Raw genomic sequence first — 70,793 nt, 5'->3', positions numbered from 1 at the left:
CCATAAGGCCGGCGGCACACGTGGTGTTATGAACGCGTTTTTGGGACGTTTTTAAGCAGTCCGTTAAAAAACGCATCCGTTTTTACGTTTTTGTCCGTTTTTCCCAATTATCAAAATTATCATAATTAGGGAAAAAACTGATAAAAATGGGGGAAAAAAATGTGAAACTTTTTTTTTTTTTTTTGGCACCTTTTTAGTTGCAATTTCACAAAGTTCGTCACGTCGTCTTTTTTTCCAGTGGAGTTTCCAGATCCGGACGTCTGCAACAGTCAAAAAATTTGGCGCAAATGTGGTGAAAAGTTGTAATTTTTTTGGCAAATAACCTCCAGACGTTAGCAGGCGCAGGCGCAGGCAGGGGGATGCCGAAACGTTTGAGACTTTAGTGCAACTTTTCCGACAAAAGTCAGCCTCCTGTATCAACCACTAAGATAAATCAGGCCCAAAACCGTACAAAAAAATCCTGACGAAGATTCGGGTCCGGGGCGATTCACTAAGCTTGTGCGCCCGGGTTCCTGCATCCGTCACTTCCCCATCGAGGTCGGCCGGAGTTCACCTTCTTCTTCCCGGTGCTTGTAAGTGCCTGCCTTGCGACACAATTTCAAATGTTAAATCCTGCGCGTTGTCCGACGGCCCCGCCCCCCGATTTCTGTTGCGTGCAAGCCGGCGCAAATGTGACACAATCCGATCTCGTTGTGTCAAAATCCCGGGGCAATTCGGCACGAAACGGAAATCATCGGGAAACCCGACGAAAATGCGTCTGACGGACCCTTAGTGAATGAGCCCCAATGTCTCACTGTCCAACAGGGACAGAAAAGTGTCTCCTCCTATAGCCGCCCTATGGCCACTTACCTGTGATAGAACGAGATGACTAGAGGCTCGGGCAAGGCAAAAACAACTATATAACTATTCAAACTACAGGAACTAATGAATAACAAACCATAAAACTATTTAAAAGAAATAGTATAAAAAAATAAAACAAGCAATAAAAATCCTGAAGCAATCACATAAAATACACAAATCCAAAAAAAGGAAAGCAAGCCATAAAAAAACATGGAAAAAATAAATAAGGAAACACATTTTAAAAATTAAATAAAACAAGGAGAAACACAAAACTATTGATTCTAAAAGTAAAAAAACATTGATACAACTTGGTCCTCGCCCCGTAGGTCGCACTGAATTATTTTCACTATAAATATTCACAACCTGCCAGTGATGTTTGGGATGGGGATTCCTTGCATCATGGATATGTATGACGCTTGGAGGCTTCCCGGGACCAGTGTTCAGTCGCCATCACATGACCCAAATTTCTGTGAATAAGCCCTAAAGCTGCCTGCACAGACGACTATGACCCTTGTCTGTGCCTTAGGGCGACCTCTGTGTGTGGCATCGGGTGGTAGGATCCACGTTACTATTCATGGAGCGTCTCGTCCCATCACTCGTGGTGGAGCTGCGTACTGCAAACGAGGAGTGCGGAAGATGGAAAATCTCTTCGTTAATAAATAATAATCAGCCATCAACGTAGTCCAGCGAATCCATCGTAGTCCAGCGAATCCATCGTAGTCCAGCGAATCCATCGAAGTCCAGTGAGAGATGTATCTAATGCTGATGCAGTCGTAGGTGCTCTCAGTGCTTACGCCCCCTATTGGAGCCATCAATTAATGCATGTAAATATATTTCCTTAGAAGCAGCAGCTCAGGAGTGCAGACTCATTGTCCCTGTCACAAAAAAACAACAATAAAAGCAGTTGGCCTCTATGTAGAGAGGGGGACAATATGGAGGATCATTGATGTCAATACCTAATCCCCCCTGCGGAGGCGGCGCAGTGGAACTGAACAGGGGGTCCAGGTGGTGGTGGGATATCCTATATCCAGGGGTAAGGAGCTGCAGTAAGGGCAGCCATGGTTTCCTCTAGATGTGTCATGTCAGACTCCGTCCTGTAGGACTTGATCCCTTTAATATCTAATAATATCTCATATCTCCAGTAGATGGTAGAGCACATCACATTATATTCACCCTGCAGGGGGCGCTCTCCTTTAAATGTCCACAATGTATCTCCCCTACACAGCAGATGACCCCCCTAGATAAAGGCACCATGGACCCTCCCCCAGGAAAATCTATGGGGGTCCTGTCCCTGGTTCCCTTTCTAGGTTTTTGGGTTATTCTGGTGTTTTCCTGCTCCTCTGCTGCCATCTTGTGGTGGGGATGATATATGACACCCTGCGCCACCTCCATATAAGATCATGTCTCCGGTGCTGGGATCAGGTGTCGGGCTCCGGGCCAGGACTGACGTCTCCCGGCACCTCACTGCTGGGATGTAGGATCAGGGGGCGGTGGGAGGGGCAGCGTTTAGTTTAGGATTGAAGATCCTTAATTTACTCCAACAACAAGAGAAATGAAGGCAGCAGTAGCCATGACAGTTATGTCTCAGGCAGATGATGGTTATGTCTCAGGCAGTTATCAGTTATGTCTCAGGCACATGGCGGTTATGTCTCGGGCACATGGAGGTTATGTCTCAGGCAGATGGCAGTTATGTCTCGGGCAGATGGTAGTTATGTCTCAGGTAGATGGCGCTTATGTCTCGGGTAGATGGAGGTTATATCTCAGGTAGATGGCGGTTATGTCTCAGGTAGATGGCGGTTATGTCTCGGGCACATGGCGGTTATGTCTCAGGCAGATGGCGGTTATGTCTCGGGCACATGGCGGTTATGTCTCAGGCAGATGGCGGTAATGTCTCAGGCACATGGCGGTTATGTCTCAGGCAGATGGCGGTTATGTCTCAGGCAGATGGCAGTTATGTCTCAGGTAAATGGCAGTTATGTCTCGGGCAGATGGCGCTTATGTCTCGGGTAGATGGCGGTTATGTCTCGGGCAGATGGCGGTTATGTCTCGGGCAGATGGCGGCTATGTCTCGGGCAGATGGCAGTTATCTCTCAGGCAGATGGCGGTTATGTCTCAGGCAGATGGCAGTTATGTCTCAGGCAGATGGCGGTTATGTCTCGGGCAGATGGTGGTTATGTCTCAGGCAGATGGCGGCTATGTCTCGGGCAGATGGCAGTTATGTCTCAGGTAGATGGCGGTTATGTCTCAGGTAGATGGCGGTTATGTCTCGGGCACATGGCGGTTATGTCTCAGGCAGATGGCGGTTATGTCTCGGGCACATGGCGGTTATGTCTCAGGCAGATGGCGGTAATGTCTCAGGCACATGGCGGTTATGTCTCAGGCAGATGGCGGTTATGTCTCAGGCAGATGGCGGTTATGTCTAAGGCAGATGGCGGTTATGTCTCAGACAGATGGCAGTTATCTCTCAGGTAAATGGCAGTTATGTCTCGGGCAGATGGCGGTAATGTCTCAGGCAGATGGCGGTTATGTCTCAAGCAGTTATCGGTAATGTCTCGGGCAGATGGCGCTTATGTCTCGGGTAGATGGAGGTTATGTCTCCGGTAGATGGTGGTAATGTCTCGGGTAGATGGCGGTTATGTCTCAGGCAGATGGAGGTTATGTTTCGGGCAGATGGCGGTTATGTCTCAGGCAGATGGCAGTTATGTCTCAGCCAGATGGCGGTTATGCCTCGGGTAGATGGCGGTAATGTCTCAGGCAGTTGGAGGTTATGTCTTAGGCAGATGGAGGTTATGTCTCAGGCAGATGGCGGTGATGTCTCAGGCACATGGCAGTTATGTCTCAGGCAGATGGCGGTAATGTCTCAGGCAGTTGGAGGTTATGTCTTAGGCAGATGGAGGTTATGTCTCATGCAGATGGCGGTTATGTCTCAGGCAGATGGTAGTTATGTCTCAGGCAGATGGTAGTTATGTCTCGGGTAGATGGAGGTTATATCTCAGGTAGATGGCGGTTATGTCTCGGGTACATGGCGGTTATGTCTCAGGTAGATGGCGGTTATGTCTCGGGTACATGGCGGTTATGTCTCGGGTAGATGGCGGTTATGTCTCGGGTACATGGCGGTTATGTCTCAGGTAGATGGCGGTTATGTCTCAGGTAGATGGCGGTTATGTCTCAGGCACATGGTGGTTATGTCTCAGGCACATGGTGGTTATGTCTCAGGTAGATGGCGGTTATATCTCAGGTAGATGGCGGTAATGTCTCGGGCATATGGCGGTGGCGGTTATGTCTCGGGCACATGGCGGTTATGTCTCAGGTAGATGGCGGTTATGTCTCAGGCACATGGCGGTTATGTCTCAGGCACATGGTGGTTATATCTCAGGTAGATGGCGGTTATGTCTCGGGCACATGGCGGTTATGTCTCGGGCACATGGCGGTTATGTCTCAGGTAGATGGCGGTTATGTCTCGGGCACATGGCGGTTATGTCTCAGGTAGATGGCGGTTATGTCTCGGGCACATGGCGGTTATGTCTCAGGTAGATGGCGGTTATGTCTCGGGCACATGGCGGTTATGTCTCGGGCACATGGCGGTTATGTCTCGGGCACATGGCGGTTATGTCTCAGGTAGATGGCGGTTATGTCTCGGGCACATGGCGGTTATGTCTCAGGTAGATGGCGGTTATGTCTCGGGCACATGGCGGTTATGTCTCAGGTAGATGGCGGTTATGTCTCGGGCACATGGCGGTTATGTCTCGGGCACATGGCGGTTATGTCTCGGGCACATGGCGGTTATGTCTCCTAAGTTTCTGGTAAATCAGAATTCCCGGCAGATTCGGTAATGATTATTCAGAGCCAAGTGTAAGAAGCTGCGCCAGGAATGTGAGCGATGGAGGAAAGGTCACAGCGCGCGACCCCGCGGCCCCCGCCTGACACCCGAGACACATTCCTCCGGGGACTTAAAGGAGAACTCCAGGAGATCCAGAGACTAACGGCACCAAAGAGACCACCTACCCCCGGAGACCTACCACCAAAGAGACCACCAGAGACCTACCGCCGAGACTAACGGCACCAAAGAGACCACCAGGGACCCCCCCCCTCCCGCCACTGCCAGTACATGGTGCGCTGGGTGGTCTCCATCTCTGCACCCCACATACCAGAGCCTGGTGACACACTGGGGGTCTCCTGCTGGGACTTGTGGGAGATCCTGTGATCTCCCCCGCTCCTCGGCTCCACACATCACATCTTTATCTGCTGCCGGTTCCTGGAAACTCATAACTTGTGGCCTCCATATTTCTCAGTATTACAGGCGCAAAGGGTTAACTGGAAAAAATGGGACAAAATAAACACATCCTGACCACAGGCAGAAAGCCCCGGGAGATAAGAGGCGCAAGTCACTGCTCCCAAAATTACTATCAACCCTCTCCTGAAATCCTCTGTGCTGCTGGGCGCTGCTCCTTCTGCTATGTAACAGTCTATGATCCCCTCAGATCAGCGCAGTCCTCTCCTGAAATCCTCTGTGCTGCTGGGCGCTGCTCCTTCTGCTATGTAACAGTCTATGATCCCCTCAGATCAGCGCAGCCTCTCCTGAAATCCTCTGTGCTGCTAAGCGCTGCTCCTTCTGCTATGTAACAGTCTATGATCCACTCAGATCAGCGCAGCCTCTCCTGAAATCCTCTGTGCTGCTGGGCGCTGCTCCTTCTGCTATGTAACAGTCTATGATCCACTCAGATCAGCGCAGCCTCTCCTGAAATCCTCTGTGCTGCTGGGCGCTGCTCCTTCTGCTATGTAACAGTCTATGATCCCCTCAGATCAGCGCAGCCTCTCCTGAAATCCTCTGTGCTGCTGGGTGCTGCTCCTTCTACTATGTAACAGTCTATGATCCCCCTCAGATTAGTGCAGTCCTCTCCTGAAATCCTCTGTGCTGCTGGGCGCTGCTCCTTCTGCTATGTAACAGTCTATGATCCCCCCTCAGATCAGCGCAGTCCTCTTCTGAAATCCTCTGTGCTGCTGGGCGCTGCTCCTTCTGCTATGTAACAGTCTATGATCCCCCTCAGATCAGCGCAGTCCTCTCCTGAAATCCTCTGTGCTGCTGGGCGCTGCTCCTTCTGCTATGTAACAGTCTATGATCCCCCCTCAGATCAGCGCAGTCCTCTTCTAAAATCCTCTGTGCTGCTGGGCGCTGCTCCTTCTGCTATGTAACAGTCTATGATCCCCTCAGATCAGCGCAGTCCTCTTCTGAAATCCTCTGTGCTGCTGGGCGCTGCTCCTTCTGCTATGTAACAGTCTATGATCCCCTCAGATCAGCGCAGTCCTCTCCTGAAATCCTCTGTGCTGCTGGGCGCTGCTCCTTCTGCTATGTAACAGTCTATGATCCCCTCAGATCAGCGCAGCCTCTCCTGAAATCCTCTGTGCTGCTAAGCGCTGCTCCTTCTGCTATGTAACAGTCTATGATCCACTCAGATCAGCGCAGCCTCTCCTGAAATCCTCTGTGCTGCTGGGCGCTGCTCCTTCTGCTATGTAACAGTCTATGATCCACTCAGATCAGCGCAGCCTCTCCTGAAATCCTCTGTGCTGCTGGGCGCTGCTCCTTCTGCTATGTAACAGTCTATGATCCCCTCAGATCAGCGCAGCCTCTCCTGAAATCCTCTGTGCTGCTGGGTGCTGCTCCTTCTACTATGTAACAGTCTATGATCCCCCTCAGATTAGTGCAGTCCTCTCCTGAAATCCTCTGTGCTGCTGGGCGCTGCTCCTTCTGCTATGTAACAGTCTATGATCCCCCCTCAGATCAGCGCAGTCCTCTTCTGAAATCCTCTGTGCTGCTGGGCGCTGCTCCTTCTGCTATGTAACAGTCTATGATCCCCCTCAGATCAGCGCAGTCCTCTCCTGAAATCCTCTGTGCTGCTGGGCGCTGCTCCTTCTGCTATGTAACAGTCTATGATCCCCCCTCAGATCAGCGCAGTCCTCTTCTAAAATCCTCTGTGCTGCTGGGCGCTGCTCCTTCTGCTATGTAACAGTCTATGATCCCCTCAGATCAGCGCAGTCCTCTTCTGAAATCCTCTGTGCTGCTGGGCGCTGCTCCTTCTGCTATGTAACAGTCTATGATCCCCTCAGATCAGCGCAGTCCTCTCCTGAAATCCTCTGTGCTGCTGGGCGCTGCTCCTTCTGCTATGTAACAGTCTATGATCCCCTCAGATCAGCGCAGCCTCTCCTGAAATCCTCTGTGCTGCTGGGCGCTGCTCCTTCTACTATGTAACAGTCTATGATCCCCTCAGACCAGCGCAGTCCTCTCCTGAAATCCTCTGTGCTGCTGGGAGCTGCTCCTTCTACTATGTAACATTCTATGATCCCCCTCAGATCAGCGCAGTCCTCTCCTGAAATCCTCTGTGCTGCTGGGCGCTGCTCCTTCTACTATGTAACATTCTATGATCCCCCTCAGATCAGCACAGTCCTCTCCTGAAATCCTCTGTGCTGCTGGGCGCTGCTCCTTCTACTATGTAACAGTCTATGATCCCCTCTCAGATCAGCACAGTCCTCTCCTGAAATCCTCTGTGCTGCTGGGCGCTGCTCCTTCTACTATGTAACATTCTATGATCCCCCTCAGATCAGCGCAGTCCTCTCCTGAAATCCTCTGTGCTGCTGGGCGCTGCTCCTTCTACTATGTAACATTCTATGATCCCCCTCAGATCAGCACAGTCCTCTCCTGAAATCCTCTGTGCTGCTGGGCGCTGCTCCTTCTACTATGTAACAGTCTATGATCCCCTCTCAGATCAGCGCAGCCTCTCCTGAAATCCTCTGTGCTGCTGGGAGCTGCTCCTTCTACTATATAAAAGTCTATGCTCCCCCCTCAGATCAGCACAGTCCTCTCCTGAAATCCTCTGTGCTGCTGGGCGCTGCTCCTTCTACTATGTAACAGTCTATGATCCCCTCTCAGATCAGCGCAGTCCTCTCCTGAAATCCTCTGTGCTGCTGGGCGCTGCTCCTTCTACTATGTAACAGTCTATGATCCCCCCTCAGATCAGCGCAGTCCTCTCCTGAAATCCTCTGTGCTGCTGGGCGCTGCTCCTTCTGCTATGTAACAGTCTATGATCCCCTCAGATCAGTGCAGTCCTCTCCTGAAATCCTCTGTGCTGCTGGGCGCTGCTCCTTCTACTATGTAACAGTCTATGATCCCCCCTCAGATCAGCGCAGTCCTCTCCTGAAATCCTCTGTGCTGCTGGCGCTGCTCCTTCTACTATGTAACAGTCTATGATCTCCCCTCAGATCAGCGCAGTCCTCTCCTGAAATCCTCTGTGCTGCTGGGCGCTGCTCCTTCTGCTATGTAACAGTCTATGATCCCCTCAGATGAGCGCAGTCCTCTCCTGAAATCCTCTGTGCTGCTGGGAGCTGCTCCTTCTGCTATGTAACATTCTATGATCCCCCCTCAGATCAGTGCAGTCCTCTCCTGAAATCCTCTGTGCTGCTGGGCGCTGCTCCTTCTACTATGTAAAAGTCTATGCTCCCCCCTCAGATCAGCGCAGTCTCTCCTGAAATCCTCTGTGCTGCTGGGCGCTGCTCCTTCTACTATGTAACAGTCTATGCCCCCACCCCCTCAGATCAGCGCAGTCCTCTCCTGAAATCCTCTGTGCTGCTGGGTGCTGCTCCTTCTACTATGTAAAAGTCTATGCTCCCCCCTCAGATCAGCGCAGTCCTCTCCTGAAATCCTCTGTGCTGCTGGGCGCTGCTCCTTCTACTATGTAACAGTCTATGATCCCCTCTCAGATCAGCGCAGCCTCTCCTGAAATCCTCTGTGCTGCTGGGCGCTGCTCCTTCTACTATGTAACAGTCTATGATCCCCTCTCAGATCAGCGCAGTCCTCTCCTGAAATCCTCTGTGCTGCTGGGCGCTGCTCCTTCTACTATGTAACAGTCTATGATCCCCCTCAGATCAGCGCAGTCCTCTCCTGAAATCCTCTGTGCTGCTGGGCGCTGCTCCTTCTACTATGTAACAGTCTATGATCCCCCTCAGATCAGCGCAGCCTCTCCTGAAATCCTCTGTGCTGCTGGGCGCTGCTCCTTCTACTATGTAACAGTCTATGATCCCCCTCAGATCAGCGCAGCCTCTCCTGAAATCCTCTGTGCTGCTGGGCGCTGCTCCTTCTGCTATGTAACAGTCTATGATCTCCCTCAGATCAGCGCAGTCCTCTCCTGAAATCCTCTGTGCTGGTGGGCGCTGCTCCTTCTGCTATGTAACATTCTATGATCCCCTCAGATTAGTGCAGTCCTCTCCTGAAATCCTCTGTGCTGCTGGGCGCTGCTCCTTCTACTATGTAACAGTCTATGATCCCCTCTCAGATCAGCGCAGTCCTCTCCTGAAATCCTCTGTGCTGCTGGGCGCTGCTCCTTCTACTATGTAACAGTCTATGATCTCCCTCAGATCAGCGCAGTCCTCTCCTGAAATCCTCAGTGCTGCTGGGCGCTGCTCCTTCTACTATGTAACAGTCTATGATCCCCCCTCAGATCAGCGCAGTCCTCTCCTGAAATCCTCTGTGCTGCTGGGCGCTGCTCCTTCTACTATGTAACAGTCTATGCTCCCCCCTCAGATCAGCGCAGTCCTCTCCTGAAATCCTCTGTGCTGCTGGGCGCTGCTCCTTCTGCTATGTAACAGTCTATGATCTCCCTCAGATCAGCGCAGTCCTCTCCTGAAATCCTCTGTGCTGCTGGGCGCTGCTCCTTCTACTATGTAACAGTCTATGATCCCCTCAGACCAGCGCAGTCCTCTCCTGAAATCCTCTGTGCTGCTGGGCGCTGCTCCTTCTACTATGTAACAGTCTGTGATCCCCCTCAGATCAGTGCAGTCCTCTCCTGAAATCCTCTGTGCTGCTGGGCGCTGCTCCTTCTACTATATAACAGTCTATGATCCCCCTCAGATCAGCGCAGTCCTCTCCTGAAATCCTCTGTGCTGCTGGGAGCTGCTCCTTCTGCTATGTAACAGTCTATGATCCCCTCAGATCAGCGCAGTCCTCTCCTGAAATCCTCTGTGCTGCTGGGCGCTGCTCCTTCTGCTATGTAACAGTCTATGATCCCCCTCAGATCAGCGCAGTCCTCTCCTGAAATCCTCTGTGCTGCTGGGCGCTGCTCCTTCTACTATGTAACAGTCTATGATCCCCTCAGACCAGCGCAGTCCTCTCCTGAAATCCTCTGTGCTGCTGGGCGCTGCTCCTTCTGCTATGTAACAGTCTATGATCCCCTCAGACCAGCGCAGTCCTCTCCTGAAATCCTCTGTGCTGCTGGGCGCTGCTCCTTCTACTATGTAACAGTCTATGCTCCCCCCTCAGATCAGCGCAGTCCTCTCCTGAAAACCTCTGTGCTGCTGGGCGCTGCTCCTTCTACTATGTAACAGTCTATGCTCCCCCCTCAGATCAGCGCAGTCCTCTCCTGAAATCCTCTGTGCTGCTGGGCGCTGCTCCTTCTGCTATGTAACAGTCTATGATCCCCCTCAGATCAGCGCAGCCTCTCCTGAAATCCTCTGTGCTGCTGGGTGCTGCTCCTTCTACTATGTAACAGTCTATGCTCCCCCCTCAGATCAGCGCAGCCTCTCCTGAAATCCTCTGTGCTGCTGGGCGCTGCTCCTTCTACTATGTAACAGTCTATGATCCCCCTCAGATCAGCGCAGTCCTCTCCTGAAATCCTCTGTGCTGCTGGGCGCTGCTCCTTCTACTATGTAACAGTCTATGATCCCCCTCAGATCAGCGCAGTCCTCTCCTGAAATCCTCTGTGCTGCTGGGCGCTGCTCCTTCTGCTATGTAACATTCTATGATCTCCCCTCAGATCAGCGCAGTCCTCTCCTGAAATCCTCTGTGCTGCTGGGCACTGCTCCTTCTACTATGTAACAGTCTATGCTCCCTCCTCAGATCAGCGCAGTCCTCTCCTGAAATCCTCTGTGCTGCTGGGCACTGCTCCTTCTACTATGTAACAGTCTATGATCCCCCTCAGATCAGCGCAGTCCTCTCCTGAAATCCTCTGTGCTGCTGGGCGCTGCTCCTTCTACTATGTAACAGTCTATGATCCCCCTCAGATCAGCGCAGTCCTCTCCTGAAATCCTCTGTGCTGCTGGGCGCTGCTCCTTCTGCTATGTAACATTCTATGATCTCCCCTCAGATCAGCGCAGTCCTCTCCTGAAATCCTCTGTGCTGCTGGGAGCTGCTCCTTCTACTATGTAACAGTCTATGATCCCCCTCAGATCAGCGCAGTCCTCTCCTGAAATCCTCTGTGCTGCTGGGCGCTGCTCCTTCTACTATGTAACAGTCTATGCTCCCCCCTCAGATCAGTGCAGACCTCTCCTGAAATCCTCTGTGCTGCTGGGCGCTGCTCCTTCTGCTATGTAACAGTCTATGATCCCCCTCAGATCAGCGCAGTCCTCTCCTGAAATCCTCTGTGCTGCTGGGCGCTGCTCCTTCTGCTATGTAACAGTCTATGATCCCCCTCAGATCAGTGCAGTCCTCTCCTGAAATCCTCTGTGCTGCTGGGTGCTGCTCCTTCTACTATGTAACAGTCTATGATCCCCCTCAGATCAGCGCAGTCCTCTCCTGAAATCCTCTGTGCTGCTGGGCGCTGCTCCTTCTGCTATGTAACAGTCTATGATCCCCCCTCAGATCAGCGCAGTCCTCTCCTGAAATCCTCTGTGCTGCTGGGCGCTGCTCCTTCTGCTATGTAACAGTCTATGATCTCCCCTCAGATCAGCGCAGTCCCCTCCTGAAATCCTATGTGCTGCTGGGAGCTGCTCCTTCTGCTATGTAATAGTCTATGATCCCCTCTCAGATCAGCGCAGTCCTCTCCTGAAATCCTCTGTGCTGTTGGGAGCTGCTCCTTCTACTATGTAATAGTCTATGATCCCCCTCAGATCAGCGCAGTCCTCTCCTGAAATCCTCTGTGCTGCTGGGAGCTGCTCCTTCTACTATGTAACATTCTATGATCCCCCTCAGATCAGCGCAGTCCTCTCCTGAAATCCTCTGTGCTGCTGGGCACTGCTCCTTCTGCTATGTAACAGTCTATGATCCCCCTCAGATCAGTGCAGTCCTCTCCTGAAATCCTCTGTGCTGCTGGGCGCTGCTCCTTCTGCTATGTAACAGTCTATGATCTCCCTCAGATCAGCGCAGTCCTCTCCTGAAATCCTCTGTGCTGCTGGGCGCTGCTCCTTCTACTATGTAACAGTCTATGCTCCCTCCTCAGATCAGCGCAGCCTCTCCTGAAATCCTCTGTGCTGCTGGGCGCTGCTCCTTCTACTATGTAACAGTCTATGATCCCCCTCAGATCAGCGCAGTCCTCTCCTGAAATCCTCTGTGCTGCTGGGCGCTGCTCCTTCTACTATGTAACAGTCTATGATCCCCCTCAGATCAGCGCAGTCCTCTCCTGAAATCCTCTGTGCTGCTGGGCGCTGCTCCTTCTACTTTGTAACAGTCTATGATCCCCCTCAGATCAGCGCAGTCCTCTCCTGAAATCTTCTGTGTTGCTGGGAGCTGCTCCTTCTGCTATGTAACAGTCTATGATCCCCCTCAGATCAGCGCAGTCCTCTCCTGAAATCCTCTGTGCTGCTGGGTGCTGCTCCTTCTACTATGTAACAGTCTATGATCCCCCTCAGATCAGCGCAGTCCTCTCCTGAAATCCTCTGTGCTGCTGGGCGCTGCTCCTTCTACTATGTAACAGTCTATGATCCCCTCAGATCAGCGCAGTCCTCTCCTGAAATCCTCTGTGCTGCTGGGCGCTGCTCCTTCTACTATGTAACAGTCTATGATCCCCCTCAGATCAGCGCAGTCCTCTCCTGAAATCCTCTGTGCTGCTGGGAGCTGCTCCTTCTACTATGTAACAGTCTATGATCCTCCCTCAGATCAGTGCAGTCCTCTCCTGAAATCCTCTGTGCTGCTGGGAGCTGCTCCTTCTACTATGTAACAGTCTATGATCCCCCTCAGATCAGCGAAGCCTCTCCTGAAATCCTCTGTGCTGCTGGGAGCTGCTCCTTCTACTATGTAACAGTCTATGCTCCCCCCTCAGATCAGCGCAGTCCTCTCCTGAAATCCTCTGTGCTGCTGGGCGCTGCTCCTTCTGCTATGTAACAGTCTATGATCTCCCTCAGATCAGCGCAGTCCTCTCCTGAAATCCTCTGTGCTGCTGGGCGCTGCTCCTTCTACTATGTAACAGTCTATGATCCCCCTCAGATCAGCGCAGTCCTCTCCTGAAATCCTCTGTGCTGCTGGGTGCTGCTCCTTCTACTATGTAACAGTCTGTGATCCCCCCTCAGATCAGCGCAGTCCTCTCCTGAAATCCTCTGTGCTGCTGGGCGCTGCTCCTTCTACTATGTAACATTCTATGATCCCCCTCAGATCAGCGCAGTCCTCTCCTGAAATCCTCTGTGCTGCTGGGAGCTGCTCCTTCTGCTATGTAACATTCTATGATCCCCCCTCAGATCAGCGCAGCCTCTCCTGAAATCCTCTGTGCTGCTGGGAGCTGCTCCTTCTGCTATGTAACATTCTATGATCCCCCATCAGATCAGCGCAGTCCCCTCCTGAAATCCTCTGTGCTGCTGGGCGCTGCTCCTTCTGCTATGTAACAGTCTATGATCCCCTCTCAGATCAGCGCAGTCCTCTCCTGAAATCCTCTGTGCTGCTGGGCGCTGCTCCTTCTACTATGTAACAGTCTATGATCCCCTCTCAGATCAGCGCAGTCCTCTCCTGAAATCCTATGTGCTGCTGGGTGCTGCTCCTTCTACTATGTAACATTCTATGATCCCCCCTCAGATCAGCGCAGTCCTCTCCTGAAATCCTCTGTGCTGCTGGGCGCTGCTCCTTCTGCTATGTAACATTCTATGATCTCCCCTCAGATCAGCGCAGTCCTCTCCTGAAATCCACTGTGCTGCTGGGCGCTGCTCCTTCTACTATGTAACAGTCTATGATCCCCCTCAGATCAGCGCAGTCCTCTCCTGAAATCCTCTGTGCTGCTGGGCGCTGCTCCTTCTGCTATGTAACAGTCTATGATCCCCCCTCAGATCAGCGCAGTCCTCTCCTGAAATCCTCTGTGCTGCTGGGTGCTGCTCCTTCTACTATGTAACAGTCTATGATCCCCCTCAGATAAGCGCAGTCCTCTCCTGAAATCCTCTGTGCTGCTGGGTGCTGCTCCTTCTACTATGTAACAGTCTATGATCCCCTCTCAGATCAGCGCAGCCTCTCCTGAAATCCTCTGTGCTGCTGGGTGCTGCTCCTTCTGCTATGTAACAGTCTATGATCCCCCTCAGATCAGCGCAGTCCTCTCCTGAAATCCTCTGTGCTGCTGGGCGCTGCTCCTTCTACTATGTAACAGTCTATGATCCCCTCTCAGATCAGCGCAGTCCTCTCCTGAAATCCTCTGTGCTGCTGGGTGCTGCTCCTTCTACTATGTAACAGTCTATGATCCCCCTCAGATCAGCGCAGTCCTCTCCTGAAATCCTCTGTGCTGCTGGGCGCTGCTCCTTCTACTATGTAACAGTCTATGATCCCCTCTCAGATCAGCGCAGTCCTCTCCTGAAATCCTCTGTGCTGCTGGGCGCTGCTCCTTCTACTATGTAACAGTCTATGATCCCCTCTCAGATCAGCGCAGTCCTCTCCTGAAATCCTCTGTGCTGCTGGGTGCTGCTCCTTCTACTATGTAACAGTCTATGATCCCCCTCAGATCAGCGCAGCCTCTCCTGAAATCCTCTGTGCTGCTGGGCGCTGCTCCTTCTGCTATGTAACAGTCTATGATCCCCCTCAGATCAGCGCAGTCCTCTCCTGAAATCCTCTGTGCTGCTGGGTGCTGCTCCTTCTACTATGTAACAGTCTATGATCCCCTCAGATCAGCGCAGTCCTCTCCTGAAATCCTCTGTGCTGCTGGGCGCTGCTCCTTCTGCTATGTAACAGTCTATGATCCCCTCAGGTCAGTGCAGTCCTCTCCTGAAATCCTATGTGCTGCTGGGTGCTGCTCCTTCTACTATGTAACAGTCTATGATCCCCCTCAGATCAGCGCAGTCCTCTCCTGAAATCCTCTGTGCTGCTGGGCGCTGCTCCTTCTACTATGTAACAGTCTATGATCCCCCTCAGATCACTGCAGCCTCTCCTGAAATCCTATGTGCTGCTGGGTGCTGCTCCTTCTACTATGTAACATTCTATGATCCCCCCTCAGATCAGCGCAGCCTCTCCTGAAATCCTCTGTGCTGCTGGGTGCTGCTCCTTCTACTATGTAACATTCTATGATCCCCCCTCAGATCAGCGCAGTCCTCTCCTGAAATCCTATGTGCTGCTGGGCGCTGCTCCTTCTGCTATGTAACAGTCTATGATCCCCCTCAGATCAGCGCAGCCTCTCCTGAAATCCTCTGTGCTGCTGGGCGCTGCTCCTTCTACTATGTAACAGTCTATGATCCCCCCTCAGATCAGCGCAGCCTCTCCTGAAATCCTCTGTGCTGCTGGGCGCTGCTCCTTCTACTATGTAACATTCTATGATCCCCCCTCAGATCAGCGCAGTCCTCTCCTGAAATCCTATGTGCTGCTGGGCGCTGCTCCTTCTGCTATGTAACAGTCTATGATCCCCCTCAGATCAGCGCAGCCTCTCCTGAAATCCTCTGTGCTGCTGGGCGCTGCTCCTTCTACTATGTAACAGTCTATGATCCCCCCTCAGATCAGCGCAGCCTCTCCTGAAATCCTCTGTGCTGCTGGGCGCTGCTCCTTCTACTATGTAACATTCTATGATCCCCCCTCAGATCAGCGCAGTCCTCTCCTGAAATCCTATGTGCTGCTGGGCGCTGCTCCTTCTGCTATGTAACAGTCTATGATCCCCCTCAGATCAGCACAGTCCTCTCCTGAAATCCTATGTGCTGCTGGGTGCTGCTCCTTCTACTATGTAACATTCTATGATCCCCCCTCAGATCAGCGCAGTCCTCTCCTGAAATCCTATGTGCTGCTGGGCGCTGCTCCTTCTGCTATGTAACAGTCTATGATCCCCCTCAGATCAGCGCAGCCTCTCCTGAAATCCTCTGTGCTGCTGGGCGCTGCTCCTTCTACTATGTAACATTCTATGATCCCCCCTCAGATCAGCGCAGTCCTCTCCTGAAATCCTCTGTGCTGCTGGGCGCTGCTCCTTCTGCTATGTAACATTCTATGATCCCCCTCAGATCAGCGCAGTCCTCTCCTGAAATCCTCTGTGCTGCTGGGCGCTGCTCCTTCTACTATGTAACATTCTATGATCCCCCCTCAGATCAGCGCAGTCCTCTCCTGAAATCCTCTGTGCTGCTGGGCGCTGCTCCTTCTGCTATGTAACAGTCTATGATCCCCCTCAGATCAGCGCAGCCTCTCCTGAAATCCTCTGTGCTGCTGGGTGCTGCTCCTTCTACTATGTAACAGTCTATGATCCCCCTCAGATCAGCGCAGTCCTCTCCTGAAATCCTCTGTGCTGCTGGGCGCTGCTCCTTCTGCTATGTAACAGTCTATGATCCCCCTCAGATCAGCGCAGCCTCTCCTGAAATCCTCTGTGCTGCTGGGTGCTGCTCCTTCTACTATGTAACAGTCTATGATCTCCCCTCAGATCAGCGCAGTCCTCTCCTGAAATCCTCTGTGCTGCTGGGCGCTGCTCCTTCTACTATGTAACAGTCTATGCTCCCCTCAGATCAGCGCAGTCCCCTCCTGAAATCCTCTGTGCTGCTGGGCGCTGCTCCTTCTACTATGTAACAGTCTATGATCTCCCTCAGATCAGCGCAGTCCTCTCCTGAAATCCTCTGTGCTGCTGGGCGCTGCTCCTTCTACTATGTAACAGTCTATGATGCCCTTAAGATCAGCGCAGTCCTCTCCTGAAATCCTCTGTGCTGCTGGGCGCTGCTCCTTCTGCTATGTAACAGTCTATGATCTCCCTCAGATCAGCGCAGTCCTCTCCTGAAATCCTCTGTGCTGCTGGGCGCTGCTCCTTCTACTATGTAACAGTCTATGATCCCCCTCAGATCAGCGCAGCCTCTCCTGAAATCTTCTGTGTTGCTGGGAGCTGCTCCTTCTGCTATGTAACAGTCTATGATCCCCCCTCAGGTCAGTGCAGTCCTCTCCTGAAATCTTCTGTGTTGCTGGGAGCTGCTCCTTCTGCTATGTAACAGTCTATGATCCCCCCTCAGGTCAGTGCAGTCCTCTCCTGAAATCCTCTGTGCTGCTGGGCGTTGCTCCTTCTACTATGTAACAGCCTATGATCTCCCCTCAGGTCAGCGCAGTCCTCTCCTGAAATCCTCTGTGCTGCTGGGCGTTGCTCCTTCTGCTATGTAACAGTCTATGATCCCCCTCAGATCAGCGCAGCCTCTCCTGAAATCCTCTGTGCTGCTGGGTGCTGCTCCTTCTACTATGTAACAGTCTATGATCCCCCTCAGATCAGCGCAGTCCTCTCCTGAAATCCTCTGTGCTGCTGGGCGCTGCTCCTTCTACTATGTAACAGTCTATGATCCCCCCTCAGGTCAGTGCAGTCCTCTCCTGAAATCTTCTGTGTTGCTGGGAGCTGCTCCTTCTGCTATGTAACAGTCTATGATCTCCCCTCAGATCAGCGCAGTCCTCTCCTGAAATCCTCTGTGCTGCTGGGCGCTGCTCCTTCTGCTATGTAACAGTCTATGATCCCCCCTCAGATCAGCGCAGTCCTCTCCTGAAATCCTCTGTGCTGCTGGGAGCTGCTCCTTCTGCTATGTAACAGTCTATGATCTCCCTCAGATCAGCGCAGTCCTCTCCTGAAATCCTCTGTGCTGCTGGGCGCTGCTCCTTCTACTATGTAACAGTCTATGATGCCCCCTCAGATCAGCGCAGTCCTCTCCTGAAATCCTCTGTGCTGCTGGGCGCTGCTCCTTCTACTATGTAACAGTCTATGATCCCCCCTCAGATCAGCGCAGTCCTCTCCTGAAATCCTCTGTGCTGCTGGGTGCTGCTCCTTCTACTATGTAACAGTCTATGATCCCCTCTCAGATCAGCGCAGCCTCTCCTGAAATCCTCTGTGCTGCTGGGCGCTGCTCCTTCTACTATGTAACAGTCTATGATCCCCTCTCAGATCAGCGCAGTCCTCTCCTGAAATCCTCTGTGCTGCTGGGTGCTGCTCCTTCTACTATGTAACAGTCTATGATCCCCCTCAGATCAGCGCAGCCTCTCCTGAAATCCTCTGTGCTGCTGGCGCTGCTCCTTCTACTATGTAACAGTCTATGATCCCCCCTCAGATCAGCGCAGTCCTCTCCTGAAATCCTCTGTGCTGCTGGGTGCTGCTCCTTCTACTATGTAACAGTCTATGATCCCCTCTCAGATCAGCGCAGCCTCTCCTGAAATCCTCTGTGCTGCTGGGCGCTGCTCCTTCTACTATGTAACAGTCTATGATCCCCTCTCAGATCAGCGCAGTCCTCTCCTGAAATCCTCTGTGCTGCTGGGCGCTGCTCCTTCTACTATGTAACAGTCTATGATCCCCCCTCAGATCAGCGCAGTCCCCTCCTGAAATCCTCTGTGCTGCTGGCGCTGCTCCTTCTACTATGTAACAGTCTATGATCCCCTCAGATGAGCGCAGTCCTCTCCTGAAATCCTCTGTGCTGCTGGGAGCTGCTCCTTCTACTATGTAACAGTCTATGATCCCCCTCAGATCAGCGCAGCCTCTCCTGAAATCCTCTGTGCTGCTGGGAGCTGCTCCTTCTACTATGTAACAGTCTATGATCCCCTCTCAGATCAGCGCAGTCCTCTCCTGAAATCCTCTGTGCTGCTGGGTGCTGCTCCTTCTACTATGTAACAGTCTATGATCCCCCTCAGATCAGCGCAGTCCCCTCCTGAAATCCTCTGTGCTGCTGGCGCTGCTCCTTCTACTATGTAACAGTCTATGATCCCCCTCAGATCAGCGCAGTCCTCTCCTGAAATCCTCTGTGCTGCTGGGAGCTGCTCCTTCTACTATGTAACAGTCTATGATCCCCCTCAGATCAGCGCAGTCCTCTCCTGAAATCCTCTGTGCTGCTGGGCGCTGCTCCTTCTACTATGTAACAGTCTATGATCCCCCTCAGATCAGCGCAGTCCTCTCCTGAAATCCTCTGTGCTGCTGGGTGCTGCTCCTTCTACTATGTAACAGTCTATGATCTCCCTCAGATCAGCGCAGTCCTCTCCTGAAATCCTCTGTGCTGCTGGGAGCTGCTCCTTCTGCTATGTAACATTCTATGATCCCCCCTCAGATCAGCGCAGTCCTCTCCTGAAATCCTCTGTGCTGCTGGGCGCTGCTCCTTCTACTATGTAACAGTCTATGATCCCCCCTCAGGTCAGCGCAGTCCTCTCCTGAAATCCTCTGTGCTGCTGGGCGCTGCTCCTTCTGCTATGTAACAGTCTATGATCCCCTCAGGTCAGCGCAGTCCTCTCCTGAAATCCTCTGTGCTGCTGGGCGCTGCTCCTTCTGCTATGTAACAGTCTATGATCCCCCCTCAGATCAGCGCAGTCCTCTCCTGAAATCCTCTGTGCTGCTGGGCGCTGCTCCTTCTACTATGTAACATTCTATGATCCCCCCTCAGATCAGCGCAGTCCTCTCCTGAAATCCTCTGTGCTGTTGGGCGCTGCTCCTTCTGCTATGTAACAGTCTATGATCCCCTCAGGTCAGCGCAGTCCTCTCCTGAAATCCTCTGTGCTGCTGGGCGCTGCTCCTTCTGCTATGTAACAGTCTATGATCCCCCCTCAGATCAGCGCAGCCTCTCCTGAAATCCTCTGTGCTGTTGGGTGCTGCTCCTTCTACTATGTAACAGTCTATGATCCCCCTCAGATCAGCGCAGTCCCCTCCTGAAATCCTCTGTGCTGCTGGCGCTGCTCCTTCTACTATGTAACAGTCTATGATCCCCCTCAGATCAGCGCAGTCCTCTCCTGAAATCCTCTGTGCTGCTGGGAGCTGCTCCTTCTGCTATGTAACAGTCTATGATCCCCTCTCAGATCAGCGCAGCCTCTCCTGAAATCCTCTGTGCTGCTGGGCGCTGCTCCTTCTACTATGTAACAGTCTATGCTCCCCCCTCAGATCAGCGCAGTCCTCTCCTGAAATCCTCTGTGCTGCTGGGAGCTGCTCCTTCTACTATGTAACAGTCTATGATCCCCCCTCAGATCAGCGCAGTCCTCTCCTGAAATCCTCTGTGCTGCTGGGCGCTGCTCCTTCTGCTATGTAACAGTCTATGATCCCCTCAGGTCAGCGCAGTCCTCTCCTGAAATCCTCTGTGCTGCTGGGCGCTGCTCCTTCTGCTATGTAACAGTCTATGATCCCCCCTCAGATCAGCGCAGTCCTCTCCTGAAATCCTCTGTGCTGTTGGGCGCTGCTCCTTCTGCTATGTAACAGTCTATGATCCCCTCAGGTCAGCGCAGTCCTCTCCTGAAATCCTCTGTGCTGCTGGGCGCTGCTCCTTCTACTATGTAGCAGTCTATGCTCCCCCCTCAGATCAGCGCAGTCCTCTCCTGAAATCCTCTGTGCTGCTGGGCGCTGCTCCTTCTGCTATGTAACAGTCTATGCCCCCCCCCTCAGATCAGCGCAGTCTCTCCTGAAATCCTCTGTGCTGCTGGGCGCTGCTCCTTCTACTATGTAACAGTCTATGATCCCCTCTCAGATCAGCGCAGTCCTCTCCTGAAATCCTCTGTGCTGCTGGGCGCTGCTCCTTCTACTATGTAACAGTCTATGATCCCCCTCAGATCAGCGCAGTCCTCTCCTGAAATCCTCTGTGCTGCTGGGCGCTGCTCCTTCTACTATGTAACAGTCTATGATCCCCCTCAGATCAGCGCAGTCCTCTCCTGAAATCCTCTGTGCTGCTGGGCGCTGCTCCTTCTGCTATGTAACAGTCTATGATCCCCCCTCAGATCAGCGCAGCCTCTCCTGAAATCCTCTGTGCTGTTGGGAGCTGCTCCTTCTACTATGTAACAGTCTATGATCCCCCCTCAGATCAGCGCAGCCTCTCCTGAAATCCTCTGTGCTGTTGGGAGCTGCTCCTTCTACTATGTAACAGTCTATGATCCCCTCTCAGATCAGCGCAGTCCTCTCCTGAAATCCTCTGTGCTGCTGGGCGCTGCTCCTTCTACTATGTAACAGTCTATGATCCCCCCTCAGATCAGCGCAGTCCCCTCCTGAAATCCTCTGTGCTGCTGGCGCTGCTCCTTCTACTATGTAACAGTCTATGATCCCCTCTCAGATCAGCGCAGTCCTCTCCTGAAATCCTCTGTGCTGCTGGGCGCTGCTCCTTCTACTATGTAACATTCTATGCTCCCCCCTCAGATCAGCGCAGTCCCCTCCTGAAATCCTCTGTGCTGCTGGCGCTGCTCCTTCTGCTATGTAACATTCTATGATCCCCCTCAGATCAGCGCAGTCCTCTCCTGAAATCCTCTGTGCTGCTGGGAGCTGCTCCTTCTACTATGTAACAGTCTATGCTCCCCCCTCAGATCAGCGCAGTCCTCTCCTGAAATCCTCTGTGCTGCTGGGCGCTGCTCCTTCTACTATGTAACAGTCTATGCTCCCCCCTCAGATCAGCGCAGCCTCTCCTGAAATCCTCTGTGCTGCTGGGCGCTGCTCCTTCTGCTATGTAACAGTCTATGATCCCCCTCAGATCAGCGCAGTCCTCTCCTGAAATCCTCTGTGCTGCTGGGCGCTGCTCCTTCTACTATGTAACAGTCTATGATCCCCTCAGATGAGCGCAGTCCTCTCCTGAAATCCTCTGTGCTGCTGGGAGCTGCTCCTTCTACTATGTAACAGTCTATGATCCCCCTCAGATCAGCGCAGCCTCTCCTGAAATCCTCTGTGCTGCTGGGAGCTGCTCCATCTACTATGTAACAGTCTATGATCCCCTCTCAGATCAGCGCAGTCCTCTCCTGAAATCCTCTGTGCTGCTGGGTGCTGCTCCTTCTACTATGTAACAGTCTATGATCCCCCTCAGATCAGCGCAGTCCCCTCCTGAAATCCTCTGTGCTGCTGGCGCTGCTCCTTCTACTATGTAACAGTCTATGATCCCCCTCAGATCAGCGCAGTCCTCTCCTGAAATGCTCTGTGCTGCTGGGAGCTGCTCCTTCTACTATGTAACAGTCTATGATCCCCCTCAGATCAGCGCAGCCTCTCCTGAAATCCTCTGTGCTGCTGGGTGCTGCTCCTTCTACTATGTAACAGTCTATGATCTCCCTCAGATCAGCGCAGTCCTCTCCTGAAATCCTCTGTGCTGCTGGGAGCTGCTCCTTCTGCTATGTAACAGTCTATGATCTCCTCTCAGATCAGCGCAGTCCCCTCCTGAAATCCTCTGTGCTGCTGGGCGCTGCTCCTTCTACTATGTAACAGTCTATGCTCCCCCCTCAGATCAGCGCAGTCCTCTCCTGAAATCCTCTGTGCTGCTGGGAGCTGCTCCTTCTACTATGTAACAGTCTATGATCCCCCCTCAGGTCAGCGCAGTCCTCTCCTGAAATCCTCTGTGCTGCTGGGCGCTGCTCCTTCTGCTATGTAACAGTCTATGATCCCCTCAGGTCAGCGCAGTCCTCTCCTGAAATCCTCTGTGCTGCTGGGCGCTGCTCCTTCTGCTATGTAACAGTCTATGATCCCCCCTCAGATCAGCGCAGTCCTCTCCTGAAATCCTCTGTGCTGTTGGGCGCTGCTCCTTCTGCTATGTAACAGTCTATGATCCCCTCAGGTCAGCGCAGTCCTCTCCTGAAATCCTCTGTGCTGCTGGGCGCTGCTCCTTCTGCTATGTAACAGTCTATGATCCCCCCTCAGATCAGCGCAGCCTCTCCTGAAATCCTCTGTGCTGCTGGGCGCTGCTCCTTCTGCTATGTAACAGTCTATGATCCCCTCAGATGAGCGCAGTCCTCTCCTGAAATCCTCTGTGCTGTTGGGAGCTGCTCCTTCTACTATGTAACAGTCTATGATCCCCCCTCAGATCAGCGCAGCCTCTCCTGAAATCCTCTGTGCTGCTGGGCGCTGCTCCTTCTACTATGTAACAGTCTATGATCCCCTCTCAGATCAGCGCAGTCCTCTCCTGAAATCCTCTGTGCTGCTGGGTGCTGCTCCTTCTACTATGTAACAGTCTATGATCCCCTCTCAGATCAGCGCAGCCTCTCCTGAAATCCTCTGTGCTGCTGGGCGCTGCTCCTTCTACTATGTAACAGTCTATGATCCCCTCTCAGATCAGCGCAGTCCTCTCCTGAAATCCTCTGTGCTGCTGGGTGCTGCTCCTTCTACTATGTAACAGTCTATGATCCCCTCTCAGATCAGCGCAGCCTCTCCTGAAATCCTCTGTGCTGCTGGGCGCTGCTCCTTCTACTATGTAACAGTCTATGATCCCCTCTCAGATCAGCGCAGTCCTCTCCTGAAATCCTCTGTGCTGCTGGGCGCTGCTCCTTCTACTATGTAACAGTCTATGATCCCCCTCAGATCAGCGCAGTCCTCTCCTGAAATCCTCTGTGCTGCTGGGCGCTGCTCCTTCTACTATGTAACATTCTATGATCCCCCTCAGATCAGCGCAGTCCTCTCCTGAAATCCTCTGTGCTGCTGGGTGCTGCTCCTTCTACTATGTAACAGTCTATGATCTCCCTCAGATCAGCGCAGTCCTCTCCTGAAATCCTCTGTGCTGCTGGCGCTGCTCCTTCTACTATGTAACAGTCTATGATCCCCTCTCAGATCAGCGCAGTCCTCTCCTGAAATCCTCTGTGCTGCTGGGCGCTGCTCCTTCTACTATGTAACATTCTATGCTCCCCCCTCAGATCAGCGCAGTCCCCTCCTGAAATCCTCTGTGCTGCTGGCGCTGCTCCTTCTGCTATGTAACATTCTATGATCCCCCTCAGATCAGCGCAGTCCTCTCCTGAAATCCTCTGTGCTGCTGGGCGCTGCTCCTTCTACTATGTAACAGTCTATGATCCCCTCAGATGAGCGCAGTCCTCTCCTGAAATCCTCTGTGCTGCTGGGAGCTGCTCCTTCTACTATGTAACAGTCTATGATCCCCCTCAGATCAGCGCAGCCTCTCCTGAAATCCTCTGTGCTGCTGGGAGCTGCTCCTTCTACTATGTAACAGTCTATGATCCCCCCTCAGGTCAGCGCAGTCCTCTCCTGAAATCCTCTGTGCTACTGGGCGCTGCTCCTTCTGCTATGTAACAGTCTATGATCCCCCTCAGATCAGCGCAGCCTCTCCTGAAATCCTCTGTGCTGCTGGGCGCTGCTCCTTCTACTATGTAACAGTCTATGATCCCCCTCAGATCAGCGCAGCCTCTCCTGAAATCCTCTGTGCTGCTGGGAGCTGCTCCTTCTACTATGTAACAGTCTATGATCCCCCTCAGATCAGCGCAGCCTCTCCTGAAATCCTCTGTGCTGCTGGGCGCTGCTCCTTCTACTATGTAACAGTCTATGATCCCCCTCAGATCAGCGCAGTCCTCTCCTGAAATCCTCTGTGCTGTTGGGTGCTGCTCCTTCTACTATGTAACAGTCTATGATCTCCCTCAGATCAGCGCAGTCCCCTCCTGAAATCCTCTGTGCTGCTGGGTGCTGCTCCTTCTACTATGTAACAGTCTATGATCCCCTCTCAGATCAGCGCAGCCTCTCCTGAAATCCTCTGTGCTGCTGGGCGCTGCTCCTTCTACTATGTAACAGTCTATGATCCCCTCTCAGATCAGCGCAGTCCTCTCCTGAAATCCTCTGTGCTGCTGGGTGCTGCTCCTTCTACTATGTAACAGTCTATGATCCCCTCTCAGATCAGCGCAGCCTCTCCTGAAATCCTCTGTGCTGCTGGCGCTGCTCCTTCTACTATGTAACAGTCTATGCTCCCCCCTCAGATCAGCGCAGTCCTCTCCTGAAATCCTCTGTGCTGCTGGGCGCTGCTCCTTCTACTATGTAACAGTCTATGATCCCCTCTCAGATCAGCGCAGTCCTCTCCTGAAATCCTCTGTGCTGCTGGGCGCTGCTCCTTCTACTATGTAACAGTCTATGATCCCCCCTCAGATCAGCGCAGTCCCCTCCTGAAATCCTCTGTGCTGCTGGCGCTGCTCCTTCTACTATGTAACAGTCTATGATCCCCTCTCAGATCAGCGCAGTCCTCTCCTGAAATCCTCTGTGCTGCTGGGCGCTGCTCCTTCTACTATGTAACATTCTATGCTCCCCCCTCAGATCAGCGCAGTCCCCTCCTGAAATCCTCTGTGCTGCTGGCGCTGCTCCTTCTGCTATGTAACATTCTATGATCCCCCTCAGATCAGCGCAGTCCTCTCCTGAAATCCTCTGTGCTGCTGGGCGCTGCTCCTTCTACTATGTAACATTCTATGCTCCCCCCTCAGATCAGCGCAGTCCCCTCCTGAAATCCTCTGTGCTGCTGGCGCTGCTCCTTCTGCTATGTAACATTCTATGATCCCCCTCAGATCAGCGCAGTCCTCTCCTGAAATCCTCTGTGCTGCTGGGCGCTGCTCCTTCTACTATGTAACAGTCTATGATCCCCCTCAGATCAGCGCAGCCTCTCCTGAAATCCTCTGTGCTGCTGGGAGCTGCTCCTTCTACTATGTAACAGTCTATGATCCCCTCTCAGATCAGCGCAGTCCTCTCCTGAAATCCTCTGTGCTGCTGGGTGCTGCTCCTTCTACTATGTAACAGTCTATGATCCCCCTCAGATCAGCGCAGTCCCCTCCTGAAATCCTCTGTGCTGCTGGCGCTGCTCCTTCTACTATGTAACAGTCTATGATCCCCCTCAGATCAGCGCAGTCCTCTCCTGAAATCCTCTGTGCTGCTGGGCGCTGCTCCTTCTACTATGTAACAGTCTATGATCCCCCTCAGATCAGCGCAGCCTCTCCTGAAATCCTCTGTGCTGCTGGGCGCTGCTCCTTCTACTATGTAACAGTCTATGATCCCCCTCAGATCAGCGCAGCCTCTCCTGAAATCCTCTGTGCTGCTGGGAGCTGCTCCTTCTACTATGTAACAGTCTATGATCCCCCTCAGATCAGCGCAGCCTCTCCTGAAATCCTCTGTGCTGCTGGGTGCTGCTCCTTCTACTATGTAACAGTCTATGATCTCCCTCAGATCAGCGCAGTCCTCTCCTGAAATCCTCTGTGCTGCTGGGAGCTGCTCCTTCTGCTATGTAACAGTCTATGATCTCCTCTCAGATCAGCGCAGTCCCCTCCTGAAATCCTCTGTGCTGCTGGGCGCTGCTCCTTCTACTATGTAACAGTCTATGCTCCCCCCTCAGATCAGCGCAGTCCTCTCCTGAAATCCTCTGTGCTGCTGGGAGCTGCTCCTTCTACTATGTAACAGTCTATGATCCCCCCTCAGGTCAGCGCAGTCCTCTCCTGAAATCCTCTGTGCTGCTGGGCGCTGCTCCTTCTGCTATGTAACAGTCTATGATCCCCTCAGGTCAGCGCAGTCCTCTCCTGAAATCCTCTGTGCTGCTGGGCGCTGCTCCTTCTGCTATGTAACAGTCTATGATCCCCCCTCAGATCAGCGCAGCCTCTCCTGAAATCCTCTGTGCTGTTGGGCGCTGCTCCTTCTGCTATGTAACAGTCTATGATCCCCTCAGGTCAGCGCAGTCCTCTCCTGAAATCCTCTGTGCTGCTGGGCGCTGCTCCTTCTACTATGTAACAGTCTATGCTCCCCCCTCAGATCAGCGCAGTCCTCTCCTGAAATCCTCTGTGCTGCTGGGCGCTGCTCCTTCTGCTATGTAACAGTCTATGCCCCCCCCCTCAGATCAGCGCAGTCTCTCCTGAAATCCTCTGTGCTGCTGGGCGCTGCTCCTTCTACTATGTAACAGTCTATGATCCCCCTCAGATCAGCGCAGTCCTCTCCTGAAATCCTCTGTGCTGCTGGGCGCTGCTCCTTCTGCTATGTAACAGTCTATGATCCCCCCTCAGATCAGCGCAGTCCTCTCCTGAAATCCTCTGTGCTGCTGGGCGCTGCTCCTTCTACTATGTAACAGTCTATGCTCCCCCCTCAGATCAGCGCAGTCCTCTCCTGAAATCCTCTGTGCTGCTGGGCGCTGCTCCTTCTACTATGTAACAGTCTATGCTCCCCCCTCAGATCAGCGCAGTCCTCTCCTGAAATCCTCTGTGCTGCTGGGCGCTGCTCCTTCTGCTATGTAACAGTCTATGCTCCCCCCTCAGATCAGCGCAGTCCTCTCCTGAAATCCTCTGTGCTGCTGGGCGCTGCTCCTTCTGCTATGTAACAGTCTATGATCCCCCCTCAGATCAGCGCAGCCTCTCCTGAAATCCTCTGTGCTGTTGGGAGCTGCTCCTTCTACTATGTAACAGTCTATGATCCTCCCTCAGATCAGTGCAGTCCTCTCCTGAAATCCTCTGTGCTGCTGGGAGCTGCTCCTTCTACTATGTAACAGTCTATGATCCCCCTCAGATCAGCGCAGTCCTCTCCTGAAATCTTCTGTGTTGCTGGGAGCTGCTCCTTCTGCTATGTAACATTCTATGATCCCCCCTCAGATCAGCGCAGTCCTCTCCTGAAATCCTCTGTGCTGCTGGGAGCTGCTCCTTCTGCTATGTAATAGTCTATGATCCCCCCTCAGGTCAGTGCAGTCCTCTCCTGAAATCTTCTGTGTTGCTGGGCACTGTTCCTTCTGCTATGTAACAGTCTATGATCCCCTCAGATCAGCGCAGTCCTCTCCTGAAATCCTCTGTGCTGCTGGGCGCTGCTCCTTCTGCTATGTAACAGTCTATGATCCCCCTCAGATCAGCGCAGTCCTCTCCTGAAATCCTCTGTGCTGCTGGGAGCTGCTCCTTCTACTATGTAACAGTCTATGATCCCCCCTCAGATCAGCGCAGCCTCTCCTGAAATCCTCTGTGCTGCTGGGCGCTGCTCCTTCTACTATGTAACAGTCTATGATCCCCCTCAGATTAGTGCAGTCCTCTCCTGAAATCCTCTGTGCTGCTGGGCGCTGCTCCTTCTGCTATGTAACAGTCTATGATCCCCCCTCAGATCAGCGCAGCCTCTCCTGAAATCCTCTGTGCTGCTGGGAGCTGCTCCTTCTACTATGTAACAGTCTATGATGCCCCCTCAGATCAGCGCAGTCCTCTCCTGAAATCCTCTGTGCTGCTGGGAGCTGCTCCTTCTACTATGTAACAGTCTATGATCCCCTCAGATCAGCGCAGCCTCTCCTGAAATCCTCTGTGCTGTTGGGAGCCAAGTATTATTATATATATGTATGTATCATGTATATATCTGTATCACTCCTATTATACATGTATCTCTGTGTTATTAGTACCATGTATATATCGGTGTGTAGTATATATATATATATATATGTATTATTAGTACCATGTATATATCGGTGTGTAGTATATATATATATTGATGTATTATTAGTACCATGTATATATCGGTGTGTAGTATATATATATATATGTATTATTAGTACCATGTATATATCGGTGTGTAGTATATATATATATGTATTATTAGTACCATGTATATATCGGTGTGTAGTATATATATATATATATATGTATTATTAGTACCATGTATATATCGGTGTGTAGTATATATATATATATATGTATTATTAGTACCATGTATATATCGGTGTGTAGTATATATATATATATATGTATTATTACTAGTATTCTGTATCATGTATATATCGGTGTGTAGTATATATATATATATGTATTATTAGTACCATGTATATATCGGTGTGTAGTATATATATATATATATATGTATTATTAGTACCATGTATATCTCTGTGTGTAGTATATATATATATATGTATTATTAGTACCATGTATATCTCTGTGTGTAGTATATATATATATATATGTATTATTAGTACCATGTATATATCGGTGTGTAGTATATATATATATGTATTATTAGTACCATGTATATATCGGTGTGTAGTATATATATATTGATGTATTATTAGTACCATGTATATATCGGTGTGTAGTATATATATATATATATATATATGTATTATTAGTACCATGTATATATCGGTGTGTAGTATATATATATATATATATATATATGTATTATTAGTACCATGTATATATCGGTGTGTAGTATATATATATATATGTATTATTAGTACCATGTATATATCGGTGTGTAGTATATATATATATATATGTATTATTAGTACCATGTATATATCGGTGTGTAGTATATATATATATGTATTATTAGTACCATGTATATATCGGTGTGTAGTATATATATATATATGTATTATTAGTACCATGTATATCTCTGTGTGTAGTATATATATATATATGTATTATTAGTACCATGTATATATCGGTGTGTAGTATATATATATATATATATGTATTATTAGTACCATGTATATATCGGTGTGTAGTATATATATATATTGATGTATTATTAGTACCATGTATATATCGGTGTGTAGTATATATATATATATATATGTATTATTAGTACCATGTATATATCTCTATCCCTCCTTGTCCCATCAGTCGGGGGTCTCTCACATAACAAGTGCAGGTACAAAAGACAGAAACCCCTGTGCGGACCCCGTAGCCCCGGGGTGGGGGGTGGGGGGGTCGGTATCGTGTGATGGGGGGGCGGGTGCCGGTGATGACGTCACAGCAGAACTTCCAGGGAACTTGTGTGCGGCCCGGGGGGAGGAGACCGGAGCCGGGATAAAGGAGGAACCTGCAGCCCCGACCGCACAGCAAGGAGCCGCAGCATGGAGGTCATCACAGGTAGGACTACTACTCCCAGCTTACTAGAGCACTGCATGAGGACTACTACTCCCAGCTTACTAGAGCACTGCATGAGGACTACAACTCCCAGTTTACTATAATTAGAGCACTGCATGAGGACTACTACTCCCAGCTTACTATAACGTGACTGTACTGGAGCATTGCATGAGGACTACAACTCCCAGCTTACTCTGACTAGAGCACTGCATGAGGACTACTACTCCCAGCTTACTATAACTAGAGCACTGCATGAGGACTACTACTCCCAGCTTACTCTGACTAGAGCACTGCATGAGGACTACTACTCCCAGCTTACTCTGACTAGAGCACTGCATGAGGACTACTACTCCCAGCATACTATGACTAGAGCACTGCATGAGGACTACTACTCCCAGCATACTATAACTAGAGCATTGCATGAGGACTACAACTCCCAGCTTACTCTGATGTGACTGTATACAAGAGCACTGCATGAGGACTACAACTCCCAGCTTACTCTGATGTGACTGTATACAAGAGCACTGCATGAGGACTAAAACTCCCAGCATGCTGTGACTGTGTACTGGAGTATTGCATGAGGACTACAACTCCCAGCGTGCTGTGATGTCCTCATGCCTCCTCTATACAATCTCTCCCAGCATGCTCTGACTACATGTAGCCTATAGCGGGGCACTGTGATAGGACTACAACTCCCAGCATGCTCTGACTACATGTAGCCTATAGCGGGGCACTGTGATAGGACTACAACTCCCAGCATGCTCTGACTACATGTAGCCTATAGCGGGGCACTGTGATAGGACTACAACTCCCAGCATGCTCTGACTACATGTAGCCTATAGCGGGGCACTGTGATAGGACTACAACTCCCAGCATGCTCTGACTACATGTAGCCTACAGCGGGGCTCTGTGATAGGACTACAACTCCCAGCATGCTCTGACTACATGTAGCCTATACCGGGGCACTGTGATAGGACTACAACTCCCAGCATCCTCTGACTACATGTAGCCTACAGCGGGGCTCTGTGATAGGACTACAACTCCCAGCATGCTCTGACTACATGTAGCCGATAGCGGGGCACTGTGATAGGACTACAACTCCCAGCACCCAGGGAGGGGTGCAGCGGGGGCTGGCACTAATGGAAATGTGTATTTCCCCCCCCCGCCTGTGATACAAGTATCACACATGAGGAACTTAGATACTGTATGACATATCCAACATGATGGGATGGGATACGCGGCTCGGCGGGCTGTATCGCACATGATGGGATGGGATACGCGGCTCGGCGGGCTGTATCGCACATGATGGGATGGGATACGCGGCTCGGCGGGCTGTATCGCACATGATGGGATGGGATACGCGGCTCGGCGGGCTGTATCGCACATGATGGGATGGGATACGCGGCTCGGCGGGCTGTATCGCACATGATGGGATGGGATACGCGGCTCGGCGGGCTGTATCGCACATGATGGGATGGGATACGCGGCTCGGCGGGCTGTATCGCACATGATGGGATGGGATACGCGGCTCGGCGGGCTGTATCGCACATGATGGGATGGGATACGCGGCTCGGCGGGCTGTATCGCACATGATGGGATGGGATACGCGGCTCGGCGGGCTGTATCGCACATGATGGGATGGGATACGCGGCTCGGCGGGCTGTATCGCAAATGATGGGATGGGATACGCGGCTCGGCGGGCTGTATCGCACATGATGGGATGGGATACGCGGCTCGGCGGGCTGTATCGCACATGATGGGATGGGATACGCGGCTCGGCGGGCTGTATCGCACATGATGGGATGGGATACGCGGCTCGGCGGGCTGTATCGCACATGATGGGATGGGATACGCGGCTCGGCGGGCTGTATCGCACATGATGGGATGGGATACGCGGCTCGGCGGGCTGTATCGCACATGATGGGATGGGATACGCGGCTCGGCGGGCTGTATCGCACATGATGGGATGGGATACGCGGCTCGGCGGGCTGTATCGCACATGATGGGATGGGATACGCGGCTCGGCGGGCTGTATCGCACATGATGGGATACGCGGCTCGGCGGGCTGTATCGCACATGATGGGATGGGATACGCGGCTCGGCGGGCTGTATCGCACATGATGGGATGGGATACGCGGCTCGGCGGGCTGTATCGCACATGATGGGATGGGATACGCGGCTCGGCGGGCTGTATCGCACATGATGGGATACGCGGCTCGGCGGGCTGTATCGCACATGATGGGATGGGATACGCGGCTCGGCAGGCTGTATCGCACATGATGGGATGGGATACGCGGCTCGGCGGGCTGTATCGCACATGATGGGGTCCATGCACTGTATCACATCAGCTTAGATACAGCAGCTGCACTACATGTTGTTTGTTTAGGTGTTGTCCCCCCGAGGTTCTGAGCAGTGTTTGGTCCTGGTTCTGATGTGGCTGATGCTCGGGGACAGGACAATGGGCCATTGTTCTCCTGGTGGCGCCTCCTTGTTTATGTCTCTTCCTCTTCGCACGCGATGGTTTGTTGCGGTTGCGTCTTAAAGGGACGTTTCCATGAAGCTTTGGCCATTTCTTCTCTGATCTCCTCTTGTTTTCGGCAGAACATCTGGCCGGGATCCTGGGCCACGTGCAGGAGCAGGAGGGGAAGGAGGCCAAGCGGCAGGCGCTACTACTGGTGTCCATGGCCAAGGCTCAGGCCGAGCGGCTGATGGAGAAATACGTAAGTGATGGGGGGGGGGGGGGGTCACAACTGCTGACGGGTCCCTCTTAAGGGGGTCATGATGTGTACGCCCCAGACACTTTGGACAGTGAACCTCTGTATTTTTGGCTTGTTGTCTTCTCCACCACCTACACACGTGTAATGTTTCCAGTGACTTCATCCTCCGTGTCTTTCATCCCGAGTAACTTTTTTCCTGCTTCTTCTGGCAGCTCGGTGAACAAGGTCCTCCCTTCTCAGACAATGGCGTTGCTGTTCCTCACGTGAAGATAGAAGATCTACCTGCGGTGGATCACGGGGAGCTGCCGCCATCTCCATGGAAGCGTCTGGCTCGGAGCCTCCAGGCGTTCCTGTCTCTGGGCGAGTGGTTCACCTTGGTCCTTCTCTGGCAAACTTCTCTTAACCCTAAATCCAGGGAACTTCTCAACCTCCTGAAGATCGCAAAGAATAATTCCCAAGCCATCGGCTCCAACCTGGCCACACTCCTGGGCAAGCAAGATGTCGCCTCTCCTCCTGTGCCAACTCTTTCCTCCAGCATGAAGAAGAAGGTGGCCGGCTACATGGTGTGCAAGAGCTTTCACGAGTGGCTCGCCCAAACCGAGAGGGACCTGGTGATCCTCCTGGCCGAAAGCTCAGTGTAGGCCCCGCCACACTCCATTTTCCCGGACAGATCCTTCTAGTTAGACATGTCTACCTCACTGAGGACACAACTTCTTCTGTAAATGGCTTCTTTTCAGACTGGGCACCAGGGATGGACTGGTTGATGATGCGATACGAGAAGCCAAGGTCCAGCGGTTGAGTGGACTTCGTCCTACTTTGATGACGTGAAGCGTCCACCAATTTCTGTGCGTTGTTGTCTAAAGAACCATTAACCCTTAGTTTCTACATCTACAATGGATGCAAGAAGATGAAATCTACTGACCCCCGAAAGAGATGTGCGTTTGGATTTCGCAACTTCCACATTTTAGGTTTTTTCCAATCTCCTGTTCTCCAGGACCAGCTTTTGCCGTTGCTCTGTAGGAGAAAGTTCTTGAGTTGTTTCTCCATGTTCCTACACCACATCCGAACTCTCCAACCTTCTTCAGGTCTTGGGTTTTGTGGAAGTGACCATCCTCAGGATCTTGGAGCGAGGCTCGGTGTGTCCTTGTGCTCGGCCATGGATGGTCCTTGGCTTTACCCTCCCTATAACTGTAGAGACTGAGACTGGTGAAGCTGAGCCCTCGTGTCTGCAATAACCGCGTGGCTTGGATACTAATTTTTTACAAATATTTTTACATCTACTGTAATTTTAGAAGGTTTTCTAATGTTCATAGACTTTTTACTAAAATTTGATAAACATTTCTGTCTCTGGCCGTTTATTTGATGGAATAACACTGAGCAGCGGATGTGGTTATTGACGCGGTGCCACCTTCATATCCCCCACACATCAGCTACTGACTTTATGGTCAAACCCAACAGGTCCGATCCTTCTTTCCTTTACATCTGCCATGGATGGGGAACCAGGAGGCCTCGTCCACATGACTTGGGTGACCAGTCCGATGATATCTGACATGTGTGAATGGATTGGGAGAAGATGAAGGAGGTGGGGAGGCATTCTGATGGTTTACAAGAGCCCTGCCCTCCTATAAAATGGTCACCACTGGATCTAGGTCACCGCATGGGGCGTAGCCTGAGTATTGTCTGTGGTACTAACCTGCTGCTACTAGCAAGACCAGGGCTCAGGAGGTTCTGGGCTTTGTCTCCGTGAACCTCCTCTGATGCCAGGAGAAGAACCTGAGAAGTGACTGATTGTATTCACCCCGGGGTGTAATGGCTGATAACAGAGAGTAATAGATTGTATCCTCCCTGTACAGTCTCCTCTCCCCGGGATGTAATGGCTGATAACAGAGAGTAATAGATTGTATCCTCCCTGTACAGTCTCCTCTCCCCGGGATGTAATGGCTGATAACAGACAGTAATAGATTGTATCCCCCCCCCTGTACAGTCTCCTCTCCCCGGGATGTAATGGCTGATAACAGAGAGTAATAGATTGTATCCCCCCCTGTACAGTCTCCTCTCCCCGGGATGTAATGGCTGATAACAGAGAGTAATAGATTGTATCCCCCCCTGTACAGTCTCCTCTCCCCGGGGTGTAATGGCTGATAACAGAGAGTAATAGATTGTACCCCCCTGTACAGTCTCCTCTCCCCGGGATGTAATGGCTGATAACAGAGAGTAATAGATTGTATCCCCCCCCCCCCCTGTACAGTCTCCTCTCCCCGGGGTGTAATGGCTGATAACAGAGAGTAATAGATTGTACCCCCCTGTACAGTCTCCTCTCCCCGGGATGCAATGGCTGATAACAGAGAGTAATGGTGTCAGATGAGGGGAGGTTCTATTTCTGAGTTCCGGCAACTAAATTAGTATATTTTGCACCAGAACCGTCTCTCCCGGATCTCTCTCCTCCAGTACTAGACCTGTCACTGACAGCTGGTGTCAGGATGTCCTGGAGGAGTTGGCTCGCTGCCCGCTGATCTGTCATGGATGCCGCTGGTATCCGGTATCTCGCGGGTGTGTTGTTACAATGTACACCCTGACACTTATGTCACCGCAGCAGCGCAGTCACTACAACCTATGCCCTGTGTCATGTGTGACAGCAAGCAGAGATCTCGCAAACTTTGAGGCATTCAGTGGCTGAGCTCCATGTGTTATTTTACTATCTTCCTCTGCTGTGTTCATTACTTTACAGAGCTGAATATCATCTTCAATTACTGAAATGATATTCTCTTACATTTATTCAGGAAGGTCCAATCCTGATTCCTTCTACGTACCTGCTCTCCCACCACTAATGACCACAGTGTAACTACAGCCCCTCTATAAAACCCCAAAAATGGATGGAAAAAGATGAGATGAACCATCCATCTTCTGTATCCCCCAAGAATCACGGATATTCTTCTGCATTCCTCACGACCCTTCCTAAGGGAAATCTCCAATCAGAATTCATCCGGATAAACCAGGGACAATACTCATAGATCCAGGTGATTTTCTTATTTGTTATCCATGGCCTCCTCTCCCCCCTTCAGCACCCCCCCCCCCTGCCTGCTTTCATCTCGCACAGTAGAGGGCGATGTGCTCCCGCACAGTGTAACAGTCTGTGAAGCTACAGCATGGATGGGATTGGGAAACGTCACCTTTCTGGCTCATTTGCATCATTTTTAGAAAGGTGAAGATGCTGAGTGGTCTCCATCACCTCTCCATGTGTAAGGGGGTTGCAGCGAGTGTGTGTGTCACTGTAGTTATAATAATTCCTGTATTTTTATAGCGCACACAGATACCGCAGCGCTGCACAGAACTTGTCACATCAGTCCCTGTCCTCATGGGGCTCACAATCTAATCACCTACCAGTGTGTTTCGGAGTGTGGGAGGAAAATGGAGGACCCGGAGAGGACATACAAACTCTTTGCAGATGTTGACCTGGGCCTTGAACTCAGGACCCCAGCGCTGCAAGGCTGTAATGCTAACCACTGAGCCACCGTGCTGTAGTAAATGAAGCTGCTGAGTGGTCTCCATCACCTCGTGTGAGTGGCCTTCTCTCGCCCTCCTGGTGATTGGTGACCATGGCGCCTACTAGACAGTGAGTGACCACCTACGGTTATGGATGTGCGTACAAATTACAATGTTTCAAACAAACATTGACGTAAAAATGAGACATTGTAGCAATTCCTTACAGTTTTTTCGGCCCACCCTGGGGTGTCCGCATTCCTGCTACATTCCTAGATCTCCCCTCCTCGGCTCTGGTATAAACTTCTTCACTTGTGGATCTTCCAGGAGGCGGCTTATTCTCCCGAAATGTCAGAGCAGATCCGGAATAACACAGCGCAGAGGCCAGCACGTCCTGCCAACATTCCTGGACGCGGGAGCTGCCTGGTCTCCTGGGACCTCTAGTGGTGGCTCCTGGAATAGAGGACGATCCAGGAAAGTGTCCGGGGTCATTATTATATTATGTGGCTAAGTGGACGCTGGGGAGGTCAATGGTGGGGGTGGAAGATGGAAAACCTGGTGCACATCCGGACAATCCTCCAGGATGAGGAAGCCGCTGTCACCGGGACTGAGATCTTCTAGGATCTAGGATCTAATTCCTATAAAACTCTGCGGTGTCTGGTCATTGGGCGCCGGGAACACGATGGGAAAAGGTTGGAATGTGCAGATGACGTGACCCAACCAGGTTTACAGCCAGGGGTCACCAGCTTTGAGGGGTGTGGAGCCTCTTGCCTAAGGCAGCGCAACCTGCAGAAAGATGTGGGGCAGCATGGGGGGCGCAGTCACCTGCTATAAAGTAGGTCCTGACACTTAAAGGGGTTATACGGGTTTAAAAAATGTCTTATGTCCGGGCTGGGGAGGGCTATTTAAACACAATAAACATGTACTTACCTCCTCCGGTGCTGCCGATGTCCCGCGCCGCGGCCGGTCTTCTCTGTGCGCCGGTTTCATTACAAGTGCGCACAGGGAGCTTCTGGTCGGCCGTATGCTCCCATGCGACACCATCTACCAGCGCTTACAACGCTGAGAGATAGGGACGGATGGGAGGAGCCGGCCACATCGCGGACCGGAAGCTCCCTGTTTGTTTACAGGGGCACGGATCGAAGGGACCGCGGTGCGGGACATCAGCGGCGCCGGACGAGGTAAGTACATGTTTATTATGTTTAACTAGCCCTCCCCAGCCCGGCCCTAGGTAATTTTTAAAACCCGGATAACCCCTTTAAGAATCGTGCGGCAGATGTATCACTGTGGTAGCACTAGTTTTGGTTTTGCGCCTAAATGAGGCACATTGTTGCACCTAAATTATCACAAGGTGAAACTATCTGTGATGAGATGAGTTCAATCGTCTAATTAATAACTTCTATCCCGATACACAGGGACACTTCTCTGTACTGTCTCCCCCTCTCCCTTCTAACCTGCTACACGGGACACTTCTCTGTTCTGTCTCTCCCCCTCTCCCTGCTGTTCTATCCTGCTACACGGGACACTTCTCTGTGCTCTCTCTCCCCCTCTCCCTGCTGTTCTATCCTGCTACACGGGACACTTCTCTGTGCTCTCTCTCCCCCTCTCCCTGCTGTTCTATCCTGCTACACGGGACACTTCTCTGTGCTGTCTCTCCCCCTCTCCCTGCTGTTCTATCCTGCTACACAGGGACACTTCTCTGTACTGTCTCCCCCTCTCCCTGCTCTTCTATCCTGCTACACAGCGACACTTCTCTGTACTGTCTCTCCCCCTCTCCCTGCTGTTCTATCCTGCTACACGGGACACTTCTCTGTTGTGTATCTCTCCCCCTCTTCTATCCTGCTACACGGGACACTTCTCTGTGCTGTCTCTCCCCCTCTCCCTGCTGTTCTATCCTGCTACACGGGACACTTCTCTGTACTGTCTCTCCCCCTCTTCTATCCTGCTACACGGGACACTTCTCTGTGCTGTCTCTCCCCCTCTCCCTGCTGTTCTATCCTGCTACACGGGACACTTCTCTGTTCTGTTTCTCCCCCTCTCCCTGCTGTTCTATCCTGCTACACGGGACACTTCTCTGTACTGTCTCTCCCCCTCTCCCTGCTCTTCTATGCTGCTACGTGGGGACACTTCTCTGTACTGTCTCTCCTCCTCTCCCTGCTCTTCTTTGCTGCTACATGGGAACACTTCTCTGTACAGTCTCTCCCCCTCTCCCTGCTCTTCTATCCTGCTTCACGGTGACACTTCTCTGTACTGTCTCTCCCCCTCTTCTATCCTGCTACACGGGACACTTCTCTGTACTGTCTCCCCCTCTCCCTGCTCTTCTATCCTGCTACACGGGGACACTTCTCTGTAATGTCTCTCCTCCTCTCCCTGCTCTTCTATACTGCTACACAGGAACACTTCTCTGTTCTGTCTCTCCGACTCTCCCTGCTCTTCTATCTTGCTACACAGGGACACTTCTCTGTTCTGTCTCTCCTCCTCTCCCTGCTCTTCTATGCTGCTACACCGGAACACTGCTCTGTACTGTCTCTCCCCCTCTCCCTGCTCTTCTATCCTGCTACACGGGACACTTCTCTGTACTGTCTCCCCTTTCCCTGCTCTTCTATCCTGCTACACGGGGACACTTCTCTGTACTGTCTCTTCCTGCTCTTCTATCCTGCTACACGGGGACACTTCTCTGTACTGTCTCTTCCTGCTCTTCTATCCTGCTACACGGGGACACTTCTCTGTACGGTCTCTTCCTGCTCTTCTATCCTGCTACACGGGACACTTCTCTGTTCTGTCTCTCCCCCCTCTCCCTGCTCTTCTATCCTGATACACAGGACACTTCTCTGTTTTGTCTCTCCCTGCTCTTCTATGCTGCTACACGGGACACTTCTCTGTTCTGTCTCTCCCCCTCGCCCTGCTCTTCTATCCTGCTACACAGGGACACTTCTCTGTACTGTCTCTCCCCCTCTCCCTGCTCTTCTATTCTGCTACACAGGACACTTCTCTGTTCTGTCTCTCCCCTCTCCCTGCTCTTCTATGCTGCTACACGGGACACTTCTCTGTTCTGTCTCTCCCCCTTTCCCTGCTCTTCTATCCAACTACACGGGGAAACTTCTCTGTACTGTCTCTCCCCCTCTCCCTGCTCTTCTATCCTGCTACACGGGACACTTCTCTGTACTGTCTCCCCTTTCCCTGCTCTTCTATCCTGCTACACGGGGACACTTCTCTGTACTGTCTCTTCCTGCTCTTCTATCCTGCTACACGGGGACACTTCTCTGTACTGTCTCTTCCTGCTCTTCTATCCTGCTACACGGGGACACTTCTCTGTACTGTCTCTTCCTGCTCTTCTATCCTGCTACACGGGGACACTTCTCTGTACTGTCTCTTCCTGCTATTCTATTCTGCTACACAGGACACTTCTCTGTTCTGTCTCTCCCCCTCTCCCTGCTCTTCTATTCTGCTACACAGGACACTTCTCTGTTCTGTCTCTCCACTCTCCCTGCTCTTCTATGCTGCTACACGGGACACTTCTCTGTTCTGTCTCTCCCCCTTTCCCTGCTCTTCTATCCTGCTACACAGGGACACATGGTTATTTTTGATGCTAGCTTGGTGTTTGTTGCAAAACTGGCTCACAAGTACTGCGGCAAAATGAAAAATCAAAAGAACAATAAAAACAAGCGATGAGACACTGCATTAAGTGCCCACTTACTAAATATAGCCTGATATATTACTAGTGGATGGGGTAGGGGGAGCGTTGTTCTAGATCTCACCTGAGTTTGGGTTCACACCTGACTATTGCGATCATGTTCATCAGGGGCTGTAGACCTAGAACTAGGGGCGTCATACAATCCATATCTCAATCATATTAAGGGGTTCAGTGTCCCGATTACCCCAATCCCCTTCATCCATTACAGTCCTCAAGGCCATCTTCTCACCATCTAGTAGTCCCGGCTGTATGGAGAGGTTATACTGCCCCCGTAGATGTGGAGGGGTCCACTTTACTGTTTGTCAAGGTATTAAAACTAAAAAAAGAATAGAAATTATGTACATCCATGATGGTCCTGACCTACAGGATTAAGGGTAATATATCACTTTGATTGGCTTGACGTGAACCTGTCCCCTGCAATGTCATTTTTAGATGGTTCCAATAACTTGTGCAATGCTGATGTTAAAAATGCCACTACCAGCATGACACCACTTTATAATACTTTATTTCACATTACCTGCTCCCTGCCAATAGCATGTGATGAGACCCGGGGAAGGGCAGGTGCAGCCTGTGTCTCCTGTATTCTTCCCCTCCTCCACACCATCCCCCTCTCTCCCCTGCCTGCTCAATGCACAGGATATGGAGGGGGGGAGGCTGCGACCCAGGCTGTCCTCCCCTCCCCCACTAAGACTCACTAAACACTGCTGGCCGGGAGCCAGGTAATGCCACTACTACAAACTACATTATAGCTTTTACTACAAACATGTTGTAATATATAGTGTTTTCCCCTCATGCAGTATGTAGTGATGTGTAAAATTTTTGGTGTACGTAGAATATTTTTGATTTGTATGTGCAAAATATTTGAAGATTTTTTTATATCTACGACACTTTCTGATAACTCGTGAGAACTTTGTTCTGCATTCCGCTTTTTTTTGAATGTTTTGCTACTTTTGCTCAGTAAATCGCTACATCTCCGGGATTCTGGATTTCTCCAGTCGCTCTTGAAGAATGACAAGACGAGCCTCACATTTCCAAATGACTTTATCTGCATGTTCCTCATTGGACACCATCAGCGTGCAGGTTGCAGGAACCCTGTACAATATAAATTAAAAAGGAGCCATCATCTGCTAGACAGCGCTGGGCTCCGAGGGAAGATATAAGCTTGGCAGATGTGTAAACCCGTTTCAAGCCCCCCATCTTGTAGCCCACCCCAAATTGCTTTGAACATACTTCAGTCCCGGTTCATGATCCTCCCCTGGAATGATTCGGAGGAAGTAAACAAAGGGAGGGGGCCAGTCGCAACGTTGTGTTGCCGTAATAGACACCCAGGCGTTGAGTGTTTTGCTAAAGCACCATTAGGTTTACCCCTAGTCGTCCCGTGTGTGAAAAAATAAAAAGGCAATGTAACAGAAGAAGCCGGTACCACGTCAGTTCTGTAGGCTGGTCCATCATTAAGTTATTATCTACATCTCGAAGGCCTACAAAAGGGTTAATGGCACGCTGCTGAGGTTGCTAAAATAATTAGTAAAAACGGAATCCAGAGCTTCGTATTCGTCACGTAGCCTCTGCATCACCGTCGGCGTTTGTGGTCACCGTCGTGAGGTCATGTCACTTTCACCATAAGACTGGATACCGCCTGAGGGTCTAAGATGTCGCCGTCCTGCTGACCGGGGACGCACGGATGTTGTTTATAAGTGGAACGGCAAAGAAAATGTTCATTACAGAGCGGGCAGGTGAAGGAGCCCTCGTCGTGAGTCTTCGAGTGCGCGGCCAGGTCGCTGGAGTTGCGGAAGGCTTTGCCACACTCTTTGCAGTTGTATCTGTGGATGCGGAGGTGGTTCTTGAAGGCGAGCAGGTTGGAGAATTCCTTGAGGCAGTTTGGGCACTTGTAGACCCCAATGCTATGGGTCTTCTGGTGGTTAAAGAGACTCGCAGCATGGAGGTAAGAACGACCGCATTGCTTGCATTTGTATTTCCGATCGTCTTGGTTTGCTGGCTCTTTGTGATTTTGCAGCTTCCCACCGGATTGTGATGACTTGTTGTCATTGTTAGGAGTTAGCGAGGAAGACTGGAAGGGAGAAGACGACAGCTCATGAGTCCGTCGGTGATGTCTAAGTGTAAGCTGACAGCTGAAGCCTTGGTTACAGGTTGGACAGTGGAAGGGTTTCTCTCCAGTAGGACTGGTTGGGTCCTGGGAAGACTCGCAATCCACTTTCTGTAAGTGTTTTCGGGCAGTGTGAGTCCGGAGATGTGCCCTCATAGAGATGGGGTTAGGGAAGGTTTTGTGACATACAGAGCACTGATAGTTTCCCCTCTTATGTGTGCTCTTGTGCGTGTACAGACTGCTGGCATGGCGATAGGTGCGGTTGCATATGTTACATCGATGGGGACGATCGTCTTGGTTTTTAAGTTGTGTAGACTTTGTGGCCTCATCGTCCCCACAGGCCGATGGGTCAATGGTATTTTCTCTACAGGAATGGCTCTTCAGATCAGCATGGTCAGCAAATGACATTCCACAAGATACACAAACAGGGGAATCAGAGTCATGACTTGTCTGGGTTATCTCGTCTGCATTCATGTGGGGGTCCTCCTTATTAAAGCTGGATGTTTCATGACCCTCCGGATGGTCATCTAGAGTCTTTGCTTCTTCAGTTCCTGCGGGTATCAGCGAGTCAGACTGGGATCCCTCTTGGAGGTGAAGATGTTGGTGCCTGAGAAGTTGTCTCTTCCACTTGAAGTTTTTCCCGCACTGAGGACAATGGTGTCTTTTGGCTTCATAGTGCGTGCGCTGATGGTTCTTCAGAGCCATGAGGTTGGAGTAGGTTTTGTTACAGACAGAACAATGGTACTGTCCTGTTTTGTGACTCTTCTTATGGTTAAACAAGCTTCCAGCATGTCTGTAGGACCTCCCACACTCCTCACACTGGTACGGCCGAGCGGATGGATCCTTTTCCCTTCTCACCCGAGAATCAGAGCCTTTTCCACGAGCGTCACAGACTTCACTTACTGAAGAGCCTTCACTTAATGACTTGTGTTGAGCAAATCTTCTGTATCGGCTCTTGCGGTTACGTCTCCCTAACTTTTTGGCTGATGTCCTTTGCCGGTGTATTCTTTGGTGAGTATTTAGTTGTTTCTGCAGCCGAAAAGCTTTCCCGCAGTCTAAGCATGTGTGTCTTTTTAACTCAAAATGGATGCGGTTGTGATTCTTCATGGCCATCAGATTAAAGAAACGTTTCTGGCAGATGGAACAGCGGAAAACTCCAGTCTTATGGGTCTGTTTATGGTTAATGAGGCTCCCCGCATGTCTATAGCTCCTGCCACACACTTCACAACGGTAAGGACGCCGATTATATCCAGTCTCCCCTTCATGTTGTGTCAGAGAAAAGTTGGGCAAGTTTGGAAGATCTTGAATTTTTTCATCTTTAGCTGATGAAGTGCCACAATTACCAGTACGATGCAGTTCTAGCTCAGTCACCCCATAGATCTTTCCACAGAATTTGCAGACCTGGAGTTTTTTGTCTTCTAGATCGGATAACGTAGGACCCTCACTTTTAAAGGAGCCCTCTAAAGAATTTTGTTTGCTTGTCTGAACTTCACTTATCCGTACAAACCGCCTCAAAACCCGTCTCCTTGAGGTCTTCTTATTCAGAGGTGGTAGGCTATAGCACTGGTTGGTCGTAGTATTTTGCACAGTGCCATCTTTAGTTGTATAGTGTGTATTTTTTTTAATATTACTGGTCCGAATAGCGGAATGGGCAGGAAAAGGTATTCTGGAAGGAGAGTAGGGTAAGCGTTTCTCTCTCCCAGAGGGGTATATACTGCTGTAAGTCTGTAGATCAGAGCGGTTGTTCAGAGCGGTTGGCTGCTTACACTTTGGGTGATGCCTCAGGTGCGTCCTGTAAGCCGCCAGGTTAGGGTAATGTCTAGAACAAGCTACACATTGGAAATTTCCAACTAAATGAGTCTTTTTGTGGTTTACTAAACTTCCACCATGACGGTAGGTCTTTCCACATTGATCGCACGTATACGGCCGGCTCTCTGGTCTCTCTTCGACTTTTACAGAACATTGGTCTTCCTTTGTTACGAGATTGTGTTGTTCACGATTCTCATCTTTAACCATAGTTGGATTTACACAGGATTCTCCTTCATTACTGTGACTCAAGCCATGAGCTTCAAGGCTTTCTAGATCATCATAGGTCTTCCCACAGAATCCACAAATGTGGGAAAGCAGAGATCCTCCATCATTGACTCCGTGCGGCTCAGTTTCCTCAATCTCGCTTTTTATTCGGCTTAATAGTTCTCTCTCGGAGGAATGCATGGAGAAGGAGAATTCTGGTTCTCCATCCTGCAGCCCTGGAAGGGATTCATCCATTACTTTACGTTTCTCATGTGCAACCTGGTGTTGGTGGAAGTCAACTTCATTAGAAAAAATCAAACCGCAGTGACCACAGTCATAATGGTTATCTGCAGGGAGCTGGTTGTCCATAAATTGATGCCCATCGGGTCCATCTAGACTGAGAGCATGAGGCTTAGTGTGGGTTTCAAAATGATTCCTCAGAGCAAGGAGGTTTGGGTATTCTTTGGGGCAGAACGAGCATTGGAATATACCTGCCTGATGGCAGCGTTTATGGTCGTTTAAGTCGTCTATATGGTCGTAAACTTCGCCGCACTCTACACATGTGTACTCGGGTTGTCCATCATCTGCCAAATCCAGGTCACAATCCTCCGCTTGAAAATCCAGATTATTCGAATGGTGCCAGTCACAGTTTCCAGCACCATTAAAAGATGTGTTGTTCTGAACATTTTGTGGGCTGGACTTTAGACCCTGGTGATCCCACTGGTTTCCTTCATGGGGTAGGTGCAACATTTGGTGTGACATCAAGTCATTTTCAGTATGGAACGTCTCTTTACAGCTGACACAAGCATAAAGGCCTTTCCCATAGAAAAGCTCTGGATACAGCATCGTATGGTCAGCTTGCAGTTCTCCTTGTTGGATCTTTTTAACTTTATGGTGAATTCGAATATGATTTTTTAAGGCCGCCATGTTATGAACATGCTTAGAGCAATAAGGGCACATGTAGTCTCCAGTCTGGTGGGTTCTTTTGTGGTTGATTAGGCTTCCTGAATGTCTATAAGATTTACTACAGAGGTCACATTCATACATTCTCCTTCTACGGTTTTCTGAGGGTTGTGTTAAGTTTTTTTGAGGTTCTTCAGGTTCCCTTACTGTAGAAAGATCTTTTTCTCCATCCGATGATGCAGAAGCGTCACAGCGAACATCTGTGGATCCTGTTATTGCACTTGGACATATCTTTGTATGTGTTTTAAGATGCTCCGAACAGTCAATTGACCGATTTTGGGACCCAATTAAAGGGTCTTCTTCCGGTCTATTTGTGGTTGCTGCATCACGTACTTCCTCACTAAACTTTACAGAGTTCGCCAGGGACTGGCTGTTCCTGTTCTGCAAAACTCTCGACTTGGCCCGAAAAAAATGGCGCCCTCGTCTGGAGGTTATACCTCTTCTTCCAGCGTATGATCTACTGTGGAAACGGACATGATTTCTCAAGGCCATTAGATTAGAGTATTGCTTTGGACAGAGAGAGCACTGATATATCCCAGTCTTGTGCGTTAACTTATGGTTTATAAGGCTACTTTTGTGCCGATACGTCCTGTCACAAATCTCACACTTATGAGGACGATGGTCTGCCATGTGCTGGGATTCTTCCAATCCTGAGGACTTGGCCTCTTTCGAGGCAACAGGTTCAGATGGCAGCTGCTCAGAACTAGCATCAGCACTTTGGATATCAGCTTCTTGGTTTTCAAGCTTAATTTCAGGAGGCATGGCTACAGAATCATCACGACTCCATGGCTGAGAGACTAGATTGTCCATTTCTATCTTGATGTCTGGAAAGCCGCGACCACTTGAGTAAGCAGAGTCATCACTGCTGCCTTGTGAAACTTGGGGAGTTTCTTGCCAAATGCCAGACTGAGGGGCTTCCTCAATCGGAGTATCATTGGCGATTTCATTTATTTCTAGCTTCTGGTGATGTAACTGATGCTGCAAAAAGTCAGTCTCATTGGTGGAAACGTTGTCACAAATTCCACACTGATAAGGGTCTTCTTGGTTTTGATAGAACTCATCGGAAAGGCTGGCAGAAGGGAAGAAGGAATCTCCAAGCCTCCTTCCTGCTCTAGACTTAAAGTGAGCCCGAACGTGGTTTTTTAAGGCAGCCATATTGAACATCTGTTTGGAACACAATGAACAGCTGTACACCCCCGTCTGGTGAGTTTTCTTGTGATTGATGAGGCTTCCTGCATGTCTGTAGGTCTTCCCACACTCCTGGCACTTATAAGGTCTATCTCCATACTTTGCATCCTCATCATGTACATCATCAGATTCTGGTTGATCAACTAAAAAGTCCTTTACCGTTTCCTTGCTCTCGGCTTCATCTGTCCCCTCAATCATGGAGTCTGAACTGAAGGGAGGAGCAGGCACATCATGGAGAGGACTTAACGAAGACGCCAGATCATTTTGGTAGGTGGTGTGAGGTACTTCTTCGGTTTCTTCTTCAGATTTGATGTTCCTGGATGATTCAGGGAAGATGGGTGTATTGTCTGACTGCTCTGCAGACTGTAATACTGTAAGCTGTGGTGGATCAGGCGTATCAACACTGGCACCCACGCTTTTCCCTGACGATCGGGGGGATTTGCAACTTTGTCGTGCCCTAGAGTCTGAATGGAGACGGCAATGGTTTTTCATTGCCATAAGGTTTGAGAACTCTTTATAACATACGGCACACTGGTATATGCCAACCATATGGCTCTGCTTGTGGTTGGCTAGACTTCCAGCATGTTTATAAGCCTTTCCACATTGGGCACACTTGTACCGATATTCATCAATGTTACTTTCATTCAACTGCTCTGTCTCCTCTGATAACCCTTCCTCTTCTTCAGCATCGTCCTTCGCCGGGCCTTCTTCTCCTGCCGTCTCATCTGTGTAATACTTTGAGACAAGCTGAGGAAAGTCTACAGGAAGCATGGATTCCGCAATATAGTTTTCCAGGTTACTCATGAGATTGCTGCTCTCTACTAATATGGGGGATTGCACTTCAAACTTTGGGCTTTTGGGAATTTTTTCCCCATTGGGTGTAGAATAATATCCATGCAATGATTTCCGATGATTGTAAAGCTGTTGCGACATCCGAAAAGCCTCTCCACATTGGTCACACTTGAAACGTCTCTCCTCGGAGTGAGTGCGCAGGTGGCTTTTTAAGCCCATGGGGTTTGAGTACTCTTTCTGACAGATCAGACATACGTAGAGACCAATTTGATGAGTCTTCTTGTGGTTGACCAAGCTTCCAGCATGCCGATAACTCTTGTCACACTGATTACATTTATACGGTCGATCTTCCTGGTGACTTTCTAACTCGGAGAAAGACGTGAGGCACTGGTCACTGCTCCGATCCTGGGTCGAGGAGCCATCGGCTTGATCAGTCCCGTCATCCATGTTTATTATGGAACGTAGGAGGTCTTCCAACACATAGGATCTCCTCCGCTCAGTAGGGATTGCTACATTTTCAAGGGATCACTTCCAACTGTGGCTTTGTGTCAAGGTGGATGGATCGCTCTCATGCCCAATCGTCAGCTGGTCAGTCGTACATCGCAAATCTTCATCCTGTGAAGAGTAAAAGTTGACCTGGTTAATGTAGTGGCTCGAGTTGATAGACATGAATACAGATGTATAGATTTATGGGCAATACTATATAGTCTATGTAAACCGCTGTAGGAGTATTTTGCTTCTCTGACCTAGATGATGAACATGTATTGAACAACTATCAAATCCTGAAATCAAAGTCATTACAAGTGGTGTCCATATTTGGTACTTTCAAGATCAATTGACCCAGTCCTGATGTGTGATGGAGAGTGTACGGAGCAGGAGTATAGTGCTTCATAATCATGTAATACAGAACTGTAAAACTTGTACTAATCTCTTTAAGTTATACCCTACCCAAAAGATTGGGAGAAAGCCCCATGTTCATGATGACCACACACTCTTCTGCTCCGCTTATACTTTAGGGGACGGCCAAGAGCAGCGCTATCGCATAGAGAAAAGATGAAGTGGCTGGATGCATGAGCAACATGACATGCTTTTGAAGAAATGAGAGTAGGTCCCAGGGTCAGACCTGTCGATCAGTGGTATGATATTTCCTAACAGCAGTATCGGAGAAGAGAGGGCTCTTTCTGACACTTGATTGATTCCTTCAATTGCAAAGGTTGAAGTTTCTCCAAACTGGTAGAGGATGGGAGAGTCTAGCAGAACCTTGTTCTCCTTCCCAGCTCCATTCCTGAACCTGCTGCCTTCAGGAGAGACTAATGGAAGTAACAGACTGAGGAGCATGACATGCACAGGTGGCTACTGTATACAGCCCCTGGGTATGTTCTTTATGTGTTCTCGCTTTTATACATGTTTTGTGTGATCATATGGATTACAGCGAGTCCGGACCCCACCCTATCTATACATCCAGCTGAATTACAGGTCTCTCCTGCCAGTGGGAACATATCAGTTCATGGAGACGACCACACCCGGCGGAGAGAATCGCAGCGTGAAGTCACCTGCATATCCAGGTGTAACACAAGCGCCTTCAAGAACTGGCACGCAGGAGAGAGCACCCACTCACAACTTTACGAGAGATTCTCTACTAACATCATCAGGTGTCACCATAACGGCTGCACTAGGAGAAGTTTCAATCCTGGAATATAAATCCACATCCACAGACCTGCTGCTGCTAACAATATACATAAAGGTCTGGTTACACATCTCTCCAGGGACAATGGCTGCAGTCTGTGTGGTCACACCAGATGACATGATCCCTTTAACATCACAGTCTCTATACCTGGGGTCTCAGCCATTACCGCAATGAAATGCAAAATGTTCTGGTTAAGAATGACATTTTATGTCTGTCAGCTCGGACCATCCTTGCTCCCTTGACGCTCCCCCACCCCCAACTACTCTCACTCCGGCTCTGGCATGTGTAGCCCTGCTGCGAAGTGTCCTGTAAACTCCGTGCAAACAAATACAAGCAAGGACCAATTCACAGTAGACTGTAAGTAAACAATCATAACAGGACAAGACGACGCAGAGGGGAAGGATCCATTGACACCCCTTATACACCAAACTCAAGAGTCAAGGTCTGTGCACAGCTGGGGCCAACATCATGCACCATCCAGACTCAAACCGATCGCTATACACTCTGCGCCTTTGTTACCACCCGACTAAACGAGTAGCGGGTGGGTCGCAGAAGGTCCACACACTGCCCAGGTCCACACTGACTGCACTATAACTTACACTTGAAAACAAGTCTCAAAAATTCTTACATCCAGGATGTACAAAATGACCAGAAAGGTTTAGGGAGATTTTTGACCAATAGAGGTCAGTGCCCTAACAACAAAGCCTAAACAAAAGCCAAACAGGACACCTGAGAGCGGGTCGTCCTCAATATCGTAATGGCACACAGATGTTTTTGGACTGACGCCTTCTTGGGTTGGGTCTGTCCCCCCTGGAACCAGTACCCTAACACTTTTCCCTGACATGTTGAGCTTCCATCACAGTGCTGTAGACATTTTTGGGCTGACTTTGTCCTCTTCTGGCTCGGCTGGGTTGTGCAGGTGTACGTTGGCGCGATGCTACCCGTGAGCTGTGTTATTCTGTCAGCTATAACTGAAGTAGAACACGAGAGCAAACAATGTGAGCCGTGCCGTGGAGCGATGTGCCAAGCTCCAGGCCTCAGGGGACATCGCTCACCGGCTGCGGAGTTCCCCTGCCCTCAGGCGCTGGATGCTGACAGACACCAGAGGAAGAATATTATGTAACAGGAGCCGGCGGAGAGAGCGAGATCCCCTCCCTGCACACAGGAGACTCGGATTTTATAATTCAGTTGTGCAAAACTAACTCGGGTCCTGCAGACATCACGAAACTGAGGAATGCAGCCCCCATACCCCCATATTTCTAGTTCTTTACCTTCCCTCTGACACCTCAGTAAACGCCCTGGCACCAAGAAAGTAAGAAGAATCGCATGATTTTGTTCGCCGTTTATGAAAAGTCGCTGTGGTTGTTTAGCGCCATATTTTTCAGACAATCTCGTCTCGTTCGCACAGTGACAAGCCCCGCCCCTCGCTGCGTCCAACGTAAACATCCCATAGCCCCCCAGGATGGCAGCAGAGCGGGCTCCAGCATACGGGGACACGTTACCCCCATTGTACCGCGCCACAGCACCTGCTAGCGCTCCCTATAATAATGCCCCAGCACATAAGCTCCACTCACCATGGGTCCGCCTCTGCCTCGGCTCTGTGTGGCCCCCGGGGGCCCCTGCAGCCGCTCTCCTCTCCCCTAAGGTGAGACCCCGGGGCCTGCGGGTGAGGGGCCCGGCCGAGCAATCACTGCCCGATCATTTATATCATCTCCCTGCACAACAAACACTTCCTTTTGTTGCTAGGAAACAGGAAGTGTGCACCGCGCAGTATCGTCCCCCCCTCCGGCTGTATAATGGCGGCAGGGAGGATTCCAGGCTTAAAGATGGCGGCTCCGCAGCAGACAGGAATGGGACGCCCAGACACTGGATTGGCTGACCGGCGGCGTTGGGGGCGTATACCTTCCCGTCTGCTGCGGCTCCCTGTGCGCCACATTCGTGTCCGCCCGCTGGAAATAACTGAGGGTGTGAGGAGTTCCGCCTTGCGATAACGGTTCCGGTGCCGGGGATTGTGAGCGCTCGGTGGTCGCTCTATCCCCGGTCCCGGTCACGTAGGGTGTAATCGTGCTTTGCGGCTGTTACCGGGGGAAGCTATTGGCGGAGCACAGTGCACTTCCGGCGCCGGCCCCTCCTCCAGCCCCCAGGGTCCTAGGCCCGGTTATGTTCAGCTTTGTCTGCTGCCTGAGAGCTGAGTGAGGGGAGCGCAGGGTGTCAGCCGCCCGCAGGTAGGTGCCCGGGGTCCTGTGTGTTATATATACTGCTATATACTGTGCCCGATAGTGCAGGGTGTGTCTGTGTACAGGAATGTATATGCCCTGTGTGCATAGTCTGTATACCACATAATCTCATGTACCGGGGCGTTACACCCCGCAATCCAGTGCAACGGGGCGTTACACCCCGCAACCCAGTGCACCGGGGCGTTACACCCCACAATCCAGTGCACCGGGGCGTTACACCCCACAATCCAGTGCACCGGAGCGTTACACCCCACAACCCAGTGCACCGGGGTGTTACACCCCACAATCCAGTGCACCGGGGCGTTACACCCCACAATCCAGTGCACCGGAGCGTTACACCCCGCAATCCAGTGCAACGGGGCGTTACACCCCGCAACCCAGTGCACCGGGGCGTTACACCCCGCAATCCAGTGCACCGGAGCGTTACACCCCACAATCCAGTGCACCGGAGCGTTACACCCCACAATCCAGTGCACCGGAGCGTTACACCCCACAATCCAGTGCACCGGAGCGTTACACCCCACAATCCAGTGCACCGGGGCGTTACACCCCGCAATCCAGTGCACCGGAGCGTTACACCCCGCAATCCAGTGCACCGGAGCGTTACACCCCGCAATCCAGTGCAGCGGGGCGTTACACCCCGCAATCCAGTGCAGCGGGGCGTTACACCCCGCAATCCAGTGCAGCGGGGCGTTACACCCCGCAATCCAGTGCAGCGGGGCGTTACACCCCGCAATCCAGTGCAGCGGGGCGTTACACCCCGCAATCCAGTGCCCCGGGGCGTTACACCCCGCAATCCAGTGCCCCGGGGCGTTACACCCCGCAATCCAGTGCCCCGGAGCAATATACACCCCGCAATCCAGTGCCCCGGAGCAATATACACCCCGCAATCCAGTGCCCCGGAGCAATATACACCCCGCAATCCAGTGCCCCGGAGCAATATACACCCCGCAATCCAGTGCCCCGGAGCAATATACACCCCGCAATCCAGTGCCCCGGAGCAATATACACCCCGCAATCCAGTGCCCCGGAGCAATATACACCCCGCAATCCAGTGCCCCGGAGCAATATACACCCCGCAATCCAGTGCCCCGGAGCAATATACACCCCGCAATCCAGTGCCCCGGAGCAATATACACCCCGCAATCCAGTGCCCCGGAGCAATATACACCCCGCAATCCAGTGCCCCGGAGCAATATACACCCCGCAATCCAGTGCCCCGGAGCAATATACACCCCGCAATCCAGTCCACCGGAGCAATATACACCCCGCAATCCAGTCCACCGGAGCAATATACACCCCGCAATCCAGTGCACCGGGGCGATACACCCCGCAACCCAGTGCAACGGGGCGTTACACCCCGCAACCCAGTGCACCGGGGCGTTACACCCCACAATCCAGTGCACCGGGGCGTTACACCCCACAATCCAGTGCACCGGAGCGTTACACCCCGCAATCCAGTGCAACGGGGCGTTACACCCCGCAACCCAGTGCACCGGGGCGTTACACCCCGCAATCCAGTGCACCGGAGCGTTACACCCCACAATCCAGTGCACCGGAGCGTTACACCCCACAATCCAGTGCACCGGAGCGTTACACCCCACAATCCAGTGCACCGGAGCGTTACACCCCGCAATCCAGTGCACCGGGGCGTTACACCCCGCAATCCAGTGCACCGGAGCGTTACACCCCGCAATCCAGTGCACCGGAGCGTTACACCCCGCAATCCAGTGCAGCGGGGCGTTACACCCCGCAATCCAGTGCAGCGGGGCGTTACACCCCGCAATCCAGTGCAGCGGGGCGTTACACCCCGCAATCCAGTGCCCCGGAGCAATATACACCCCGCAATCCAGTGCCCCGGAGCAATATACACCCCGCAATCCAGTGCCCCGGAGCAATATACACCCCGCAATCCAGTGCCCCGGAGCAATATACACCCCGCAATCCAGTGCCCCGGAGCAATATACACCCCGCAATCCAGTGCCCCGGAGCAATATACACCCCGCAATCCAGTGCCCCGGAGCAATATACACCCCGCAATCCAGTGCCCCGGAGCAATATACACCCCGCAATCCAGTGCCCCGGAGCAATATACACCCCGCAATCCAGTGCCCCGGAGCAATATACACCCCGCAATCCAGTGCCCCGGAGCAATATACACCCCGCAATCCAGTCCACCGGAGCAATATACACCCCGCAATCCAGTCCACCGGAGCAATATACACCCCGCAATCCAGTGCACCGGGGCGATACACCCCGCAATCCAGTGCACCGGAGCGTTATACTCCACAATCCAGTGCACTGGAGCAATATACAGTGTAATCTAGTGCAGCAGAGCATTATACTCCACAATCCAGTGCACCGGAGCATTCTACCCTACAATCCAGTGCACCGGAGCGATATACAGTGTCATCCAGTGCACCGGAGCATTATACTCCACAATCCAGTGCACAGGAGCAATATACAGTGTCATCCGAAACATAATACCCCACAATCCAGTGTACCGGAGCGATATACAGTGTCATCTGGAGCATTATACCCCCAATCCAGTGCACTGGAGCAATATACAGTGTCATCCGATGCACCAGAGCGATATACAGTGTCATCCAGAGCATTATACCCTACAAACCAGTGCACTGGAGCAATATGTAGTGTCATCCGGTGCACCGGAGCGTTACACTCCACAATCCGATGCATCAGAACGATATACCCCATATACCAGTGCACCGTAGGTTATACCCTCTAATCCGATGCATTGGAGCGTTATTCCCCTAATACCGCATTATACCCCATAATCCGGTGCAGAGGTGCGTTATATCCCCTAATTCAGTGCACCAACTCTTTATACCCCACTATCTGGTGCACTGGAGCATAATACCCTGTAATCCAATACACCGGCGCGTTATGATGCGTTGGCCTGAAAATCCTCTTTAATAACAATAACCGTCACATGATCCAGATAATCCCACTCCCTATATTACATAATCCTAATAATCTCCTATAACCAGCTAGTTACCTGATAGTCAGGGGTATTATACTACATAATCTGTATAATCCACTGTCCTTATACACAGGCCACATTCCTGGCTATGTACCCGGTGTTGGCTCCTGGAATTAATCCCGTGTCCCTCTTTTCCAGGTCCCTCCCCAATGACGTCCACGGAGCAGGAGGAGTCGGTGGGAGAGATTGAGGTGGCCATCGAGCAGGAGCCTCAGAAACCCCATGGATTTGTGCAGAGTGGACGTCGCTTCCGGTGTCTGACCTGCCGCAAAACCTTTCCCAACCAGCCCCGTGCCAAGCGCCACTGCCTGGTGCACCTGTCAGCCGTGGACGTCCGGCCTTCATCCCCCAAGACGTCAGGTCCAAAGGGTGAGCAGCGGCACCAATGCATCCAGTGCGACAAGTCCTACAAGACGGCCTCCCTGCTGAAGAGCCATGTGCGCAGCCACACGGGGGAGAAGCCCTTTGTGTGTAAGGAATGTGGCCGATCCTTCATGCAGCCCATATGCCTGCGGGTACACATGGCCACGCACAGCGGGCAGCTGCCCTTCCAATGTACCGTGTGTGGCAAAGCCTACGCCACACCCTCAAAGCTGCGAATTCATGAGCGGCTGCACACCGGCGAGCGCCCCTTCTCATGTCCAGAGTGTGGGAAAGGATTTGCGGATCCTTCTGTTTTCCGGAAGCACAGGCGCAGTCATGCGGGGCTGCGGCCCTATCAGTGCCAGCAGTGCCAGAAGTCCTATAGCGAGCTGAAGGACCTGAAAAACCACGAGCGAAGCCACACAGGGGAGAAGCCTTTCCTGTGCTCAGACTGTGGCAAGGCATTCTCCCGCGCGTCTTCTCTCACGTGTCATCAGCGTATCCACGCTACTGAGAAACCGTACAAGTGCCCGATATGCAACAAAGACTTTACCCAGCTTTCCTCCTACCAGAGCCACCAGCGCACACACTCCGGGGAGAAGCCTTACCTGTGTCCTCAGTGCGGCCGCATGTTCTCTGATCCCTCGAGTTTCCGGCGGCACCAGCGAGCCCACCAGGGCGTGAAACCGTACCGCTGCGACAAGTGCGGCAAACCGTTCCGACAGCCGGCAGATCTGGCCATGCACCAGCGCATCCACACGGGTGAGCGCCCCTTCCGGTGCCCGGACTGTGACAAGTCATTTGTGGCTTCCTGGGACTTGAAGAGGCATCGGCTCTCGCACAGCACGGAGCGGCCCTTTCAGTGCATGGAATGCGGCAAAGGCTTTGCGGAACGTTCCGGACTAAGCAAACATCAACGTTCTCACAGCGGAGAGAGACCCTATAAGTGCGAGGAATGCGGGAAGACCTTCATCGTCTCCTCTAGTCTTCGGAAGCACGAGCGCACCCACATGAAGCTCAGTCAGGAAGCCGAAAAGAAGAAGGACGAGTCCACGACTTGCGACAAGTGCTCCCTGACCTTCCAGAGTGTGATGGACCTGAGGAACCACCAGAGGACCCACCCTGAGCTGAGACCGTTCCGCTGCGAGCAGTGTTACAAGGGATTTGTGGACAAAGCCGGACTGAAAAAGCACCAAAGGATCCACAGTGACGTCCGCCCCCACACGTGCCCACAGTGCGGCAAGGGCTTCCACGTCCCCTCAGACCTCCGCAAGCACCAGAGGACGCACGCCAAGGAGGTGAAGAGCAAAGAAGAGGAGGATGAGGAGGAGATCACCACACTCACTCTACATCCAGCCACCGTCGAGCCGCAGCCTCTCTTCGATCCTCTGGTCTCCTTCCTAGAGAAGGTTGCTGAGGGAAACATGGAGGTGATCGAGCCGTCACCTACATCCAGCTGAATGTCCTCTCCTACAGAGAACTTGACCAAACCGGACTACATGGACGTCTCCTAAACATGATGCAGGCGGCCATCTTGTAGCTGCACTATTAAAGGGACTAGACGCCTTAATAAAATTTACCGACGACTGTTTGATCCATTCCACCATCTCTCAAAATGGCCGCCGCTGCTGCGCCTCACCAAAACTTTACTTTCCTTTGCGTTGAGTTTGTCGCCTCCACCATGTGAACAATCCTGGGAAAGCCAATGAAGATGAAGATGGAGATTACTGCCATTACCCATAAGTCAGCCCGGCGGCCATTTTGCACAAGTAGTCCGGGGGGAGGTCCCACATCCTGGACTGACAGAGACTAATGTGAAGCAGAGATTTGCACACATGGATTGCTACAATAAGCCGAGGTCATGTGACCCAATCTGAAATGCAGTATTTTCTCCCCCAAATAATAAAGATTATGCCTTCATCTTCCCCCTGACTAATAATTATTCCTACTTCTACATGTGGTGACTGTACACCGGGGTCCTCCATGTTGTCCTGTGGCTGGGAGCTTCCCCTGCAGCGACACTGAAACCAATGCTAAGTCCCTCCGTGCGTGATTGATTGGTCATGTCTGTTCTGTACATAATGAGTCCATAAAGGACAGGCATCACCAGACGATCCAGCATTTTTTTCTTAACTTTATTCTCGAGTCCCTGGTGGTCTAGAGCAGTTAGACGCGGTTTAGAAACGGAATCAAATCACACGGGCCGATACAAGGCAGAGGGTGCTGGTTACCCAGCGCTATCGGGTCATGGCACCTCCATGTACACTCTGAGCCAAAGCACTACCCGTGACTGCACCCTCAAGGACCTTAAAGGGGGTACATCAGGAGGTCTCACTGTCTGTGTTAGGTGGGTGCTGTGCTGGGGTATCTCGCTGTTCAAAAGGCGGGCATGCATGTTCTTTCCGGGGCTCACGGTCTATGATAGGTGGGCGCTCTGCTATCTCTGGGGGTCTCAGTCACTGTCTATGATAGGTGGGAGCTGTGCTGGGGTGGCTCTGGGGGTCTCGCTGTCTCATAGGGAGGCACTCTGGTATCTCCGGAGGTCTCAGTCACTGTCTATGATAGGTGGGTGCTGTGCTATCTCCTGGTGTCTCAGTCACTGTCTATGAGAGGTGGGTGTTTCTCCAGAGGTCTCAGGGTCTGATAGGTGGGCGTTGTGCTGGGGGTATCTACGGGTGTGTCAGTCACTGTATGTAGGTGGGCACTGTGCTGGGGAGTCTCAGTGGGCACTGAGATAGCTGGGTGCTGTGCTGGGGTTTCTCTGGGGGTCTCACTCTGAGAGGTGGACTGTGGTGTCTCGGTCACTGTCTATGATAGGTGGGCGCTGTGCTAGGGTATCTCTGGGGGTCTCGCTGTCTCATAGGAGGGGCGCTGTGGTATCTCCAGGGGTCTCAGTTACTGTCTATGATAGGTGGGCGCTGTGGTATCTCCGGGGGTCTCGGTCACCATCTATGATAGGTGGGCGCTGTGCTGGGGTATCTCTGGGGGTCTTGCTGTCTGATAGGAGGGGCGCTGTGGTATCTCCAGGGGTCTCAGTTACTGTCTATGATAAGTGGGCGCTGTGGTATCTCCGGGGGTCTCTGCCGCTATATATGATAGGTTGGTGTTGTGCTGGGGTATCTCTGGGGGTCTCGCTGTCTGATAGGAGGGGCGCTGTGGTATCTCCAGGGGTCTCAGTTACAGTCTATGATAAGTGGGCGCTGTGGTATCTCCGGGGGTCTCTGTCGCTATATATGATAGGTGGGCGCTGTGCTGGGGTATCTCTGGGGGTCTTGCCGTCTGATAAGATGGCGCTGTGGTATCTCTGGGGGTCTCTGTCGCTATATATGATAGGTGGGCGCTGTGCTGGGGTATCTCCAATGCTCCCATAATAGTAAAATGGAGCTGTTCCCCCTTGTGATCAGTGGGTGACCAGACTTTTACCCCATCCCAGGAGACGGGGGATCATCTAACCTCATACAACTCCTTTAAAAAGGGTACGTGATTTTATTTTTTTATTTTAGTGAATCCCTGGCGGTCTGGGGCAGCAAGTAGAATGTAGGACAGAGGATTTGTATAGGCCCTGGTGGTCCGCAGTCCATGTGGCTTCTCTCATCTTCCATTCATTTAGATTTTCTAGCGATTCCTTACCTTGTCACGTGAATCTTGAGGGATCGGCGTGTTCATACAGAGCAGCAGGCGCCGCATTTAACATATTAATAGTTTATTTCATACAAGATCTTTATAAAAAAAAAATGCTGAGAACACTGCAGGGAGCGGTCAGACCGAGAGTCCAGCATTGATCTGCGGGGTCACAGCTCCAGGGCAGAGATTGGAAGACGATCGCTAAAAATGGCCGCCATCAGAAGAGGCGTGGCCTACGATATGGTTTAGAGAACGGGGGCAGTTTTATCCCACTCCGGTTCTTCTACAGCCAGAGCTGCTGCCCCCTGCTGGAGCACCAGGCAATGTGCAGGATGTAGAGAATATTTCCCACGATACAGTGCACCCCGTGAGAGGGTGTGTGTGTCAGCACCGTGCTGACAGGTCCAGAGCAGAAAATGTTATATTAATATTTAAGCTGTAAAATAGAATATTACATGACGTCTCAGCATGTTATATAGAGGGCACACGGCCCATGTATAAGGCACCACAAGGTGGCAGTGCAGGGAGCGACCTCCAGTAAGGGGGCGGGGCTATGTTACAGACACAGAGGCGGAGCCCCCTGCACATATAAATGTGCTAAAATGACATCAATATAGTAAAGTATAAGGCACACATGGAAAACGCACACAGTGTGGGTCACCGCAGGAGTCCAGGGCTCCCGTATCCAGAGGCCCCTCCAGTGAAGGGCCTTGTTTAGGCAGCTGTGGGGGCCCGGACGGCATCCGGTACAGTTATACATGGGGAAGGGTCTGCTGGGGTCATCGGCTCGTCTCCTATCAGGTGGTGAGGGACACAATGACGATGAGGGCAATAACCAGGAGGAGAATGGCCACGCAGATGGCGATGTAGACCTTCTTCTGCAGGGAGAAGACACAGGTGTAATAGGTGTGGGGTACACGAGACGTAACACGGGGGGTGCGCTCCTCTCACCTTACGCGCCTTCTTCCGGTTGTCCACCGCCTGCACCAGCTGCTTGTTGGCTTTTTCTACGTAGTCGGTGGACTGTAGGATGTTCTTCTCGATGCTGTCTATCGTCTCCCCCTGAGGTGGGACAATGAGGAGCTTAGGACGGACAGCGGGTACTTACCGCACCCACCCCTCACCCACGCCCCAGACGTCACCTGCGCCTCCACCTCCATGGCGAGGTACATGAACATATCATGGAGCTCCACAATGCTCTTCTCCAGTTTCAGGATCTCCTCGTGTCGGGCCTCAATCTCATTCAGGGCCTGTTTTGTGACTTGCGTATCCTTCAGGATCTACAGAGAGAAGCCACCGGTCACACAGCCACATATTACTGACCACAAACCCTACACCTAGCGACCCCCAGGGCTCTCCATGGTATCCTTCACCATCACCTCCTCACATCCAGGAGCATACAGCGACCTCAGCCTTCACCAACATCTGACACTTACTCTGGTCCTGACCTCCTGCCCAACCAGTAAAACTCTCCACCTCTTCCCCAAATCTCTCTCTAGTCCTTGTCTCCTCCATCAATCGCCCCTCCGGTCCACATATCTTCCACCAATGCAACACTTCCTCCATTATCTGTCTATTCCAATCTTCCAACCACCAGTCGTCCCTCGGGCGCCCCTTCTGCCCCCAGCCATCATCCGCTTCTTCCACCAATCACCAGCCATCCCTCTCCATCCATCTCTCTAGCGCCCCCTCTTACATTGCAGGTAAACACGTCGGTCTGTCCGCTCTCCAGCATTTCATCAAACTCCTCGTCAGTAACGTTATGTCCAGCTGTGAAACAACATTAAGGTTAGGGGGGGGTCCTTTGCCCTCACCCTCCGTCCCATCCTCCACAGCGCCTTCCCCCGGGGGCACTTACTGATCTGGAGTTGCCTCTTTATCCTCTTCACGTTGCTGTCCCTGTACTGAGTCTGGACCATGTTACACCGATTCAGGATTTCGATAAACTTCTGGGAGAGGACGTTGTGCTGCCGGAAGAGAGAGGTCTGATATAGGACCCCAATATCCGGGGGTGGCACAGGATATTATCACACTCAGGGGCGACACCTACCTGAGTCTTCTTCATCCGCAGATGGACCGACCTCCTGACCTCCTCATCCTCATCCTTTATCTCAATCACTGTAATGAAGAGGGGTCTCAGTGAGGTCAGAGACTGATGACATCACACACCACATGACTAGCCTATAGTGCCAGGACCAGCCACTTCCCATAGGCCCCAAGCAGCATCCAGAACCCAACGTACCAGCCCCGACCCCCATGGTCCCCAACCCTTACTCATTATAAATGGCCACCAGTCCGCAGGCCGCTTTCCTGGGGCCACCAGCCACCCCCTGAGGCCCCCAGTCTTCAGGCCCCTAGTCCTCAGCCCCCCCCCCCCCCTCGGCCCCAGCCAACCCCTTAGACTCCAAGTCCTCAGTCCCCCCCTTGGGTCCTACGCCACCCCTTTATGCCCCAAGTCCTCAGCCCCCAGGTACCCCCTGAGGCCCCAAGTGCTCAGCCCCCCAGGCAGCCCCTGAGGCCCCAAGTCCTGAGTGGCCCCTTGGGCCCCCAGCCAACCCCTCTTGCACTCACGCTGCAGTTTGCTGCGGATCTCCTTCGCCAGGCGCTTGATCTCCTCCCGCAGAGACTGTAAATCTTTTTTCATGTCTGAGAAGAGACACAATAGTTACTGAGAGTACGATGTGCACCCCAGGAATACCCTGCACATAACAATCAGTGCACCCCCAAATATGATCTCAGGACGCCAGTACTGCCACAGTCAAGTGATAGTAGCTTGCGGTCACTTACTATCATCGGGCAGCGGTTGGCTCAGGATCTTCACCTGGCTGGACTCCAGCTCCGTCACTTTGTTGTCCAGGAGGTCCATGGACTCGCGGATCTCACGAATCTGAGAAGGTACAGAGAGAGCAGTGAGGAGCGGCTGTTGACTGTAGGCAACAAATATGACACAACATACAGAACAATTCATGTCCCCGTGTCCACATAAAGCCAAACATGCACAAGACAGCACGTGTAAACACCCCTATACATAGATATCAATACTGGAGGATATTATTAAGGGGGACAAGCTGCCCCCCCCCATACATATTTCTCAGGTTTCCCATGTATTGGAATTATCCGTGTGGCGCTGATGATACGGATTCCTGTGTTACTGATATTTATGTGTGGGGGGTGTTTACCATGTACTTTTTTTGTGTTTGGCTTTATGTGGACACATTGGGGCTAATTTTCTAAGAATGTGGGAAACTGCAGTAAAAGTTCTCTTCTCGTGTATAAATGTTGGATGCGCCAGACTCTCTAAGATGGTGCGCCAGAAATCATGAATGTGTCGCTTCCCTGCACCGGCCCCACAGAGTTCACCATCTTTTTTTGTGGTGCATCTTTAACACCGGACGTGCGACAGATTTTGCATGATAAATACGACGCTTGGTGCGACTGAGCACCCCCTTATTTGTTTTGCATGTATTGTTTTGCTTTTGCAGCCGCACCACAACAGGGTCACAATAGCGATGCAGACACTTCTTATAGACTTGTACAAGCCGCACAGGAAACTGGTGCCCGGCGCTTAGTGAATGAGCCCCAGTGACTGGTGCCGGCTCTGCATGACTTGTCCCCATCTCTGTATGTTGTGTCATATTCTCTTGCTGTAATACAATCGTTGTGTCGTCACACGTTACCATCCGGAAGAACTGGTGATCCGTCTCAGAGTCATCGCTGCCGCCATTCGACATCTGGATGAAGACTTTCTGCTCATCAGTGTCAGAGTCACTGTCATCCTGTAACGAGAAACACAGGTGGGTGAAGAGGGACCCCCCGCCCGCAGAGCCGCAAGGAGGAGGCCAGGGACCCCACCGCCCGCAGAGCCGCAAGGAGGAGGCCAGGGACCCCCCGCCCGCACAGCCGCAAGGAGGAGGCCAGGGACCCCCCCCGCCCGCAGAGCCGCAAGGAGGAGGCCAGGGACCCCCCGCCCGCAGAGCCGCAAGGAGGAGGCCAGGGACCCCCCCGCCCGCAGAGCCGCAAGGAGGAGGCCAGGGACCCCCATCGCCCCGCAGAGCCGCAAGGAGGAGGCCAGGGACCCCCCCGCCCGCAGAGCCGCAAGGAGGAGGCCAGGGACCCCTCGCCCGCAATCAGAGCCGCAGGAGGGTGAAGAGGGACCCCACGCAGAGCAGCAAGGAGGAGGCCAGGGACCCCCCACCTCCCACAGAGCAGTAAGTAGGAGGCCAGGGACCCCCCACCTCCCGCAGAGCCGCAAGGAGGAGGCCAGGGACCCCACCGCCCGCAGAGCCGCAAGGAGGAGGCCAGGGACCCCACCGCCCGCAGAGCCGCAAGGAGGAGGCCAGGGACCCCACCGCCCGCAGAGCCGCAAGGAGGAGGCCAGGGACCCCACCGCCCGCAGAGCCGCAAGGAGGAAGCCAGGTACCCCACCGCCCGCAGAGCCGCAAGGAGGAGGCCAGGGACCCCCCGCCCGCAGAGCCGTAAGGAGGAGGCCAGGGACCCCCCGCCCGCAGAGCCACAAGGAGGAGGCCAGGGACCACCCGCCCGCACAGCCGCAAGGAGGAGGCCAGGGACCCCCCGCCCGCACAGCCGCAAGGAGGAGGCCAGGGACCCCCCGCCCGCACAGCCGCAAGGAGGAGGCCAGGGACCCCCCCGCCCGCAGAGCCGCAAGGAGGAGACCAGGGACCCCCATCGCCCCGCAGAGCCGCAAGGAGGAGGCCAGGGACCCCCCCGCCCGCAGAGCCGCAAGGAGGAGGCCAGGGACCCCTCGCCCGCAATCAGAGCCGCAGGAGGGTGAAGAGGGACACCACGCAGAGCAGCAAGGAGGAGGCCAGGGACCCCCCACCTCCCACAGAGCAGCAAGGAGGATGCCAGGGACCCCCCACCTCCCGCAGAGCCGCAAGGAGGAGGCCAGGGACCCCACCGCCCGCAGAGCCGCAAGGAGGAGGCCAGGGACCCCACCGCCCGCAGAGCCGCAAGGAGGAGGCCAGGGACCCCCCGCCCGCAGAGCCGCAAGGAGGAGGCCAGGGACCCCCCGCCCGCAGAGCCGCAAGGAGGAGGCCAGGGACCCCCCGCCCGCAGAGCCGCAAGGAGGAGGCCAGGGACCCCCCCGCCCGCAGAGCCGCAAGGAGGAGGCCAGGGACCCCTCGCCCGCAATCAGAGCCGCAGGAGGGTGAAGAGGGACCCCACGCAGAGCAGCAAGGAGGAGGCCAGGGACCCCCCACCTCCCACAGAGCAGCAAGGAGGAGGCCAGGGACCCCCCACCTCCCGCAGAGCCGCAAGGAGGAGGCCAGGGACCCCCCACCTCCGCAGAGCCGCAAGGAGGAGGCCAGGGACCCCACCGCCCGCAGAGCCGCAAGGAGGAGGCCAGGGACCCCACCGCCCGCAGAGCCGCAAGGAGGAGGCCAGGTACCCCACCGCCCGCAGAGCCGCAAGGAGGAGGCCAGGGACCCCCCGCCCGCAGAGCCGCAAGGAGGAGGCCAGGGACCCCCCGCCCGCAGAGCCGCAAGGAGGAGGCCAGGGACCCCACCGCCCGCAGAGCCGCAAGGAGGAGGCCAGGGACCCCACCGCCCGCAGAGCCGCAAGGAGGAGGCCAGGTACCCCACCGCCTGCAGAGCCGCAAGGAGGAGGCCAGGGACCCCACCGCCCGCAAAGCCACAAAGAGGAGGCCAGGGACCCCACCGCCCGCAGAGCCGCAAGGAGGAGGCCAGGGACCCCACCGCCCGCAGAGCCGCAAGGAGGAGGCCAGGGACCCCACCGCCCGCAAAGCCACAAAGAGGAGGCCAGGGACCCCACCGCCCGCAGAGCCGCAAGGAGGAGGCCAGGGACCCCACCGCCCGCAAAGCCACAAAGAGGAGGCCGCTGGGCAGGGCATGCTCGGAGATGTAGTACTACTCGCCCCCCCCCCACCCCTGAGCAGGGCATGCTGGGAGATGTAGTACTACCCCCCACACACACACACACACCTGAGCAGGGCATGCTGGGAGATGTAGTACTACTCCCCCCCCCTGAGCAGGGCATGCTGGGAGATGTAGTACTACTCCCCCCCCTGAGCAGGGCATGCTGGGAGATGTAGTACTACTCCCCCCCCCCCTGAGCAGGGCATGCTGGGAGATGTAGTACTACTCCCCCCCCCTGAGCAGGGCATGCTGGGAGATGTAGTACTACTCCCCCCCCCTGAGCAGGGCATGCTGGGAGATGTAGTACTACTCCCCCACACCTGAGCAGGGCATGCTGGGAGATGTAGTACTACTCCCCCACACCTGAGCAGGGCATGCTGGGAGATGTAGTACTACTCCCCCACACCTGAGCAGGGCATGCTGGGAGATGTAGTACTACTCCCCCACACCTGAGCAGGGCATGCTGGGAGATGTAGTACTACCCCCCCCCCACACACACACCTGAGCAGGGCATGCTGGGAGATGTAGTACTACTCCCCCCCCCTGAGCAGGGCATGCTGGGAGATGTAGTTCTACTCCCCCCCCTGAGCAGGGCATGCTGGGAGATGTAGTCCTACTACCCCCCCCCCTGAGCAGGGCATGCTGGGAGATGTAGTCCTACTACCCCCCCCCCCCCCTGAGCAGGGCATGCTGGGAGATGTAGTCCTACTACCCCCCCCCCTGAGCAGAGCATGCTGGGAGATGTAGTCCTACTACCCCCCCCCCCTGAGCAGGGCATGCTGGGAGATGTAGTACTACTCCCCCACACCTGAGCAGGGCATGCTGGGAGATGTAGTACTACTCCCCCACACCTGAGCAGGGCATGCTGGGAGATGTAGTACTACTCCCCCACACCTGAGCAGGGCATGCTGGGAGATGTAGTCCTACTCCCCCCCCCCCTGAGCAGGGCATGCTGGGAGATGTAGTCCTACCCCACCCACCCTGAGCAGGGCATGCTGGGAGATGTAGTCCTACCCCCCCCCCCCCCCCCCCTGAGCAGGGCATGCTGGGAGATGTAGTCCTACCCCCCCCCCCCCCCTGAGCAGGGCATGCTGGGAGATGTAGTACTACTCCCCCCCCCCCTGAGCAGGGCATGCTGGGAGATGTAGTACTACTCCCCCCCCCCCTGAGCAGGGCATGCTGGGAGATGTAGTACTACTCCCCCCCCCCCCTGAGCAGGGCATGCTGGGAGATGTAGTCCTAGCCCCCCCCCCCCCCTGAGCAGGGCATGCTGGGAGATGTAGTCCTACCCCCCCCCCAAGCAGGGCATGCTGGGAGATGTAGTCCTAGCCCCCCCCCCCCCCCCCTGAGCAGGGCATGCTGGGAGATGTAGTCCTACACCCCCCCCCCCCCCTGAGCAGGGCATGCTGGGAGATGTAGTCCTACACCCCCCCCCCCCCCCCCCTGAGCAGGGCATGCTGGGAGATGTAGTCCTACTACTCCCCCACACCTGAGCAGGACATGCTGGGAGATGTAGTACTACTACTCCCCCACACCTGAGCAGGACATGCTGGGAGATGTAGTACTACTCCCCCACACCTGAGCAGGACATGCTGGGAGATGTAGTACTACTCCCCCACACCTGAGCAGGACATGCTGGGAGATGTAGTCCTACTCCCCCACACCTGAGCAGGGCATGCTGGGAGATGTAGTCCTACTCCCCCACACCTGAGCAGGGCATGCTGGGAGATGTAGTCCTACTCCCCCACACCTGAGCAGGGCATGCTGGGAGATGTAGTCCTACTCCCCCACACCTGAGCAGGGCATGCTGGGAGATGTAGTCCTACTCCCCCACACCTGAGCAGGGCATGCTGGGAGATGTAGTCCTACTCCCCCACACCTGAGCAGGGCATGCTGGGAGATGTAGTCCTACTCCCCCACACCTGAGCAGGGCATGCTGGGAGATGTAGTCCTACTCCCCCACACCTGAGCAGGGCATGCTGGGAGATGTAGTCCTACTCCCCCCCACCTGAGCAGGGCATGCTGGGAGATGTAGTCCTACTCCCCCCCACCTGAGCAGGGCATGCTGGGAGATGTAGTCCTACTCCCCCCCTGAGCAGGGCATGCTGGGAGATGTAGTCCTACTCCCCCCTGAGCAGGACATGCTGGGAGATGTAGTCCTACTCCCCCCTGAGCAGGACATGCTGGGAGATGTAGTCCTACTCCCCCCCTGAGCAGGGCATGCTGGGAGATGTAGTCCTACTCCCCCCTGAGCAGGACATGCTGGGAGATGTAGTCCTACTCCCCCCCTGAGCAGGGCATGCTGGGAGATGTAGTCCTATCTCCCGGTCCCACCATTCAGTACACTTCTCCCGTGTAGACAGCAGGGGTCTGAGCTCGCTGTGACTTGTAGTCCCCCTCGGGCACTCACCTGGTTGAGCTCCTTGGTTCGGTCCCTCATCCTGAAGCCGGGTGCAGCCGCCTCCACTCCCAAAACACTTCTTACAACTTTCAGTCACTTCCACCGCTACTGCGCATGCTCAGCTCCGGTCACGCCCACTGCACCCTTCCTGCGGCAGAAGCGCCATAGATAAGACAAGGATGAGGGAAGAAGGACGGCGCGGAGCATGCCGGGATACTGGAGGACCGCAGCGCGGCTCTATATAAATAGCCCGGGCAGCAGCTCTCAGAAAAAAGCTCGGGGTCTGCTGCTCCGGAGAGGAGAGTGATGCGAGGAGTCCAGCAGATGCTGTTATGTCTCTGAGTGTCTAGAATACACCCTCATGTCATCATTCACACACTACTTATATACACACACTACTAATATATACACACACTACTAATATATACACTCACCGGCCACTTTATTAGGTACACCTGTCCAACTGTTCGTTAACACTTAATTTCTAATCAGCCAATCACATGGCGGCAACTCAGTGCATTTAGGCATGTAGACATGGTCAAGACAATCTCCTGCAGTTCTCCCGAGCATCAGTATGGGGAAGAAAGGTGATTTGTGGCCTGTGAACGTGGCATGGTTGTTGGTGCCAGAAGGGCTGGTCTGAGTATTTCAGAAACTGCTGATCTCCTGGGATTTTCACGCACAACCATCTCTAGGGTTTACAGAGAATGGTCCGAAAAAGAAAAAACATCCAGTGAGCGGCAGTTCTGTGGGCGGGAATGCCTTGTTGATGCCAGAGGTCAGAGGAGAATGGGCAGACTGGTTCGAGCTGATAGAAAGGCAACAGTGACTCAAATCGCCACCCGTTACATCCAAGGTAGGCAGAAGAGCATCTCTGAACGCACAGTACGGCGAACTTTGAGGCAGATGGGCTACAGCAGCAGAAGACCACACCGGGTGCCACTCCTTTCAGCTAAGAACAGGAAACTGAGGCTACAATTTGCACAAGCTCATCGAAATTGGACAGTAGAAGATTGGAAAAACGTTGCCTGGTCTGATGAGTCTCGATTTCTGCTGCGACATTCGGATGGTAGGGTCAGAATTTGGTGTCAACAACATGAAAGCATGGATCCATCCTGCCTTGTATCAGCGGGTCAGGCTGGTGGTGGTGGTGTCATGGATCCATCCTGCCTTGTATCAGCGGGTCAGGCTGGTGGTGGTGGTGTCATGGATCCATCCTGCCTTGTATCAGCGGGTCAGGCTGGTGGTGGTGGTGTCATGGATCCATCCTGCCTTGTATCAGCGGGTCAGGCTGGTGGTGGTGGTGTCATGGATCCATCCTGCCTTGTATCAGCGGCTCAGGCTGGTGGTGGTGGTGTCATGGATCCATCCTGCCTTGTATCAGCGGGTCAGGCTGGTGGTGCTGGTGTCATGGATCCATCCTGCCTTGTATCAGCGGCTCAGGCTGGTGGTGGTGGTGTCATGGATCCATCCTGCCTTGTATCAGCGGGTCAGGCTGGTGGTGGTGGTGTCATGGATCCATCCAGCCTTGTATCAGCGGGTCAGGCTGGTGGTGGTGGTGTCATGGATCCATCCTGCCTTGTGTCAGCGGGTCAGAGGCTGGTGGTGGTGGTGTCATGGATCCATCCTGCCTTGTATCAGCGGCTCAGGCTGGTGGTGGTGGCGTCATGGATCCATCCTGCCTTGTATCAGCGGGTCAGGCTGGTGGTGCTGGTGTCATGGATCCATCCTGCCTTGTATCAGCGGCTCAGGCTGGTGGTGGTGGCGTCATGGATCCATCCTGCCTTGTATCAGCGGCTCAGGCTGGTGGTGGTGGTGTCATGGATCCATCCTGCCTTGTATCAGCGGCTCAGGCTGGTGGTGGTGGTGTCATGGATCCATCCTGCCTTGTATCAGCGGGTCAGGCTGGTGGTGCTGGTGTCATGGATCCATCCTGCCTTGTATCAGCGGCTCAGGCTGGTGGTGGTGGTGTCATGGATCCATCCTGCCTTGTATCAGCGGCTCAGGCTGGTGGTGGTGTCATGGATCCATCCTGCCTTGTATCAGCGGCTCAGGCTGGTGGTGGTGGTGTCATGGATCCATCCTGCCTTGTATCAGCGGGTCAGGCTGGTGGTGCTGGTGTCATGGATCCATCCTGCCTTGTATCAGCGGGTCAGGCTGATGGTGGTGGTGTCATGGATCCATCCTGCCTTGTATCAGCGGGTCAGGCTGGTGCTGGTGGTGTCATGGATCCATCCTGCCTTGTATCAGAGGCTCAGGCTGGTGGTGGTGGTGTCATGGATCCATCCTGCCTTGTATCAGCGGGTCAGGCTGGTGGTGGTGGTGTCATGGATCCATCCTGCCTTGTATCAGCGGCTCAGGCTGGTGGTGGTGGTGTCATGGATCCATCCTGCCTTGTATCAGCGGGTCAGGCTGGTGGTGGTGGTGTCATGGATCCATCCTGCCTTGTATCAGCGGCTCAGGCTGGTGGTGGTGGTGTCATGGATCCATCCTGCCTTGTATCAGCGGGTCAGGCTGGTGGTGGTGGTGTCATGGATCCATCCTGCCTTGTATCAGCGGCTCAGGCTGGTGGTGGTGGTGTCATGGATCCATCCTGCCTTGTATCAGCGGGTCAGGCTGGTGGTGCTGGTGTCATGGATCCATCCTGCCTTGTATCAGCGGCTCAGGCTGGTGGTGGTGGTGTCATGGATCCATCCTGCCTTGTATCAGCGGCTCAGGCTGGTGGTGGTGGTGTCATGGATCCATCCTGCCTTGTATCAGCGGGTCAGGCTGGTGGTGGTGGTGTCATGGATCCATCCTGCCTTGTATCAGCGGTTCAGGCTGGTGCTGGTGGTGTCATGGTGTGGGGAATATTTTCTTGGCACTCTTTGGGCCCCTTGGTACAACGCCACAGCCTACCTGAGTATTGTTGCTGCCCATGTCCATCCCTTTATGAGCACAATGTACCCTGTAACATCTGATGGCTACTTTCAGCAGGATAATGCGCCATGTCATAAAGCTGGAATCATCTCAGACTGGTTTCTTGAACATGACAATGAGGTCACTGGACACAAATGGCTCCACAGTCACCAGATCTCAATCCAATAGAGCATCTTTGGGATGTGGTGGAACGGGAGATTCGCATCATGGATGTGCAGCCGACAAATCTGCGGCAACTGTGTGATGCCATCATGTCACTATGGAGCAAAATCTCTGAGGAGCTTCCAGCACCTTGTTGTATCTATGCCACGAAGAATTGAGGCAGTTCTGAAGGCAAAAGGGGTCCAACCCGTTACTAGCATGGCGTACCTAATAAAGTGGCCGGTGAGTGTACACACACTATTTATATACACACACTACTAATATATACACTCACTACTTATATACACACACACTACTTATATACACACACACACTACTAATATATATACACACTACTAATATATATACACTATTTATATACACACTACTAAAATATACACACACTATTTATATACACACACTACTAATATATACACACACTACTTATATACACACACACTACTTATATACACACACACACTACTAATATATATACACACTACTAATATATATACACTATTTATATACACACTACTAAAATATACACACACTACTTATATACACACACTACTTATATACACACATACACTACTACGGTAATATATATACACACTACTAATATATATACACACTACTAATATACACACACACTACTTATATACACACACACACTACTAATATACATACACACTACTAATATATATACACTATTTATATACACACTACTAAAATATACACACACTACTCATATATACACACACTACTCATATATACACACACTACTCATATATACACACACACTACTTATATACACACATACACTACTAATATATATACAAACTACTAATATATATACAAACTACTAATATATATACACACTACTAATATATACACACACTACTTATATACACACACACACTACTAATATATATACACACTACTAATATATATACACTATTTATATACACACTACTAAAATATACACACACTACTCATATATACACACACTACTTATATACACACACACTACTAATATATACACATTACTAATATATACACACACTACTTATACCCTATACTCTACCCTAAATGTGATATAATTGTGGTAGTCCGGGAACTGGGAATTTCTAAGCACTTGTGAGGCCAGAACCAAGATTACTTCATAGAAACATTACCAGAACCCAGATTACTACATAGAAAGTGCCAGAACCAAGGTTACCACATTGATTTGTTACCAGAACCATGCCTACTATATAAAACAGCACATGAACCAAGATAACTACATAGCAATGTTACCAGAACCAAGCCTACTACATAGAAACTGTGCCAGAACCAAGATTACTACATAGAAACGTTACCAGAACCAAGCCTACTACATAGAAACTGTGCCAGAACCAAGATAACTACATATCAACGTTACAAGAACCAAGCCTACTACATAGAAACAGTGCAAGAACCAAGGTTACTACATAGCAACGTTACCAGAACCAAGCCTACTACATAGAAACAGTGCCAGAACCAAGATTACTACATAGCAACGTTACCAGAACCAAGCCTACTACATAGAAACTGTGCCAGAACCAAGATTACTACATAGCAACGTTACCAGAACCAAGCCTACTACATAGAAACTGTGCCAGAACCAAGATTACTACATAGCAACGTTACCAGAACCAAGCCTACTACATAGAAACAGTGCCAGAACCAAAATTACTACATAGCTATGTTACCAGAACCAAGCCTACTACATAGAAACAGTGCCAGAACCAAGATTACTACATAGCTATGTTACCAGAACCAAGCCTACTACATAGAAACAGTGCAAGAACCAAGGTTACTACATAGCAACGTTACCAGAACCAAGCCTACTACATAGAAACAGTGCCAGAACCAAAATTACTACATAGCTATGTTACCAGAACCAAGCCTACTACATAGAAACTGTGCCAGAACCAAGATTACTACATAGCAACGTTACCAGAACCAAGCCTACTACATAGAAACAGTGCCAGAACCAAGATTACTACATAGCAACGTTACCAGAACCAAGCCTACTACATAGAAACTGTGCCAGAACCAAGATTACTACATAGCAACGT

The 70,793-nt window shown here is 52.3% G+C and overlaps 4 protein-coding genes across 4 annotated transcripts; 2 read left to right on the top strand and 2 right to left on the bottom strand.

Moving 5' to 3' along the window:
- The first annotated feature begins 29,368 nt into the window (after positions 1-29,368).
- On the top strand, positions 29,369-33,531 carry CTF1 (cardiotrophin 1). Its single transcript, XM_072119447.1, has 3 exons — positions 29,369-29,479; positions 32,078-32,196; positions 32,406-33,531. Exons 1-3 carry the CDS (start codon positions 29,464-29,466, stop codon positions 32,832-32,834), a joined length of 564 nt encoding a protein of 187 aa, XP_071975548.1. The 5' UTR covers positions 29,369-29,463; the 3' UTR covers positions 32,835-33,531.
- A 6,669-nt stretch (positions 33,532-40,200) lies between these two features.
- ZNF646 (zinc finger protein 646) lies at positions 40,201-50,178 on the bottom strand. The gene is made up of 2 exons (XM_072119445.1): positions 49,689-50,178; positions 40,201-47,042 (listed from the first exon to the last, which is right to left on the bottom strand). Exon 2 carries the CDS (start codon positions 46,872-46,874, stop codon positions 40,971-40,973), a length of 5,904 nt encoding a protein of 1,967 aa, XP_071975546.1. The 5' UTR covers positions 46,875-47,042; positions 49,689-50,178; the 3' UTR covers positions 40,201-40,970.
- Positions 49,967-55,640, top strand: ZNF668 (zinc finger protein 668). The gene is made up of 2 exons (XM_072119446.1): positions 49,967-50,339; positions 53,491-55,640. Exon 2 carries the CDS (start codon positions 53,502-53,504, stop codon positions 55,173-55,175), a length of 1,674 nt encoding a protein of 557 aa, XP_071975547.1. The 5' UTR covers positions 49,967-50,339; positions 53,491-53,501; the 3' UTR covers positions 55,176-55,640.
- A 1,761-nt stretch (positions 55,641-57,401) lies between these two features.
- STX4 (syntaxin 4) lies at positions 57,402-65,802 on the bottom strand. The gene is made up of 10 exons (XM_072119444.1): positions 65,644-65,802; positions 61,017-61,115; positions 60,127-60,226; positions 59,911-59,985; positions 59,390-59,457; positions 59,198-59,306; positions 59,036-59,109; positions 58,482-58,619; positions 58,291-58,401; positions 57,402-58,217 (listed from the first exon to the last, which is right to left on the bottom strand). The coding sequence occupies exons 1-10, from the start codon at positions 65,671-65,673 to the stop codon at positions 58,137-58,139; spliced, it is 885 nt and encodes a 294-aa protein (XP_071975545.1). The 5' UTR covers positions 65,674-65,802; the 3' UTR covers positions 57,402-58,136.
- Positions 65,803-70,793: the final 4,991 nt, after the last annotated feature.

Source organism: Engystomops pustulosus, chromosome 8, assembly GCF_040894005.1.
Source record: "Engystomops pustulosus chromosome 8, aEngPut4.maternal, whole genome shotgun sequence".
In the NCBI taxonomy this organism is placed as follows: Eukaryota; Metazoa; Chordata; class Amphibia; order Anura; family Leptodactylidae; genus Engystomops; species Engystomops pustulosus.
The sequence above is the reverse complement of the archived record's forward strand: the minus strand, read 5'-3'. Positions and strand labels throughout refer to the sequence as shown.

Coding starts and splice junctions, on each gene's coding strand:
- CTF1 (XM_072119447.1), top strand. Junction 32,197..32,405: donor AGCGGCTGATGGAGAAATAC/GTAAGTGATGGG, acceptor TTCTTCTGGCAG/CTCGGTGAACAAGGTCCTCC.
- ZNF646 (XM_072119445.1), bottom strand. CDS start 46,874: ATGGATGACGGGACTGATCAAGCCGATGGCTCCTCGACCCAGGATCGG.
- ZNF668 (XM_072119446.1), top strand. CDS start 53,502: ATGACGTCCACGGAGCAGGAGGAGTCGGTGGGAGAGATTGAGGTGGCC.
- STX4 (XM_072119444.1), bottom strand. CDS start 65,673: ATGAGGGACCGAACCAAGGAGCTCAACCAG. Junction 58,620..59,035: donor CCGACGTGTTTACCTGCAAT/GTAAGAGGGGGC, acceptor TTCTCTCTGTAG/ATCCTGAAGGATACGCAAGT. Junction 58,218..58,290: donor ACCGGAAGAAGGCGCGTAAG/GTGAGAGGAGCG, acceptor TTCTCCCTGCAG/AAGAAGGTCTACATCGCCAT.